Consider the following 72089-nt stretch of genomic DNA (forward strand, 5'->3'; position numbering starts at 1 on the left):
GAAGGAGCAAAAAATAACACCAAAGGAATGTTTTTCCCAATATAGGAACCTTATTGATAGGAAAATCCCAGAGTTGATAGCCTACCTGGACACACTTGAAGCAATTATTGCTTTTTTCCTCGCACAAACAACGATGAGGATGACCATAAAATAAACAAGGCGTACACAAAAAAACTATCTCACCTTCACTCGCCTGAGATTGGGAAACCTATGCTCGAGAATTGTCACCACCTTGATGACACTTGTGTACCGACATATAAGGAATACTAGGAGAAAAGGAGCCTAAACTCCCCCATATTTTTTTCTTCCACTTTCTACTATTTATACCTCCGTGAGACTGCACACCTCCCTGGTGAACAAGCCTACTCTATTTTCCCTGTTTATCTCCAAACTTCTATTGCTTCCTCTTCTTATTATCAACCTCAAGATATGCATATCTTTAATCAGCAAGGCAGTCTTGTTCTCTAGAATCAAATTTCTATTAAACCTAAAAGAGAACTTCCTCATTCTCGACCTCATATCAGTCACCATATCAGGAGTATACCTTGATAGCTGATAGAACTACAAAGCATATTCCTTTATTGACATCCTGGCCAGCTTGAGGTTCACAAGGTCTTGAATCTTTGCTTCCCTCAACACTAATGAAAAGAACTAATCCAAGAAGACATTATAAAAAGCCTCCCACAACCCTTTCTCTTTCATATCACCTTTATCCCTATCCTCTTCCTAATACAACTGATCGGCAATATCCTTTAGCTAATAAGCTAAAAAGTTAACCCCCTCTACCTTAGTAGCTTGTATCACCCGAAAGATCTTTTCCATCTGAACTAAGAAGCCCTGTGGATCCTCCCCTATCTTCACCCCAATAAAAAATGGATGACCCATCTTCATAAATTGACCAACCCTTGTGGCCTCAACAGACAAAAAACCAGTTACACCACACTCATCCTGAGCAGCAACCAATTAGGCAATGTCATGAATAGATTGTTAAAATTCTTCATTCATCACGTTGCCCTAAAGGACTTGAGGGGAACTAGCCAGAACAAGAGAAACTCCAGCACCATTAGATCAAAGATGTACTCCAGACATAGGACGTACCCCTTCAGCATTATCCCTAGATGGGATGAAAGAATTTTCTTCTATTCTAGATCTAGGAGGCATGATATGAAAGGCAAACAAACTAAGATTAGAGAAGAGTCCAGGATTGAGAACTCAAGCTTGATAATAAAATACCAAAAAATTGAAACATTCCTAAATGTCTTACAACCTCTCTTTTATGTGTGTTGCGTGCTTCACACCCCTAAAAGAGACTCCAGTCGACACAACTATGTGGACTACCCATTTAACTATGAACTTAAGCTCTAGTACTAGCTTGACACAACCCAGACCTGGGCCCTGTCGCAATGGGAATCCCAAGTCCAAAAAAGTTTGGGGACCGCGCCCTATTACCCAACCCAACCACTTATATCTATCCAAAAATGGGCTAAATTTCAAACATATAACAAGATAGAATTATTGTTCTCATTAAGACTCAGGGATAGGGTCACAACCATAACCGACCAAACCAATTCCAATCGTACCATACTTACCACCCAATCGTACCAAACCAAACCATTGACCATAAACTAAAGGGAACACCAAAACATAATATAAAAATAAATCCCAAAATGTAGTATGAGGGAACAACCAACAATACTATCTAATGATGTCAGCCCGCTGGCTTATTCCAATGCCAAGCCCAACACCTCTACCGATCACATCCCTACAAACCTCCAAAAGTACCTTAAAGCCTCTATAAAAAATAGTATAATAAATTTGATTAGGATATACCTCAAACCATTTCCAAAACCAATATCTAAAATAAAAGAAAAATTTCTAAAGTAATCTATTACATGAAATGATGCCTTAAAAAAGGATGAAAGCTGACCACTTCACTCCAAATACTGATACTAAATCCACGTACTAAATAGGAAGAGTAGAATGGCCGGTTCCTACATAACGTAGGTATACAACCACCAATAGATGGGGTTAGAAAATAACCGCTAGTATGAATCTCCAGATCAGGATAAAATAATGTCAGTCATAAATTTAAGTAAACCATCTATAATTAATACAACCACACATATATAAGTTTTGGAAAAAGGGACCGGGTTTAGCCTGCAATAAAAACCTTTACTTGCGCTATGTAGCTTGGTTGTCCTAACCACCCATGGGAGATGTGGGTTTAGCTCCCCCTGCTAAAAGGGTCCTAGTACGTGTAGTTGCACAATCGGGCAATATGTTATTGGATGACTAGCACATCCCTCAAATATAAGAACTTGACACTCGCACGTGGTTATAAAAAACCCCTATATTAAACATATAAGTTTCCTATTTTAGTCCTTTCGGGACCGCCACCTTCCATGGGTTAGCTACACACCCTTCCATTAATTCTCAATTTAAACCATGAAAAAGTAATCCATTAACCATTTATTAATAAAGGATAATATGAGTGGTATCGTCATACCACCCTTTACTTGTAAATAATATGCATAGCCAAACCATTTAGGTTAAGGGGGTCTTACGTGACCTTTTAATTACAATGTTAAATCCACTTAGGATAATTACATGTTCTCCACAAGAATAATCATTTAACCTTCAGCCTTTCAAAATGATTTAAACCATACATAAATTATTTGTCTAGTTAAAACATGCAAGAGTTCCATTAAAGAAGTCAATACAATGAACATATCTTTATAAGTATTTTATCAAACACCTTAGGGGCATAATCTAACAAAAACCAATTCCAATGACCATTAAATCATTTCCAAGCAATAAAATTATCCAAAATCACCATTTAAACATAAAAAACATCATTAAAACCATAGGAAACCATAACCAAACATTCAATATCAAAACCCTCAATATAGTTGAAAACCATAATCATGAAATAGTAAAACCATGAAATCAATCATATAAACCATGCCTTTAGTTGAAATTGTACTGAGGGAAGAGAATAATGCCTTATATCAAAGAATTGATGAAAAGAAATCACCAAGACAAGCCCCTAAGCAATTCTCTAGATGAAACCCTAGCTTTATTGCCCAAAAAGATCTTGAGAGAATTATGTAGTGTTTTGGAATAGTTTCTATGTGTTAATGAATATAATAATAGAGTAAATAAACACCTAAGTGTATTAGAAGTTGTGGATCCTATTAGGGTAAGTAGGGAAATATCCAAAATACCTTAACTTAAATACCTTAAAAACCCATCACAGGGATACGACTGACTTATACTAGTCATACCCTCCTATAAGATCGGTATCCAAAACTCATATCTAAGACTCAAACCTTTGATCAAACACTGTCAAATATATGAATAATCTAACTATGTTGTGATTATAATACGATCAGTACTCATAACCCGTATCCCTAATAGAATGAAATACCAAGAGGATCAAACAACACCCATCATACGAGTCCCTGATACGACTCGTACCATGCCCTATGACTTATACCACTAAGTGTTACCATTTCATTGTTCAAAACCATCCCACCAACTATCACCAATCAATATATGATAGGACCATACCTCTTGTACCCTAGTATACGACTTATATCCATGAGTCGTATTGATTCTCGAGAATAGATTTCCAAGAAATTTTCTAAAGGTCAAAACCAAGGATATTTTAGAAATATTTTGAGATTTACAATCACTACATGGAATGAGTTGCACAGATAGTTTCTAAACATAATCTTCCCTCCTACAAGAATGTTATATTTGAAAGATGAAATTTATAATTTCAGACAATTACCTACAGATTCCATGTATGAGGTATGGTTTAGATTCAAGAAAAAGCTGAGCATGGCACCTAATCATAGAATCACAGGATCTAATCTGTTAGAAATCTTCTATAGATCACTGAATATGAGTTCAAGAGAAATCACGAATACTATTTCAAGAGCAATCACGAATACTATTTCAAGAGATGCATTTATGCATTCTTCATGGTGCACTGTGCAAGAGATGCTAGATGATATTTATATGACAAATCCAGGTTGGCATACTAGAAATGCTAAGCGTGGTGTAGGTATATATGCTATTGGAAAAACTCATGATTATGTAGCTGGTAACTATTTTATAAAACCAAAGGTTGCACAACTGCAAACAGACATTGGGATACTTATAAATAACTTACAACAATGACGGTTGAGAAAGTGAATGTAGTTGGGCTGCAAAGATCAACTTCTAGGACTTTTGAGACTGAATCTGAAGAAAAAGCAAAGTATCTTGTTTGGAAGTTAGCAAATTTCTGAGCCCAAGGGCAATGGAATCAAGGTCGAAAATATTATAATGATTTATATAGAGAAATGAGTGGAGAGTTAGATGGTGATTGGAGAAACAAAGATGACTACAAAGAGAAGAGTGACAGATACATACAACCAAGTAGCTGAGATACTAAGGTTAAAATAGAGGCAATATTGTCAAAACTGGTCAAAGGCCAAAAGAGTCAAGAGAGCTTTCTTAAGGAGATTAATATAGACCTATCAAGGTTGAATTAGAAAGTCAAGTCATATGCCACCGCAATTAAACAACTAGAGTAGCAGTATGGCCAGATGCCGTCCATATTGAATCAAAGGAAACCTGGCACTCTTCATAGTAATGTAGAGGTAAATCCAAAAAATTAAAGTCACTGCCATGCCATTACCACTAGAAGTGGTAAAACCACCATAGATTCTCTTGTACCCACTATTGATGAAGAAAAAAATAATGATTATTTTGTTGCTGTACAGAGTAGTAGTAATTAAGATAAAGGAAAATACATGATTAAGGAGCCTATTTTGAAGTCCATATTTAGAAGTTGCCCTCCTTTTCCTTAAACGTTGAAAAAAACAAAAAGAAGATAAGTATCAAATTGTTTTTACCTATATTGAAGAAGCTATCAGTCAACATCCCACTGTTAAAGGCATTAGAGTGAATTCCAGGATATGCGAAATTTATGAAAGATCTAATCTCCAGAAGAGGTCAGTCAAATATGAGTCATTCGACAATATTCATCACTGTAGCATTGTAGCTACTAGATTATTAGTTGAGAAGAAGGAGGATCCTATTGATTTTACCATACCTTGCACTATTGGATCTTTTAACTTTATTCGAGCACAATGTGATTTGGGTGCTAGTATCAAGCTCATGCCATTAGTAGTATTTAAGTAGTTGGAGTTGGGATATCCCGCACCAACCACCATGAGCCTAGTGATGGAAGATAGGATAATGAAAAACCTAATTGGTATTGTATATAATGTATTATAGAAGGTGGTTTCTTTAACTTTTCTAAATGACTTTGTGATATTAGACTGCGAAGTGGATTTGTAAGTCCCAATTATGTTTGGAAGGTTGTTCTTTTCTACCATAATAACAATGATTGATTTGGAGCTAGGATATTTAATTTTCCCACTCAATGATGAACAAGTGATAGTCAATGTATACAAATCCATGAAGTAACTAGATGAGTTGAGAGTGATATCCATAATTAATATATATACTTAGGAGATAGATTCATATTATGATGTTGATTTAGTGACTACATGGGATGATACTTCTGATGTTGTTCCAATTGAAAAAAGGTTTTGTGTTAAAGCTCTAACAGTCATAATCATGGACTTCAACAATGATGGTATTGATGAATATGATGAGATAGTATGAATCTTTATTTAGATCTAAAAAATAGAACTACTCCACCAGCTCACCCATCTATTAAAGAGCCACCTGTTAAAGAGTTGAATGACCTTTTTTCTTATTTGTGATATGGATTTTTGGGGGCCAATAACACTTTGCCGGTAATAATTGTAGCTGACTTGATTGAGACAAAAGTAGAAACTTTATTATCAATACAATAGAAATTCAAGAGGGCCATTGGTTAGTCCTATGCAGATATGATTGGTGTTTCTCTTGGTCTTTATACTCATAAGATTAAAATTAAATTGAAATATTTTCCAAGTATATAACATCCTTCTATGCAGGTGGTGGTGAAGAAAAAGATAATTAAGTTATTGGATACTAGTGTAGTATATCCTATTGCTGATAGTAAGATAGTCAGTCTAGTGTAATATGTTCAAAAGAAAGGAAGTATTAGTGTTGTACCTTATGAGAAGAATGATCTTGTACCGATGAGGCTAGTCATAGGATGAAGAGTATGCATGGATTACATAAAACGGAATACATGGACTCAAAAGGACCATCTTACCATGCATTTCATGGACCAGATATTAGATAGAGTTGCGGGTAGTGGATGGTACTATTTTATCGATGGGTACATAGGCTACAACCAAATAATGATTGTCCCTACAGAACAAGAGAAAATAACTTTCACTTGTCCTTATAGGACCTTTGTATTCAGATGTATGTCATTCATTTTATGTAGCGCTCTTGGCATTTTTCATAGATTCATGATGTCAATATTCTCTAACATGGTAAAGGACACCATCAAAGTGTTTATGGACTATTTCTCCATCATTAGCGATTCTTTTGATGACTTCTTAGTACACTTGGAAAATGCTCTTCAAAGGTGTCAGGAATGAAATGTTGTACTTAGCTGGCAAAAGTATCATTTCATGGTTAAAGAAGGTATCATGGTTGGGCATAAAATAGCAAAATTGGGTATTGAGGTAGATAAAGTAAAAATTGAAGTTATCGAGAAATTACCTTAACCAATTTCTATGAAGGGTGTTCATATCTTTTTGGTACATTGTCAATATTATAGGAGATTCAACAAGTATTTTTCTAAGATTGCCAATACTCTTTGTAGATTTATTGAGAAAGAGATGAAATTTGAGTATACTAAAGCATGCTTGAAGGCTTTTAAATGTCTGAAAGAGAAGCTGATGACTGCTCTTATCATCGCATCTACTTATTGGACCTTGACATTTTAGATTATGTGTGATGCAAGTGGAGTGGCCTTAGGTGTAGTAATAGGCAAACTAAAAGAAAAGATCTTGCATCCCATCGACTATGCTAGCAAGGAATTAAACCCTACTCAAAAGAACTACACTGTCACAAAATAAGAGTTATTGGCAGTGGTGTTTTTGTTTGAGAAGTTTAGGTCATATTAGATTAGGACAAATGTGATTGTCAAACTGATCATGTAGCACTGCGGTATATAATAGAGAAAATGATGAAAACCCTAGATTGATTAGTTTGGTCCTATTGCTGCAAGAATATGATTTTGAAGTCAAAGACGGAAATGACACCCAAAATCAAGTTGCAAATCATTTGTCTAGACTTGAGGAGGAAGCTATACAAAAAATTAATAATGGGCTCGAGATTGATGACAGTTTTCCAGATGAGCAAATATTGGTAGCTTTACAAGATCTAATTCCATGGTTTGCTGACTATGCAAATTATCTAGCAAGTGATCTAGTCTCAAAAGATCTTTTCTTTTAGCACAAAAAGAAGCTTGAATTAAGGAAATATTTTTTGGATGAACCTTATTTATTCAGAATTTGTATAGATTAGATTATTCATAGATTTATACCTGATGTCGAGATGATGAACATACATGAGGCTTGTCATTTTTCAATAGTTGGGGGTCGTCATGGAGGAACCCGCGTGGCCCACAAAATCTTGCAATATGGATATTATTGGCCAACAATTTACAAAGATGCACATGATTTTGATTCAGCTTGTGATCAATGTAAATACCAAGGTAACATCTCCCTATGCCATGAACTTCCTATGATTCCTATTTAAGAATTAGAATTGTTGGATTTATGGGGTGTGGATTTCATAGGAACTTTTGTGAGTTCTTTTGGCATGAAATACATTCTCTTAGCTATGGATTATGTTTCTAAATTGGTGCAAGAGGTTGCGCTCCTAACAATAAAGCACGCAGTGTCACCACATTATTGAAAAAGCATATATTTTCTTGATTTGGCATGCCATGTGCTATCATTATTGACGGTGGGTCACATTTTTGTAATCATCTATTTAAAATACTATTTGAGAAGTATAGAGTAAAACACAAGGTGGAAACACCTTATCATCCATTGACTAGTGGACAGGTTAAGGTGTCCAATAGAGAAATCAAGTGGATCATGGCAAAGATAGTGAATGCCAAGAAGAATAATTGGTCATAAAAGTTAGATGATGTATTATGGGCTTATCGAACTGTTTTCAAGACTCCTATTTGTGCTTCTCCATATCATTTTTTATATGGAAAGGCATGTCACTAGCCTGTGGAACTTGAATATAAAGCACTGTGGGCATTGAAAAAGCTAAACTTTGAGTGGCAGGATACAACAAAATCATGATTGAATAAGATAAATGAGTTTGATTAATTCCAACTTTGGATGTATGAAAGTTCTGATATTTGCAAAGAAAAGTTGAAATATAATCATGATCATACGATTGAGAAGAGGATATTTGAGAAAAGCAACCAGGTATTGCACTATAACTCAAGGATTTTCTTGTTTCAAGGTAAAATAAAGTCTAGATGGTATGGTACATTTACTGTGCTAAGAGTGTTCCCATATGGTCCTTTGGAATTGAAGCAGGATGGTGAACCCTGTTCAAGGTGAGTGGGAAAAGAGTAAATCCTAATATGAGTAAGAATAAGGAAATTAATATGATTTTTGAAATAGACCTTGTGAAGTCTGAGTAGCCAAGGTAATTACATCGTGATAAGACATTAAATCAAGTATTGTATGAGAAAGAACCCATGAGGCTAGTTGGAGAAATCTAGTATTAAATATCGCTATATTGTTCCACGACGTTAAGTCTACTGCTGCATGGGAGGCAACCAAAGTTTTGTACTTATTTATTTATAGGGTAATATTTTATCATTGTGCAGGATTAAAGATTGTATAAAAGAGGCAAAATTTATAGAAGTCATACAGATTCTTCATGAGTCATACCTTAACGTGACAACTCATGAGTAATAGTCGGTAGAACCTGAGAGTAGATAAAGATCTAGGTAAAAGTTTATGGAGTCTTTATGACTCTCAGAATGAGTCTTAACTTTACTGTATGACTCATCACACTGAGTCGTATTGTCTCCAAACCCTGGTAAGAAGTTCCTAGACTTCACAAAAGGAATGAATAACTCGTAAGCCTTGGTCACAAGTTATGCACGTGTCTCATAACCTCACTTACCAGGACAAGGGTCATAGGTCAACCCGACCCGATTTGTTGGCTTTAAACAAAAGGGGTTACACATTTCGGGTACCCAACACTTCAAATCTCCATTGTTGGATGATAATTGATCTTTCAATGCACGATTTCACTCCAAAACACACATCTAATCATTGGATTCTCTCATATTGCATGAATTTCACAATCATTTGGGGAAGAAAAGTGAAATTTAAGAAACCTAATCTCTCAACCATTCAAGTAAGTTTTCGAAATCAATGCTTTATATTTCAAGTTGAAGTTGAAAATGAGTGAGATTTTAGACTTTCTTTGAGCCGAATATACCTCTGTATGAAGAATGTGAACTCTAGTTCTTAGGATTTTTGTTCAAAGATTTGGGAAGAAACTTGAATTTGTGTAATTAGAATGTATATTTTAGACTGATGTGGTGTGATATTATTGTTCACTAAAAGGTAGTTTCGGGATTGTATGTAGAAATCAACTCATAAGTTAAACTTTTATGTTGCATTGTATACGAGCCCCCTTACGAATCGTACCCATACGCAACGATTCGTGATGAGATTTGTAACCACTAACAACATAGAAGTCTAACTGAGTATAGATTTTGGTATGGGTACAACTTACCTAAGAGTCTCATATCTAACCACTACGACTCATAAACAAAAATCATACTGACCTAAGAAGGTAACATATACTCATTTTTTATTTTTGGTCTACTTATGAGTAGTGGTAATGAGTCATAAACTGTCCTTACGATTGGTTAGAAGGACTCTTAATCTGACTAGTGAACATTCTTATCCATGTTATCGATCTTATGATTCAGTCATATAAGTCGCAACCATTTGATGATCTTATGACTCAATCATATGAGTCGCAACTAGTTGATACAACATTTACTCCCTAGTCGGAACATGAAAAGGATATGCACATTGATATATAAATGAAAATGAGTGCATGCACACAGGTACTATGGATTCTAAATACAATTCCTCAAATAAAAAATACCAAGAACAAGCTGGCTCCTAAGGTCAGGCATCATTTGACAGAATAGGAAAGAAGTGAGCTGAGTGGGGACCTAGTTTAATTTCCAATAAAAATGAAAGCAGGGCCAATGGAAAAACACCTTCAGGGAAAGAAAGTACTCACTCCATAGGACATACCTTCAAGGGACCTAGAATGAAGAACCAAAGTACCTCTCCTCCAAACTCAGCTTCAACTTATGAGAATGACGAAAATAAAGAACTTTAGGGTAATTAAGGGGTAGAGAAAAATATTAAATCAAGGTCAGCATCAACCTCAGAATCAAGCTCAGAGAATAAAAATAAAACTAAGGACAATGTAACAACTATTAAGGTGCAACAACCACCACTAGCCAAAACACCTGCTTCAGAGCACACCGTTAAATTGTAAGGGTACCTCATTATATAGGATATGTACAACAATGGGTTAAGTAGAATCCCTAGTAATCAAAAAATCCAAAGGAGTCTTTATCTAGAAAGCAGATTGACCACTATGGGAATGTCTGAGTTCCATAGATTTGAGGCTCGATTTAGGATGTATGGGTTGAAGTGGATTACTACATCACCTGGGAAGTACAATCCTACATTAGCGTAGGAGCTTTATGTAGCATATAATGGTGAGTTGAATAGGCAGTATCCGTAGGGTAACTTATGGTGAGGTGGTGACCCATTACATCATTGACCATTCAGAGAGTGTGGCTGAACATCTCTCCACTGACTATCTCATGGTTCTTTATTGGACTGAGCTTCTAGCCACTAGTAAGCATAGGCAATATGGATTACCGCATGGATGAAACGGAGAAGATTACATGGAATCAACTAGGGTTAGAAGATAAAATGAGACATTTTTGGTGGATTGCGAATTTGATCATGTTGAATGGTGAAGATTAAATTTAAGTTGTAGGTGGACTAGGAATGGTATCACAGAAGATCAAAAAGCATAAGCTAAATTTTTAGGGTAAGGTGTAGTGGACATTTGCTAGACAGACAAATTATGTCCCACTACTGGGGAAAACATGCTCAATCCAATTTGTGCTGCGTTGATAGCTAGGTATGAGTTTGATATGGGCAATTTTTTAGAATGAAAGATTTAAGATCGATCTATGGTCACAGAAAATAAACTTCTAGGGATCAACTAATTCATTGAGCCTACAAACATTATGGATTTAGGGTTAATATGGGATATTACAAACCTCATGGCTAGGAAAGTGAAGAATGGAGATGATATGAATGTTGAGATATTCAGACAGAGTAGAAAGGCTGAGAATATAGGGCAGGATAACATAGATCATACCACAAATAAAGGCATATAGATTGAAACACAGACAACCAGTGTAGTTAGCACTTCCAGTTCTGCTTCTACACAGTCTGTATCACCTAGCCTAGCTTTCTCCAAATTTGCACCACCAAAGTATGTACTTATTTCCTAGTCCATTTTGATGAGATTATGCGTAGGTTAGGAATACTAAAAGTAAAGGTGTCGTTGATGGATGGTGGTGTGAAACCATGGGTCAAAAACCAATTAGAATAACAAAATAGAAAGGTGCAAAGTTTGTTGGATTCCTTTTTGCAGCGTATGACTCAATAGTTTGGAAGTGGACAAATCCCAGATATTGTGGAGGTAAAAGAAGAGATGGCCAAACTTCAGAAAATGGTAAATGAGTTGTACAATAGGACATTAATCCCAGAATTCATGGTTTTGGAGGTTGAGCCTAAAATACAAATTAAGAATATATGGAGTATTCTAGCAGTATAAGAAGAACCCTGTGAAAGAAAGAAGAGGAAACACTAAATCAATGAGAAGGAGAATATGAAAAAGGCTAAGAAAGATAGCCTACAAAGTGAGAGGGACAAACAGGTGAGGGTCAAAGAGATGAAAGTTGGTGTGGGTAGCTTAAAACTAGGAAGTGTTGATGTTGAGGGAGTTGGTGATGTAGCCATGCTTATTGAAGCACCATTGAGTGCACCGGACACAACTGGTGATTGTATTGTTGAGACAGTCCCTGGAGCTGATGGGACTCATATTGTTGATAGTATGACTCCATCTGAGGACCCACATGATGATGCGGCATAATCCAGCACCTTGACTACCCTGGTATGTTCCATAACCTTTTTATTACATTGTTAGAAACACTGGGAATAGTGCATAGGCTTTATGATGGGGGTAGGGTTGTACCAAGGTTACCGTGGGTTAAACTGTCCATGATTTAAAGCTTGTGGACACAATCTGCCAAGTCTGATAATTAGCATATTTTTTTGTTATTTTGGTTAGTTTTGCTGTGTGTGTATGGGAAAGGGGGGGGGAGGAATAGCTAGAAAATGAATAAAATTGGTACTCGTGGCAGTAAGATGTTGTTTTGACCGATTTTGACGAAATTGTCTAATTATAAAATAATTATGCTGAAAAAGTGATGCCCCTCACAGAATTGATGACTGTGTGATGTGTGTGAGAAAACTGCAAATCTAATAATGACATTATAATTAGGAATAAAAAAACTATGGGAAACAATTGTATAACTAGAGAAGTAAGCCTAGAAGTATGACCCTGTGCGAGTGTGTAAACCGTTACTTAGTTCTAGGTGTGTTAGAATCTAGAACTTCCCTGATTGCTCTTACCTAGGGTTTAGAATAGTTGAATAGGAATTGATCATAGGCCATTCTTGTTTTGAGTCCACTCACCCCTAAATGCCCAACCAAATGTCAAAAGAATCCCTTGATCCAAATTTTTGAGCTTTAACTAACCCATTTTTTTACACCGATTTCACATTACTATTTCACTTACAATGAACATTTATTGTCCTTTGTCCTCCTTGGGCACTGTGCACCTCAACTCAAGAAAATCACCTAAGTTGAGGATGGCTATTATAGGGGTACGTAGGAAGAAATAGGTCTGAAATAAAAAGTGTAGAAGAACAATTAAAAAGTACAGGTTCAGTGGAAATAAAAGAAAAAGTGAATTGAAGATAAGAAAGAGAAAATAGAAATAAAGAGAAAATAAAAAGAAAGTGAGAAAAGAGAGACATAAGGGTGAAAATAAAATGAAGAAAAGTAAAAAATAAGTGGACCCTGAATAAACCGTAGTGTTAAAGAGGCGTAGTCACTAAAAAAAATCTCAAAAAGATACAATACTAGCCCTAAACCTAGGATACAAGCAAAATAAAGTCCTTTAGTTATCCTATCATGATGGTCCAAAATCTCAAGAAGAGGGAATATGGGCAAGCTTATGGTATTTTATATACACCGATAATACTTCTTTGTGAGTGAGACTGTCTTTTGCTATATTCTTAAATAATTTGATTAATCTAAACTGAGTTCATGGGATTTCATCAATTGTGAGCATACATAGGTTATGTTGTTAGGTTGCTAGATTGTCCAGTTAATGTAATTTGTGTCTATGCCTTGTTGTCTGTCACTATTGTAATGCCATTATCAAATTCCTTTATGTTTCTCTGTATGCCAACTCGATAGAAATAGTTCTATTGGTGAAAAGGTTAAAACTAGGAGGGGGAGCAAAATTTTTGAAAACTAAACTGAAAAGTCACAGCCATAAGTATCTTATGATCTTCTTTTTTAAGCATCATTATTATTCTATTAAAGTTTTTGATATATATTTTTCCTGAGGACACATAAACTTTCTAAGTTGAGGTTGTTGATGCAACGTGGTAACACGACACTTTTAATGCTTAAAATAAAGAATTTATTCTTGTACTCAAGCTGTTTTAGTAGATATGACGTGGTTTTGTGGTTTTCATAGGTAAAATAGGTAAATAGTCATTTTGGAATGTAATTGGAAGGAAAAAAACTAAAAAATATGAAGTTTGTATCTGAAACGAGTAAGCATACTCGTCGTCAATACATCATACAAATCGTAGGCCGACTCGTAAGCACAAAAGTGACAAAGGCCTAGCAGAAAATCTAAGTGAAGAATTAATAATACTGAGAGTAAAAATCATAATATGTTGATACGGGTTATGACATGAAACTTTTAGGAGAACAAAAATCAAAGTTAGATTTGAAAATTAAAGTCACGGAATAAGACGAGTCGAATGTCTGAGTACGACTCGTATGGACTAATTGTAAGCTGAGCAGTGTTCAGAGGATTGAAAGATCAAATCCTAGGTGGTAAAGAGTGAATACCATGAGTCATATGGTCAAGATATGACTTGTCAGGATAAGTCATAGCAAGAAAAGAAAGTTGAATCTTGGTAGATCAACTACTTCAATGCATATGACTAACATAGTACGACTCATAGGAGACCTTATGAGTGGACGAAGTGAGTCGTACCTTGTGCCGAAATTACTTTTCCTATTCAATTAATTTATGATTTTGAGTTATTTTTAGATACTATAAATACCTTGGGGTTTTTACTTTATTAGGTTACATTATCTTATGTTCTTTGACATACTTTTTCAATACTTTTACTACTTCTTATATACTTTTATAATTATGATAGAATTCTTGATTCCTTTTAGGTTTTACGCAGTTAAAGACTTTGGATTTTCTTTCTTTTATTATTGTTCAAGTAATTACATAATTTCTTTACTGATTATCATGGACTGTTGCATGAAAATGAGTGGCTAATTTCCCTGACTAGGGTTGTGGGAACCCTGATAGATTAACTATGTAAAGGAAGTGGGAGATCATATTTTCTATTATAGTTTCATGTATCTTGATATTCTTCATGTTAATTGACATTAGAGCTACTGCGTTAGCTTGAGGATTTCTTATATTAGATAACATTCTCAAAAGGAAGTTTGAGATTTGGAAAAGAGGATTAAGACAGTAATTTGAGATTCACGTCCATTCTATTATTCTGCCATCTAGTTTAATCAATCCGTGACTCAAAAGGTGAAAGTTGAACTGATGTAATAAACAAGGAATAATAAGGCGACACCCTAAGATTGACAATTTAAAGGGTGAAATTTATCAACACGTGCACTAGATGATTGATAATACCTAGCTTGTCGAATTTACATGAAGAGCAGAAGAATAGGTGGATTGAACCTGAAAAATTTACCGAGTTGAGTAACCAAGGGAAACACAGTCCTAGTGTTCATCTTCTATTATTTACAAACTCAAAGCATTCAATAGTTGTCTACTATTTAGTTAGTACTTCAAAATTCCCCTATTACTTTTCCTTACTACTCATGAATTTTGTCAAGTTAAGCAATTGCTCAATGTTTTCCCTTTGGGTTTTACCCCAACCTAGTTGGGTTACTATTTTTGGTATCGACCGCAACATACTTCTTTGGAGGTTAGTTTTTGGCGACATCACCTGGTCATAGATTAGGTTGGGGTCACTTGTGAGTATAAGCAATGTGTTATGACTATGGGTAGTCTCGGGTCATGACAAACTTCATATTAGAGTACCGGGCATAAGGTGTCCTAGGATGTCTCAAAGCTGCAAAGCATGCACAATTATAAGTGAGAGGCGATGAAAAATTTTTGGGAAAGTTTTCCTTCATTGATATTCATGTCATGCGGTAAAGTATGACTTAAACCCTCTTCAAACTTATGCTCTATTCTTTTAAACAATGCCTCCTAGATGGGCCAATGAAAGGCAAAATGGAAATTGAAACCAATAAGCATCACCAGTTTCAGCAGAGATATTAAATGACCATGTCTCTCATGATTAGTTCAAATGATGCTTTCATAGTCTTAGGTCATGCCATGACCACTCAAGCTAATCAACAAACTATTTCCTCAATCTATCACACTAGTACCACAACATCAGCTAGAGTCCAAGACTTTATTTTGATGAATTCTCCTTAATTCCATGGTTCTAACACTGAGGAATATACCCAAGAATTCTAGATGATATCAAGAAGTTACTGAGATCATGGGTGTCATTTCATTTAAAATGTTAATTTGCCTGCTTATCAGTCCAAAGGAGTAGGTCATACTTCATGTAAGTAGTGAAAGAAGGAAGAGGTTAACATGTGTGTGAAAGAGTGCTCTCTCAAGTTTACTCACCTTTCTAAGTATACTCTGTCTATGGTTTATGATTCTAGGTCCCGTATAAGTAAGTTTGTGTTAGGTTTTTCAGAGAATATGGTTATGGAGTGTAGCAATACAATATTTTTCAAGTAAGATATATATCTCTACATTGATGGTTAATTCATAAAAGATTGGGGAGAATATTAAGGAAAGGGAAAGAAAGAATATGAATAAGGGATATAGAATGGGAACTTTGGTTATTCTTAGCAATTTGAGTGGTTGTAATCGCTATAAATTGTAGCAAGATCATAAATCCCAGCACTATCATCTACCAGTGGTCCATCTCATTGTCCTAAGCAAGACTAGAAAGGTAAAGCTCCATGATCTAAGCCTCATTTTAGTGCTTCTAGTGGTCATACTTTTCTAACTTCTAAGAAGTATGGAAAAAACAAATATAGAGAATGCTTGAATGGTAAGGATTGGAACTTTTGGTTGTGGGAAGCTACGTCACAAAATTCCAGACTGTCTATAAGGAAAGAAATTTGATATCGATGGATGCACTCAAGTTAACTCTTCATCATCTTAGGCAAGTCTCCTAACTCAGTAGGGTGCCTCATTTAGTGCAACTGGTAGAAATCGTCAAAATAGATTTTGTACTCTTAAAATTTTACAAGATCAGGAGCATTCTCATAATATAGTCACTGGTTTTTTAGATGTCATACATATTCATGTCAATCCATTGTGTTATCCTAGAGCCACACTTTCTTTCGTTAGTCCCTATATAATTGTAAACATCGGTGTCAGTCCCATAATCCTCTTTGAAACATTAATAATTTTTACTTTGTTGCAATTCAGTCATAACTAGATGAGTAAACAGAAATTGTCATTGACCTTGTTGAATTATATGTGATAGATTTTATTGTTATTCTTTACATAGGCTAGTTACATTCTTTTTATGCCTCCATTGATTGTAGAAGTAGAGAAGTCCAATTTCATTTTCTAAATGAGCCAGTCATAGAGTGGACGTGTAGTACCTCAGTGATAGCTACTATTATAGACATACTTAATAAAAGGTAAACAAACATCTCAACTACTCTTAAAATAAATCACGCATGCCATTAACATGTCCTCAAAAATTTGAATAGTCTGTTTTGTCCACCAATCATCTATCAGTAGTTTAAAAGAAAGGCTTAAAGGACTTGGGGGATAAGACCCTATCACAATCTGAAAAAGGGCCTAGTCATGATGAGTATCTTAAGTCCACCAAGGACCGGATACCACCCCCATTAACCAAGACAACAAGAACACAAAACAACTAGTAGAAGATGAATTTCGAACATATAACAAAATAGAGTTGTGTTCCGAACATGTAGAAAGATAGATAAATAAACTTAATAGGATCTAGGAATCAACAATACCAAATTTACCTACACTTTACTGTCTAAAAAAACCTCTAATAAACTGAACATGAACCAAAGATTAGGACATGCCCCAGACCATAGTCGAATACCTAGCAAAATTGTCTAGGAACTAAGTAATGACAAGACCATGAAATGAGGGCCTTCTATAGAATGGAAGATTACCTCTTCAAAGCTGAATCATGGATAGTCTAAAAATCATCTACCATTACGCATGGAAATAGAAGTATCTTCAGACCCTGTATTGTATGGGGATACAATATCTGGGGATTTTTTGCAGGGTGAGCGCTTACATGTAACTCATGATAAGTGATAAAATAATGCCATTACAAAATCAATCCAAAATAAATATAAATGTTAACATATATGAAAATATACATATATATATAGTAATGGGATAGGTAATAAAGTTTAAGCATTAACTTCAAAGTCATTAACCTAGACTGTGTATCTCTAACTATCATAAAAACACCTACCAACTATATGGGTCCATCTCCCCTATCGAAAGGGCCTCAGTGCGTGTTAGCTGCATAAACTGGAGAAATCCACTGAAGGGTCGAGCCACCGAGGCTTCAACCATTAAAAAATATAAATATATAAAGTGTGAATTATGCAAAATGCCACTAAGGCCCCCACATCGGCAAACATACTTTCTAATATTGGTCTCCCTGGGATGTCCACCTTTTACGATAAGATAGAAAAATCCCTTTAAGACTAAATTAAAACTATTTACACATTCTAATCCATTAACCAAGGAGTCTTTCTCATAAGGCATTTGCTATTGATGTGTCATACCAAATATTAAGCTTGCAAGCCAATTCCATTATTCCATACAAAAACCATTTAGACAAAATAATTCTAAAGTTTTATAATTAAAAACCAATCTATGGCCACCAAGGCCTTTCAAAAACCATTTTAAGTTTCATTAACCATTTATGAAATGTAAGGTTGAAAAGTGTGTTCAATAATACAAGTATCCATGTTTCTAAAACTAATTACATAAGTTAGGTTAGGGGTAAATCAAATTTCAAAACCATTTAATCCATAAAGTTGGGGAAGACTATATTCCTTTTTCCAATTCCCATGCCCATGCATATAATCAGTTCAAAACTACAGGATAAATCATAGATAACCAATTAAAAACCATGGGATAACCATTTAAGGAATTACCATCCAAAAACCTCAACCCAATATTTAAAATCAAATATTAAAACTATGGAAATATCAAACAACTTTATGCCATAATGAAAATAAAAGTTTAGAGAGAGATATACGCCTGAGATATAATGAGTTATAGAGAAGAAAAAATCTTATGGCCCTAGATGATTAACCTTGAGAAACCCAAGTTTTTCTTGACTCAGGGAATTTTAAGAGAGTATTGCGTAGTTTGTGATTGTTAAAGTAATGAAAACAACCTCTGTAGGTGTTTAATGGTCTTGTGTTCTAATTGGGGAAAAGAGAAATGACCAAAGTGCCCCAAATCAAAATATAGAAAACTTGTCGACAGACGTTATAGGTCACATTACGATTCTTGATGACTGAGTATGAGGCATTCTATGGACTAGTAGTATGGGTAGCTAATTAAGGCACCTTTACAAGTTTGGTAACGAGTCACACCCTATGACTCATGACCATACCCTATGACTCATGAAGTTTTAGTGATTACAAAGACAGCAGCCACGGGCTATCTCTCTTATTTGGTCATTACCCCCCCCCCCCCCAGTAATTTATGGTGTTATATTACCCCCTCACCTGGTAGGATCATTCAACCCCCAATAAGGAGTAAAGAAATCCATTAGCACGAATGTAAAATAGAAATGCAACCATAATTCATTTAATAAAGTCAGAAAAAAAAGAGTAGGAAAACTCATACATTAAGCATGATTATCCAACCTGAGGAACGAAAATAGATACTTAGACTACCTGTCCTCTTAAGCTTCCCAAGTAGCTTGTTCAACCTTTTGATTCTTCCATAGAACCTTCACCGAAGACACTCCTTAGTCTTCAAATGACAGAGTTGTCTATCCAAAATCTTTACTGGGGATTTCTCATAAGGCAAGGAATTCAAAATACCAACATGCACTTATTCAACATTAATAAATAGAAAGAGTTGAATGGAACTAAAACTCAAAGGCAAATATTATTCATAAGCAACATTGTGAACTCTTCTCAAAATTAAGTATGGGAACACATAATAGCGACTGAGCTTCACCTTCTTCCCAAACCTCATCACTTCCTTCATGGAAGATATCTCAAAAAATACCCAATTTCTATCATCAAACTCAAACTCTCTTCATCTCACATCCGTGTAGGACTTTGGGTGAATCTGAGTGGTCTTAAGCCTATCCTTGATCACCTAACCTTTTCCATAGCCTGATCAACCAAATCAGGACCAAACAACCTAGTCTCCTAACTTCAAACTATGCAATAGAAAATCTACAACTCCTACTATAAAGAACTTCAAAAGAAGCCATCCCACCACTAGAATGATAATTATTATTATATACAAACTTAATGAGAGGAAAATGATACAGCCAATACCTAAAAGATCAATCACATAGGTCCTCAACATATTTAAACATAATGGGTTTTGGAATTTCAAAATTTCTTGAGCTTTGGACTCACTGCCTTGGATACGACTACACCGCCAGAGTCGTAGGGTGTCCAGATGACTCATTGAGTTGAGTCATACTTAAACCAGTAAGTTTTAGGCTTGGTTCTTCTTTGAGTAAGAATGGTTCAATATTATCCATAATAATATGTCAAGATTTGTAGGTTTAAATCGTAGGGTGTCTTGTGTTTAATTTATTTAGGTTCTATGTTGCTCACGCGTATGACCCTATGAGTCGTGGGGTAAGGCTATGAGTTATGGGGTTGAGTCATAAAGATAATAGTGTTGGGGTTGCTAGTTACTATCTTGGTTATGACTCATGACTCATGGTCACAGGTCCTAAAGTACGGGTATGAGTCAATTGGTTGACTCGTTACCAAAGATGATGTTTTTTTATTTTTTAAGTTGCGGGAACTTTAGACATTTCCCACTAAAAACCCTTTAGACCCAACACCCATAAAAAACTTTTGTGGTATTCATTATACACTTTAACGTATTAAACACTCCCAAATTCTCTCTCAAACTCTCTATGCAAGTTAAGGCTAGGGTTTCTAAAGGTTGATCAATTAGGGCTCTCAAGTCTAGTTTCTCACTGGACATCTTACTATTTAAGGCATATTACTCTTCCCTTATTGTTTATTTTGCAATGGAATATTATTTTAAGTATTGTTCATGAGATTATTGTTTGGTTTTGAAAATAAAGGTTGGGGGTTTTGAATTTTATGAATTAAACAATGTTTCTCATGGTTTATAAATATGATTTTCATGCTTTAAAAATGGTTTTGAACTTATAGGTTCACGGGTATAGTGAATTACTATGGAATTGTGATTTTACCAAACTTTTGTCTTTGATGTGGTTATAACCCAATCCTATAATGTGAAATCGGGTTTTAGTTATAAGAACTGTAGAAATTTGTAAAATTGAACTAGTCTTGAACTTTTGCATGATATAAAGAAGTATTTCAAATACAATGGGATAATTTAATGAAAAAAGGAGTTGGTGTTCCCCAATGTGTTTGTTTTGGTTTAATTTTGAATTTTTTAATAATCAATATTTGATAGGCCAACCCACCATACAATGAAAAATAGCCCATTCCTATTCTTAACCCGGCCCAACCCGCAATCCATTTATTAAAAAATACAAAGTGTAGGGTTTCTAAAAAGAACTAGTTCCCTAATGTGTATTATTGAATAAAGTTATCCTCCCCAAGTTAATGGAAATTCTTTTGCCATGAGTTGTTACCTTAGAAGTGTAGTAGGTATGACGATAGCAACAAAGTATTCCTTAAAGTGTAATTCAATTCATTGAATGGGAATGTGTCAAAATTGTTTTAATTGGACTCTAATAAGGGTTTTGTAGTTGATTCCTAAAAGTGGAGGTCCGAGTGACCACTAGTAGAAATTGTGTTTGCTGGTGCGAGGGTCAAAGTAACCAGGGAGGTTCGAGTCCCCCTTATTATTAGTATTTCATGATTTAAGAGGTTTCAGTCCCCCATAAATCATTATATTATTGGACTCTTAAGTCACCTTGGCATATGTTGGAGTGTTCCAGTCCCCTATGTAGATATATAAAATATTATTCTCCTATTTGTGCAGCTACATGTACTTTGGTTCGACTGGGGGTAAGAGTTGGGGTCCATATATCATGTGGGTACTATTATATACTATTGAGCTACATAATCCAGGCTAAATTTTGGAATGTATGTTAAGCCTTTTCCCTTACCCGACAAGTTATATATATATGTTTATGCATTGATTATATACACTAGCTTTGAAATTTTTTAAACTATTGATCATACCATTATGTTATCCTTATTCTCGAATTTCATGCAAAAGTTTACTTAGCTAATCATCTTCTGGTGTTGTATCCCTATGTGATGTAGGAACTTGTCATACTTCTTCTCCTTCTACACAGTGACTTGGATTCGAGATTAGTTTGCGAGATAGGTTGATGTGGTGAGATTCCATAGTTCAGAAGACTCCATTGCATGTTTATGGCTTTCTTAATATTTTGTTTATTTCATTGGATTTGGTCTTTGTTTATGGTCAGGGGCATATCCTGACTAGATATACTCTAGTTTTGATTAGAGGTTTTGTCAGACTACTGTTGGCATAGGCGGTGTTGATATGGGCACTGGTATTGGTATTGGTACTGTCATTAATACCGATATAAGTTAGTTTTGAGATGTAGAATTATTTTTATGTCTTAAAATTAATATTCTCTTATCTTGTTATATATTCCAAATTTAGCCTACTTTAGTGTGCGATTGGTTTGGTTATGTTAGGTATAGGGAGTGATCTATGGTCCACGTGGGACTTGACATACGCGTCATGGCCAGGCCTTGGTTTGGGTCATGACAAAGGTGGTGTCAACATCTTGGTTTGTGTCATTGGGCGTCCGACAAAGCCGTGTCGAGTAGAGTTATTTTTATGGGTGTGTAACACGCAACACTTATAAGGGAGAGAATATGAGACATTTAGGAGTGTTTTTCTTTCTTGTTGTTCTATTTCAAGATATATAGTCTAAGGTCTTGATTCTCTTTAATTCCTATTTTTTTACTTTTCAAATCATACCTCCCTAATAATCCTGAAGCTCATGGAAACTTCTATGCCCCACTTAAAGATAATGCTTATGAAACATGCCCAACTTATGAGGCACAGACCCGGTCTAGAGGTCAAGTTCCTGATTGCCCTCCTAGAGTTCCACTGGTCCTTTTTAGTCCTCCCCAATCTTCTTAGGCTGATGTGTTGAATGTAGAATTTTTTTAGTCTATTCATATATTGGCTAAGTTGGTATCTTCTCAATCTTATCATGTAGCTTCTGTTACTCCATCTTCTGAGGCCATAAGGTTTGGCCAGTTTATGAGGTTGATTCTTTCTATGTTCAGCGGTGTTATGGTTCAGTAGGATCCACAATGTTTTATTGATGAGAGAGAGAATATCTTTCATATTATGCATGCTACTAATGTTGAGGGTGTAGAATTTGCTTTTTATCTACTGAAAGATGTAGGATACCAATTGTATGAGGAATGGGAACAATCTAAGGGAGATGATGCCGAATCTACACTATGGGATGATTTCTCTAGAGCTTTTATGGACCGCTTCTTTCCTCAAGAGTTAAGAGTGGAAAAAAAGAGTTTGTTAATTGGAGGCAAGGTAGGATAACGATCAAAAAGTATGCCTTAAAGTTCCATTAGTTTCCATGCTTTGCTCTCGAGCTGGTGTCTAACATTAGGTCTTGTATTAGGAATTTTGCTTCTGGGTTGTCCCATTATTTGATTCTAGGGAGTAAATCTTTCTTAGGAGAGGCAGAATAAGAAGTTTAGATTTTTTTATCAGGGTGGAGGTCATAAGCAGAGTGGTAGAGATAATGGAAAGTGGTCTAAGAAGAAGTGGGGGAGTTCTAGCTCCTACTCTATGGCTAGTTCTCCTTATCTGAAGCCATCGAGTGACCTTCTTTCTCATTATGATAGAGAAATTAGGGTGCACAATGGCCAACCTTAAGCTGGTAGGGCTCAGTCCTCAAATCGTATCCTCCTTGTTTATTCTGTGGGAAGGTGCACCGTGGTTTTATGACGAAGGTATGAATAAGTGTTTTAAAAGTTTTTAGAGTGGTAACTTGCAGAGGGATTGTCTTTATAAGGTTTCTTTGAGGGAAAATAAATTTTTTGTATCTACTTCATCAACTCCACACCAATGGGTACTTTTTATGCTTCTAGTACCAACACTAGCATAAATAGCTTGTATGCTCTTGCTATCCACTAGGACTCTGAGGCTTCTCCCAATATTCTCGCTGGTATGTTACAACTCTTTTCTCTTAATGTGTATTACTTGCTTTATCTAGGGTGTACTATTTCTTATGTTACCCCATTTGTGGCTTTGCATTTTGGTTTTGGTCCTAAGTATATCCTTGATACCTTTTCTATTTTTACCATTGTGGGTAACTCTGTGGTTACTAAAAGAGTCTATAGGGGTTGTGTGATATTTGTTGGTGATAGAAAAATCTGGTAGATCTGATATAATTAGACATAGTTGGTTTTGATGTCATATTAGGGATGGATTGGTTTGATTCATGTTATTCCTCCTTATATTATCGAACCAGTATAGTTGTATTTAAATTCCCTAAAAATTGAGTTGGAAGGGGTTTCTCTTGTGCCTAAGGAAAGGTACATATCATATCTTAGAGCCCAAAAGTTGATTTCTAGGGGATGTCTCTATCAATTGGTCTGAGTTAATGATTCCACCTTGGAAGGTCCTTCATTACAATTTGTTCCCATGGTTAGTGAATTTTGTGAGGCTTTTCCTGATAATCTTTCTGATGTCCCTCCCAATGGGGAGATTGATTTAGGGATTGACCTTGATTTGAATACTCAGCCTATCTCTATCCCTCCCTTTATAATTTCTCTGGATTAGTTTAAGGTGTTTAAAGAGTAGTTAAAGACCTCCTTTACAAGGGTTTTATCCATCCTAGTGTGTCTCCGTGGGGTGCTCCCATTTTGTTCATGCATAAGAATGATGTTTCCCTTTGAATGTGCATTGATTACCATCAGTTAAATAAGGTTATGGTGAATAATAAGTATTTTATTCCTCAAATTAATAATTTATTTAGCCAACTTCAGGGTGCAAGATATTTTTCTAATATTTCTCTATGGTTCGATTATCATCAGCTAAAGATTAAGAAAGTTGATGTTCCTAAAACTACCTTCCGAATTTGGTATGGTCATTATGAGTTCTTATTTATGCCATTTGGTTTGACTAATGCCCCTGTAGCCTTCATGTACTTGATGAATAAGGTATTTTATTAGTTTTTTGGATTTGTTCATCATCGTGTTTATAGATGATATTCTAGTGTATTCTAAGAGCAAGGCAGACGATGTCAACCACCTCCATTTTGTGCTGCAAACTATTAAATATTAGGATATTTATTCTATGTTTTCAAAGTGTGAATTCTAGTTGAATGTTATTACCTTTATGGGTTATATCATTTCTAATGATGGGATCATAGGGGATCCAGAAAAAGTTGCAGTGGTTATGAACTGGCCTAGGCTCACAACTCCAATAGATATTCAGAGCTTCTTTAATTTTTTCAGCTACTATAGGAAATTTATGAAGAGTTTCTTATCTACAGCTTCCCCGATGACTAAGTTGACTAAGAAAAAGGTAAAGTTTTTATTGTCTGATACTTGTAAGAGTATTTTTGATAAGTTTAAAGATATGTTGACTTCAACTCTGATTTTGACTCTGCCTGAAGGTATTGATATTTTATTGTTTATTGTGATGCATCCCGTGTGAGACATAGTCTTGTGTCAATCCGCCATGGTACGGTGGTGGCCTATGCTTCTAGGTAGTTGAAAGGTATGAGAAGATTTATCTGACTCATGACTTGGAGTTGTTGGTTGTGGTGTTTGCATTAAAGATTTGATGTTGCTACTTTTATGGAGGCCATGTGATATCTTTTATGATCATAAGAGTCTGTAATATGTGTTCACCCAGAATAAGTTGAATCTTAGGTGGCTTGAATTGCTATAATACTATGACATGATTCTCCACTATAACCCAGGTAAAACTAATGTGGTAGTTGATGCTTTTAGCAAATTATCCATGGGAATTCTACCTCATGTAGATGAAGATAAGTGGATTTTGGTAAAAGTATTCACTATTTGGCTAATCTTAGAGTTTGTCTCTTGGACTCTGAGAAAGGTGGTATGTTTGTGCAAGAGGAAGAAAAGTCATCTCTTGTTGCCAAAATAAAGGAGAAATAGTACTTGATCACGTCTTAATGAAGATTAAGGGAGATGTGGGTAAGAAAAAGGTTGCAGCTTTTAAGATTGGTGGCAATGGTATCTTGAGATAAAAGGGTTGATTATGAGTTTTCGATGTAGATAGGTTGAAAGAAATGATCTTGGTTGAGGATCATGAGTCGCATTATTTCATTCATCCTAGTTTGATAAATATTTATCATGACCTTAAGGAGAACTATTGGTGGAACAGTTTGAAACAAAATGTGGCCAATTTTGTGGCTAAATGGATGGAGTGTTAAAAAGTGAAGATTGATCGCTTAAGGCTCAAAGAGTTGACTCAAGAGATTGATTTGTCTGTGTGGATATGGGAAGTGATTAATATGGATTTCGTTATCGATCTTCCTCAGTCTGTGTGGATGCGGGAAGTGACTCAAGAGTTTACTTATTTCTTACTAATAGGGAAAAATTATTCGGTAGAGTATTATGCGAAGCTATTACTCCAAGAGAATGTGAAGTTGCATGGGGTACATATTTATATCATGTCGGATCGCGGTACTCAGTTCTCATAAAATTTTTTGAATTTATTTCAGAGAGGTTTAGGAACTAAGGTGAGCCTTAGTACTGCTTTTCACCCACTGTTGGATAGACAGGCAGAAAGGACTATTCAGACATTGCAAGATATGCTCCGAGACTGCGTGATTAACTTTGGTGGAAATTGGCTTTATCATTTTTCTCTTATAGAGTTTGCATAAAATATTAGCTATAACTCTAGTATTGGGATGGCTCCATTTGAGCCATTGTATGGTAGTAGGTGTTGGTCTGCTATTGGGTGGTTCAAGGTTGGTGAGGCTGAGATGTTTGGTTTGTATTTGGTTCACCAAGAAATAGAGAAGGTGAAGCTGATTCGGGATAGACTTAAAGATGCCCAAAGTCGCCAAAAGTCCTAGGTGGATGTTAGGCATAGGGAGTTAGAGGTTGAGGTTGGCAATTGGGTGTTCTTGAAGGTATCTCCCATGAAGGGGGTAATGGTATGTTGGCTCATACTTGATTTTAAAGAGGGCTAGTAATGTTGCGTACGAATTGGAGTTACCTACTAGTTTTTGCTCCATTAACCCAATGTTCCATGTTTCAATGTTGAGGAAGTATACAGGTGATTCATTGTTGATTGTTCCTATCAAGGATATTGGTATTTTAAATTACTTATTGTATGAGGAGGTCCCGAATTGAGATTTTGGATCGACAAGTTCGTTGGTTATAGATGAAGGACGTAGCTTCGGTAAAGGTTCTATGGAGGAACCAAAAGGTTGAAAAGGCTACTTAGGATGCTAAAGAGGACATGAAGTCTAAGTATCCATTTTGGTTTATGACTATAGATAATCGTAGGTAAGGTATGTGTTATTCTTGACATCTTTGTTTTCTGACTTTTATAAAGGAAAGATAGATTTACTTGGCATCTTTATTTTCAGATTTTGTTAAAGGGAAGAGTAGGGGAATATAGAGTTCAATCATGCTAGTAATAACCTCATTCCATAATTCAAGGACGAATGATAAATGTGGGGGAGAATTGAAACTTCCTGGATTTTGGACCTTCAAAATTTCTTGATCTTTGGGCTCGCTGCCTTGGATAAGACTGGACGCCCAGAGTCGTAGGGTGTCCTGACGACTCATTGGATTGAGTTGTACCCAAACCACTAAGTTTTACGATAGGTTTTGCTCTGAGTACTAGTGGCTCATTATAAGTCATAATGATATGTTACAATTCGTAGGTTCAAATCATAGGGTGTCTAGTGTTTAATTCTTTTGGTTTCTGTGTTGCTCATGATTAGGATCCAAAGAGTCATGGGGTAATATTATGTGTTGGTCAGCTGAGTTGTAAGGACAACAGTGTTAGGGGTCCTAGTCATTATCTTGGTTATGACTCGTGGTCGCGAGTCATATGTTGTAGTACAAGGCAAGGGGTTGACCGTAACCAAAGATGATATTTTTTCAACTATTAAGTTTGGGGCACTATAGACATTTCCCACTTAAAACCCTTTAGAACACACAGCCATAGAACACTTTTAGGGCATTCATTCAAAACTTTAATGGATTAAACACTCCCAAATTCTCTCTCAAACTCCCTGTTAAAGTTAAGGCTAGGGTTTTAAGAGGTTGATCAATTAGGACTCTCAAGAGTTGTTTCTCTCCGTAGATCTTACTATTTTAGGCATGTTACTCTTCCCTTATTGTTAATTTTGTAAAGTCATGTGATTTAAATTATTGTTCACGAGATTATTGTTTTGTTTTGAAAACAAAGGTTGGGGATTTTGAATGTTTTGAATTGAACAATGTTTCTCATGGTTTTTACATATGATTTTCTTGCTTTTAATATGATTGTGAATGTGTCATTGCATGAGTATGGTAAACGAACTAGGGAATTTTGATTTTCCCAAACTTGTGGCTTTGAAGTGGTTATAACCCCAACCCCATAAAGTTAAATTAGTTTTTAGTTATGAGACCTGTGGGATTTCATAAAATTGACTAGTCTTGAACTATTGTATAATATACAAAATTATTTGATCACAATGAGTTTATTTAATGAGCAAAGGGAGTCAATGATCCCTAATGTGTATCAATGAACAAAGGGAGAATTTCTCCAAAAGTTAATTGAATTTGTTTTGGCATGATGTGTTACCTTGCAAGTGTAGTTGGTATGACGATACAAACAATGTATGCCTTAAAGTATATTGACGTTCATCGAATGGTAATATATAATAGTTGTTTTAATTGGGCTCTAATAAGGTTGTGTAGATGAGTCATGATAGTGGAGGTCCAAGTGACCGATACTGGAAACCGCATTTGTCTATATAAGGGTCAATCTGACTAGGGAGATTTGAGTTCCTCTTATTATTATTATGTCATGATTTAGGAGGTTAGAGTCCCCCGTAAACCATTATTTGATCTGGTGCTTAAGTCACCTTGGTTTATGTTGGAGGGTTCAAGTCCCCCGTGTGTATATATATTCTATTATTCTCTGGATCATGTAGGTACATGCACTAGGGCCCGACCAGGGGCTGAGAGCTGCGGACCATATTTTTCTGAGGGTACTATTATATGATGGTTGAGCTACACAATATAAGTTAAAGTTTTGAAAGCATGGTAAGCATTGTTCCCTACCCGGCATGTTATATATATGTTTTTAGGCACTGATTATGTGCACTAGATTTGAATGATTTTAAGCTATTGATCATATCATTATGTTATCATTATCCCTGATTGTCATTGTAGCATCACCCCACTAACCATCTTCAGACGTCATATCCCCACGCGATGCAGGAACTAGTCATACTTCTAATCCTTCTTCACAGTGACTTGGATTCGGGATCACCTGGCGAGTAAGATTGAAGTGGTGATCTTTCATACTTCAAAAGACCTCATTTAATGTTTATGGCTTCCTTAACATTTTGATTATTCATTTGGATTTGGTCTTTGGCTATGGTCGGGGGATAATCCCGACTTGATATTCTTTCGTATGATTAGAGGATTTGTCAGACTACTGTTGGCATGGGCGATCTTGATACCAGTATTGGTATTGGTACTGTTATTGCATTGATGCCTGTATCGGTTAGTTTTGGATGTTACCTTATTTAAATGTCCTTAATTAATATTCTCTTATCTTGTTATGTGTTCGAAATTCAACCTACTCTGGGGAGCGATGGTTTTGGTTTTGTTAGTTACAGGGGCTGATCTCTGGTCTATGTGGGACTTGTGACACTAGTCACGGACAGACCCTGGTTCGGGTCGTGATACATATCTTCCAAAGTTTGAATGGTCCTCTCCTCTTGTCCATCCGTCTGAGGGAGGTATGTAGTGCTAATGTTATCCCGCATGCCAATTCCATTTTGAAACAAACACCAAAGCGAGAAGAGAACTTTATACCTCAATCTGAAATAATAGAAACAAAAGCACCATGCAATCTAAGTATCTTGTCAATGAAAAACTCAACATAATCCTCCCAAGAATAGGTATCCCTCACCTGTAATAAATGAGTAGATTTTGAGTCCAAGGAAGACCAGTAATAAAATCCATAGTGATCACTTGTATTTCCAAATGGGCAACTCAATTTCTTGTGACATTCCACCCGATCTCAAGTGATGAACCTTAACTTGATGAGACACCATACAATTAGCCGTGATATTGGCCACATCTCTCTTTATATCGTTCCACCAATAGATCTCTTTCAAGTCATGGTATATTTTCGTCCAACCAAGATGAACTATGCATCTCTGCTCCTAACCCTCAGTTGAAATTCTTTCTCAAAGCACATCAGCATCTGAACAAAACCTACCTTGGTACCTCAAGATACTATCACCACCAATCTAAAAACCCATTACCTTCGTTTATCCCACATAGGCCTTAATCTGAATCAAGATAGGATCCAAAACCTTTTTATCATTCACCTCAGCACCAAGAGATGATTTAACCACTTCTTGAATAATCACCCCTTTATCCTCGTAGTCCAAAAGTCAAAATCCAAGATTAGACAACCAATGAATATCCTTCACCAAACCTCATTTCTTCTCTTGCAGATAATATAGGCTCTCCATAGATAACATGCTAAGAGCATCAACAACCACATTAACTTTACCTATATGGTAGTGAAGGCTAATATTATAGTAATTGAGTAACTCAAGCTATCTCCTTTGCCTGATATTAACTCCTTCTGGGTGAACACATACTACAAACTCTAGTGATCTGAATTAATGTCAACATAAACTCCATACAAGTAGTAATGCCAAATCTTCATTGCAAACACCACAACCACCAACTCTAGATAATCAGTTGGATAATTACTTTCTTGAACCTTTTTCTATCTAGAAGCATACACTACTACTTTACCATGTTGCATCAAGATACAACCTAGTACTACTCGAGGCACATCATAGTAAACCCCAAAACCATTAGTATCCTCGGGCACGGTTAAAACTAGCGCATAAATCAACTTATCTTTCAACTTCTCAAGACTAACCTCACAAGCATCGTACCATAGAAACTTCACCTTTTTCTGAGTCAACCTAGTCAACGGAGCAACAATAGGAAAGAAGTTCTCCACAAACCTCATATAATACCCGATCAAGCCCAAGAAGCTCCTAATGTCAGTTGGAGTCATGGGTTTAGGCCACTTCTTAATCACCTCAATTTTTTGTAGATCTACCATGATCCTCTCACTGGAAACAACATGACCAAAAATTGTCACAACATTCAACAACAACTCATACTTTGAAAACATGGCATACAATTGCTGATCCTTAAGAGTCTGTAACACTATGTGAAGTTGATTAGCATGATCCTCCTCACTCTTATAGTATTCAAAGATATCATCAATAAACACTATCACGAACAAATCCAAGAACTGCCTAAATACTCGGTTCATAAGTTCCATTAATACCACTGGAGCATTAGTTAATCCAAATAACATAACCACCTCATAATGACCATACCAGGTATAAAAAATGTTCTTAGGGATATCCACATCCCCAATTTTCAAGTGATGATAACCCGACTAATGATCAATGTTAGAGAAATATCTAGTACCCTAAAGCTTGTCAAAAATGTCATTAATCCTTGGAAGAGGGTACTTATTAAGCAAAGTCACCTTATTCGACTGTCGATTGTCTATGCACATCCGAAAGAACCCATCTTTCTTATGCATAAAAAGAATAGGAGCACCCCACTAAGAAATACTAGGACGAATGAAACCCTTGTCAAAAAGATCTTTTAACTACTCTTTCAGCTCTTTTAACTAAACTATGTCCATTCTATATGGAGGGATAGAGATAGGAAAGGTATCTGATAGAAGATCAATCCTAAAGCCTATCTCTCTATAAGGAGGAATACCAGGAAGATCCTCGGGAAACACTTCTGGAAACTCATTAACCACGAAGAGGAATTGCAGTATAAGACCCTCAGAACTGGAATCTATAACCCAAAACAGATTATAAATACATCCCTTTGAAATTAATCTTTGGGCTCTAAGATACGAAATAAATCTCCCTTTTGGCACTAAAAAACTCCCCTCCCATTTAAATACCAGTTCACTAGGGAATTAGAAGCTGACCTTATGGGTTCGACAGTCTAGAGAAGCATACCACGAATGGAGTCAATCCATCCCTGTGATAACATAAAAATTTCACCATATCCAATTTGATCAAATCTACCAATGTGTCCCTATGTATAATAGATAACACATAACCTCTATATACCTTTCTAGCCACAACCGAATCACCCATTAGGGTAGACATAGAAAAGGGATTGTAAAGGCACTCAGGACTAAAACAAAAATAAATAATAATATAAGGTGTCAAATAAGAAAGAGAACACCCTTGATCATGCAAAAAGTATACATCATGAGAGAAGATGCCTCAGATTCTTCATGGGTAGTAAGAGCATAAAGATGATTCCAACCAGTATCAGAACCAGAGGTGGCGCCCTTTGGTGTAGGAGCTGAAAATGTGGTAACTAGGAGCTTATTAGCCCTCGTAGCTATTCTACAAGCGAGATAGTTCTTCTACATATGCCCATGTTGATTGCAACCAAAACAGGGATTTCTCCCCTCATCACAATAACCATGGTGAAGCTGACCACATAATTGATAAGGAGGATAGGGTAGGGATGACTGAGATCCACAAACCTGAAACTGGGCACCTTGTTCCTTAAACCCACTGTTATTCTTAAAGTGACGATCACCAGATGGCTTAGGATAAAGGGCACTAGCTATCGATTAGGAATTACAACTCCCCTAATTCTTCTTCATGGATAACTGACTACCATCTCGACCACCATCCTGCTTCCCTCCTCCCTGCTTTGAATACCTAAACTTAATACTTTGTCTCTCTCCCATTTCTACCTACCTTTTTTTCAGATCCTCAACCTATTGTAGCATGTATACCACCATTCTAGAGATATCCATATTATTATTAAACATCACCTCCTTACACTGCAGCACAAAGTCCTAAAACAAATAAGAAATAAACTTTCTCATCATATCCCTCATGCTAGACACCAACTTTGGAGCATAACCAGTCAACTTATGGAACTTCAAAGTATATTCTTTTCAGTCATCCTTCCCTGGTTTATGTTGACAAACTCCTTAGCTTTAGCTTTCTTCAGCTATTGAGGAAAGAAATAATAAAGAAAGGTACTAGAAAACTCCTCCTACATAGCTTGCTCAGCATCATCACCCCTTGACTACTCCCACTCCTTATACAACTAATATACCACATCCTTCAATTGATATACGGCAAAATCCATACCCTTCATATCAGTAGCATGCTTAACCCTACATATCTTCTCTATTTCATCAATAAAACCTTAAAGATCCTCCTCAATGTCAGAACCAGGAAAGGTTGGAGGGCTAAACCTCATTAACTGCCAAACTCCGGTGATTCAAAAGAAGGAGCAAGAAATCCCACATGAGCAGGATGGCAGGACTGAGATGTCACCAATTGAGTCAACATATGAATAGAATGGAAAAACTCTACATTAAAGATGTCTCCCTACGGTGACTTAGCATGTGTGTCACCAACTGGAGAAGGATTAGTTGGGATTAGTGGATTCCTAGGTGAAGCAGTACAATTAAGAGATGGGACTCTAGATCAGGTTTGGACTCCATAGATAGGGTGAATCCCCTCTACATTCCCCTATGGCAGGGCAAAAGTTCCAAAAGAGTTTCCACGAACATCAGATCTTTCGGGAGGCATGATCTGAAATATGAGCAAATTTGAAGTTAGAGGAATTTAAAGACTATAGACTCTATAGCCCAAAATAGAACAAAAGAAAAGAAAACACTCCTAAATGTCTTATTGCCAGCCTCTTGTAAATGTGCCACACTACACAACAAAAAAAGAGACTCTTCTTAACACGGCTTTGTGGACACCTATGGACACTAAACCTGGATTTGATACCAAGGTTGTCACAACCTTAACTAGCGCATAGTGGAGACGGGTATCTTAAGTTTTCCAAGGACTTGAGACCATCCCTATTTACCTAGACCAAACAAATATAATGCGTCTAGCAAGTGGATTCCAAATGCATAACAAGAAAGAAAAATCAACTAAATATGATCTAAGAATCAATAATATCGAAGCCACTTATAGTTTATTGTCAACAAAAACCTCTAAGAAACAAAACATCAACCAAAGGTTGGGACATTCCCCCGACAATAACTGAAAACTTATAAATATAGCCTAGGACATAAGTAGACAAGACCATAAAATAAGGGCCTTTAGGAGAATGAAATCTCATGACTTCAAAGATGACTCACGGAAAATATAGAAATCACTTATAACTGTGTAAGGAAACAGAAGTATTTTCGTACCCAGCACCGCATAGGGATACAGCATTAGGGGACGATAAGCAGGGTGAGCACTAGCATGTAACTCAGAATAATGGATAAAATAGTGCCATTTCAAAATCAATCCAGAATCAATGTACATGTTCACATACATACAGGTCTACATATATACATAGTGCTGGGATAGGGAACAAAATTTAAGAATGACTTCAAAACCATTAACTTGGATTGTATAACTATAATAATCCTAAAAACACCCACACGCTATATGGGTCCGTGTTCCCCCATCCGAAGGGCCCAAATGCATGATAGTCTCACGAACTGTAGAATTTTATATAATGGTCAGAGACACCAAGGTTCCAACCATTCAAAAAATACAAATATATAAAGTGTGAGCTATGCATATGGCCATCGAGGCTCCATCCATTCAAAAAATATAGATATATAAAGTGTGAACTATACACATAGCTACAAAGGCAAACGAACTATGCTACCCTATCAAATTCAATGTTTCAAATTCAATGGCTCAGTCGATATTTACATATGAGATAATTTTGATGAATAGTAGGTCCCATACCCATTTACTTTCTTTTCTTGACTTTCGGTCAGTAGCTTTAAATTAGTTTTGATGCCTTGGGACTCAAACCTATGATTTACCTAGCCTAAAAGTGATGTTCCAGAGCTATTGGATCTATAAGAATTGACATATGAGGTTATTTTATAAAGGTTTTTGCTTGATTGCCCATTTGAACCTCTGAAGTCTTCAAAATAGGAAATTGGATCTAATACTAAAAGAACTACCCAGTAACCAAACTGTGAGGTGTAGCAAGTCATAAATGACATAGGAAAGCTGTAGGAAAACTCCAGTGGAAAAAATAAGTGAAAATGTAGAAAGTGACTTTGAGGATTATTACAATATCCACTACTAAAATAACTTTTGTCTGCAAAAGTAAAGGAATAGGATTTACCTAGATCTTTTAACAAGTGATGATATTGGGCGGTGCCTCCACAAAACCTTAACTACTAGAATCTCTTCAGTGCTCAATAGCCTGACATCACTAGCCAATATGAGCATTGTCTCTTCCACGAGGGTCAAGCGCTCGTACAACTAAACTAAGTCCCATCTAAGAACATGATAAAGGTCAGGAATGTACCACCGCAACATACAAACATGGAAAACTGAATGGACAATAACAAAATCTTTGGGTTAGGCTAACTCATTAGCCACATCACCAACTATGCAAAGAATTTCAAAGAGCCTAATTTATTTAGGGTTGGGGTTACGTTTCCTCTTGAACCTCATCACAAACTTCATAGGAGATACACGAACAAATACCCAGTTACCTGCTCCAAATTACAAGGCACTCTATGAGCTACATAATCCTTATTCCTATTCTAAGATGCCCTCAACCTATCCCGAATCACCCTGACTCTATTTTATGACTCCTAAAGCAAGTCAATACGTAGGTCTCTAATCTCATAAGTCTCAAACCATCCAATTAGGGAACAACATTGCCTTCCATATAAAGACTCAAAAGGTGAATACTTTGATCATAACTATTATTATATGAAAACTCTACGAAATCCAAGTGTTCCTCCAACTAACCTCTATGATTTATAACACAGCCTCAAAGCATATGCTTGAGAATCTGAATTGTCCACTCCAGTTACCCATAAGTTTGAGGATGAAAATTTGCACTAAGATCAACCTGAGTGCACAACTCTTTTTGGAAAACTCTCCAAAGACTAGAAGTGAACACTAAACCCTAATCTAAAATGATAGATATTGGCACACCATGAAAATGGACTATCTCACCAACATAGATATGAGCCAACCTCTCGGTACTTACATCTAAATTAGAAAGAAATATGTGGAATTTTTCAAACAATCCACAATGACCAAAATACCATTGGAACCACGGGAAGTATAAGGCAAACTACTATCAAAGTTCATGGTAATCTTCACCCATGTCCACTCATGAATAGGAAATCTCTGAACTAAGCCACCAAGTCTTTAATGCACGACCTTCACTTGCTAACAACATACGCAATGAGCTATAATGCCAGCCACAATTCTCTTCTTACCACTTTATCAATAACACTTCCTCAAATCTCTATAAATCTTAGTTGTACCTAGGTGAATAGAATAAATGGAGATTTGAGATTCGTGAAGAATCAACTAAATCAAACCATCACCCCTCAAAACACAAATGTATTGATAAAATATCAAGAAACCCTCAAAATCTATGGTACCCTTCTTGGACTCACCACTTAACACCTAATCACACATAATGCAAAGTATATTATTCTCAAATTGATAACCCCAAATTTTCTCAAATATTGAAGTCCTTGCCTCATCATTAGAAAGAACCCTCCAAAGTCCAAAATATCAAGTAGCACCATCAAGTTGGATAAGAACTGAATGTCCTGTGTTAATGGCCTCTATAAAACTAAAATACAAGACAAACTACCTATACTTACAGCCTTACAGCTCAAGGCATCCGTTACCATATTATTCTTGACCAGATGATAAAAAATAGAGATGTCCAAATCCTTAAGCAGCTCTATCCATGTACGTTACATAAAATTAATCTTTCTATAGGTCATAAGATTCTAAAGACTATGATTATACGTAAAGATCTCACAATTCACACCATAAAGGTGATGCCTTAAAATCATAAGCATGAAAACTACCACTGCCTACTGTAAATCATGGGTGAGGTAGTTGCGCTCGTGCACCTTTAACTTTATCGATGCATAAGCAAATAACACGACCCTACTATATCAATACAAAACCCAAAGCCACAATAGAAGCATTACAATATAAGGTGAATCCTTTATCTTCAATAAGAGGAGAAAAAAGAGAAGTTGATGTAACAGAACTCTTGAGCTTTCCCAAGCTTGACTTATACTCCTTGGGCCATTGGAAAGGAACCTCCTTTTAAGTCAATCCAGTTATCAGTGTTGCAATAGTAGTAAAATGCTTAATGAACCTGCTATAACATCTCACAAAAAATAAATCTTAGAGCCTCTGATGGGAAAGTAGGTCTGGCCCAATCACGAATTGCCTCAATCTTTGTTGGGTCAAACATAATTCCATATTTAGATACCATATGACTAAGGTATTTCACTGATTCAAGACAAAACTCACCCTAAGAGAATTTGGCAAAAAGTATATGATCTCTTAAAGTTTGGAGCACAATCCTCAAATATTTTATATACTTCTCCCTACTCCTCAAATACACAAGGATGTTATCAATGAACTCAATCACAAAGGAATCTAAAAAAGGTTTGAACACATGGTTCATCAAATCCATAAATAGAATTGGGTTATTTGTCAACCAAAAGACACTAGGAATAAATAATGACTATAACGGGTCCTAAAGGCTAACTTTGGGATATCCTCAGTCTGAATCCTTATGTGATTGTAATGGGACCTCCAATCAATCTTAGAGGACACCATGCTCCCTAAAGCTGGTAAAATAAATTATCAATGTGAGGCATAGGATATTAATTCCTTACCATCACCTTAGTAAGATTTCTATAATCAATACACTTATGCATGGAACCATCCTTCTTCTTAACAAATAATAGAGGAGCTCCCCAAGGAGACACACTCAGTCTAATGAAACTCTTAGCAAGAATATCCTAAAATAGAGAATTTAGCTCTTTAGGTTTGGCAAGATCCATATGGTAAGGTGCCACTGAAATTTGTCGGGTGCTCCAGTAAAGATAAATAAAAAACTCAATATCACTCTCATGAAGTAAGATAAATATCACCCAGGGTAGTAGATACAAATAATGAAATGGATAATGAATACAAAGATAACTCTAACTTTTGGGTCTGGATCAAATGAATCAAAAGCCAATTGATGGCACACCATGATTATACTTGTTATAACAACATCGGAAGACTTAACCTCAAATTTAGCTAGTACTATATAAACTTACCACACCCACCATCTTGTAGGGATCCTAACTGATATTCTGACCTACCCGCCAGAGAACCTCTATGAGCACCTTAGGGACCACCCCTACAACCATGAATACCATCTCTAGCTAGGGGAAAAATAATTAAATTGGTGGATCATTTTGAATTGAAAGAACCATCACTATACGACTGTGAACTCTCTAGAAATGACCAAAAATTCTACAACTATAATATGCCCTAAGAGTAGTGTTAAATCTAGAAGATCCAGGCAACTCAAAATAACCCCCATGAGTAGAATAACTAAAAGACCAACCTCGCAAAAATAGCCCACTACCCTATCCAATATAATCACCATAACTAGGCAGGCCTCCATTAGTAATCTGAATTATAGCTTAAATAAGCCTACTAGACTAACCTGGATACTAATACAACTGGCATGAAGGGTAGCTAATTTGAGAACCACTTCCTCTGAATCATGATCCACTACAACTCTTACTAAAACTACGTTGATAATACAACCTCTTAACATGATCCCTTTGGCCATGCAATGCATCTTCTTCAAAACCTAAGCTTGATCAAAAACCTCATTAAAAAACCTACCTACGTCAGCTAAACTCTATGTTCACATAAAAAGATGAAATGCCAATCCCTAAATAACGAAATGAACCCTGTCATACTCAGTATTCAAAATAGAAGTCCAAGACAACTTAAGAAATTAAGTCTCATATCCCACTTAAATCATATATCCCTGCTCTAATCTTTAGAATGGATTCCTCATATGATCTTTAAGACTGTGAGGCATGTACTTCCCTAAGAATATATTAGAGAACTGAGTTCATGTTAATGGGAAAGATCTAGCTATCCTGGAATCAAGATGACCTCTCCACCAATGTCGATCTTTCAAGTACAACTAAAAAGTAGTGTAATCCACATTATTTCTATCATTATAAGAAATCAATAACTCATATGCATCCTCACCTAGTGCATTAGAAAACCTAGGCAAAGACAATCTCAAAAACCTACCCAACATCTTATGCTCCTCTACAGACATATCAGACTGGGAAACCACTGCCTGACCAACTACAGGCTAGGCAACTATCATCTTAACAACCACCGACATAGGAGGGAACTACACTCTAGAGCCACATCTACAGGTTGTGACCCTACCTCAGTATTAGTCTGATATAAATATTGTACACCATCCAAAGTGCAGCACCAAAAATTCAAAAAATTCAACAAAATCATCCCTGAGCATTAAGAATGAAATAAATTTCAATGGATCCTGAGCTAGTCCTTGTCCTGGTACTATCTAGGGATGAAAAATCTCTAGTTTGAGAGTAGGAATATAGTGTGGTGAAGGCCCTCTATCCTAGACTTTACTTGGGACACATCCCCGAATTGTCCATGACCATACACAAATAGTGATGAGATCTCTAGGATTAGCCTATGGAATCTTAGATCGTGTAATACTACATGTGTCCTAGTCATATGTGAAAGAGTAAAACCAAAAGAATTCTTTAGAAACCAACTCAGACTCTTAGCACGAAATGAGCGAAAGAAGTGAAGAACTCCTAGAAAAGTTATATATCCACCCAATGATAAGTAATAGATGCCATTGATTTGACCAGCAGGACTATACTAGATACTTTCTATTACAAACTAATGTTGGGTGTATTTATGCATTCTAGCATCACTATTCTATCCTTTTTTGCCTTGTTTTGAGGATGATTCTATGCTATATGGGTTGATAATTAGATAAATATGTATAAGAGTGTTAAAAATGTGTTTATAATGTTCCAAGTGAATTTCAAGTGAGTTTGTACTTAAAAGAGTCAATTAGAGCTCAATGGAGAAAACTAGTCTTCCAAGCTTGAGCTAGTTGCTTTCCTAGTCTATCTAGTTGGATTCTATTGAGTTCTCTATGTTCCTTATGGTTTTAAATATGTTATTATATGTGGAACAAGTTTTTAGGACTGTACTAAGTTCATACGAGTCAAAGAAAGAGTGGGAACTTGAAGTGAAAGATCATGGAATTCAACCTAGTCTTAGCTCTTGTTTTTTATTCATCGTAATGGGTTTTGAGTTTTTTGTTATTATAATTAGTGTGGTGTGACGAAGTAGAATGCTTTTAGATCTGAATATGATTATATTTTAATTTTAAAGATTCTATAAAATCAATTGAAAGACACCATAAGACAACGGTTAGAAGGAGGAAGGCCCAACACTTAACCAAAATTTAAAGGACAAATTCCATAGAGGTCATGTGGTTAGCATGCATTGCATGCTCTATTACAACGGTATATAGGGTGTGATGCATGCCCCATTCAATAGGAATAGAGGGCGTGACACATGGTCCACTCTACACCTGGGCATTTCAAGCTAATTTTACTGCTAAATAGAGTTGGCTTACCCTTATGCTATATATACATGTTATATCATGTTTTGATATATCTTAGGACATATTTTTGAGAGAAAGGGGATGATACAATTTCATAATCAGGTTTTTATTAATTTTATCTAGTTCATACATGTTTTTAGTCATTAATTATAATATTGTGATTGCAATTATGACTATTCGTGGCTAAATGCCCTCTTTTTGGGGTTGAAGCCAAGAACATGATTATTAATGCTATGAATAATGTTTTTTTGCTTTGATTATCAATATTGGTTGTTGTTTACTCTTATTATAACTATTTTAAGGATTGGCGACCCTTAGAATACATCTATTGTCAACCCTGTGAACTAGGGTGGGGGAATAGAGTGATAGAAAATGGGAATAAGTAGAGAATGGCTCTTGATTCTTTATAAAATAAGAAACTTGAATTAGTATCTACGACATGGTGTACTTAGATACCTTACTTGATTCATATGTAGGGTGATATTTGTTAAGAACTTAAGTAAATTATTACATCCCCGTTCAACAATGCAGGTGTAAGGTTGAACTTAGGTAAAAGATAGTGGTTGGGAAACCATAATTGCAGAATTAACCCTACAAATCAATAACCAAGATAATCAAGTTAACAAACAAAATACAATACCATAATGTGATTTGTCAGAGGGCTTCAACCCTGGGTTTTCTCCTATTGATTATCTCAAGACCTTTACTTTATACTTTGTTTACTTTCCTTGAAATTATAACTTTCAAATTTTTTCATTTACTCTCGCATTAATTGAATCTAATATGTGCACTAAAATCAATTTATTGCCAAATCTAGTCTCTGTGGGATCGATAACTCAGCTTTCTTCAAGGTCAATGTATTACTTGGTAGACCATGTACACTTCTGTGTGCGCTTTAGCGCTGTCACAAACCTTATCGGTGAAAAATATGGTCTAATTTGCCAGGATTTGAGTCATGATGGCACCTACCATCCCAGTCATACTAGTCTAATTGTTATATAAAAGATTAACAACTATCCCAAGACTAAGTAATTCTAGGATAAGAGCTACTATAACTTAACTATAAGTACTGAATAGTCAAATACAATCTGTCTCAAATAGGAAAGACTAGACATGTCTAAGAAAAAAGGAAAAGGGAAACTCTAACGTTGAGATCCCTTAAATACAGCCATGCATTATCACTGTATGCTTCAAATTCAGAATCTGTGATATTTGTAGGTAATGCTCAAAGGCAGAATTATGGTAATGCCTACAATGTGAAGTGGAAAACTCAGCCACTAAATCAGCCATGGAATGCCCCACAGCTACAGGCCCAATCAAATCAGTCAACAAGCAACACAGAAAAATATTTAACCAAATCTTAGCTGGTCAAGCATAATTGGTTGTGGATCTAAAAAACCAAAAGGTAAATTTACAGAATCAGCAAGTGTCCATAAGAAGTTTAGAGTTGAAAGTGGGCCAATTATCATAGGTCCTAAATATAAGACCACAAGGTTGATTGCCATCAGATACAGAAAATCCAAAGAAGGTTATGGCAATCACCTTAAGAAGTGGTAAAGATCTTCAAGGAGAACCTCCCAAGGCAATAAAAGAGGTTGATAATTATATGGTGACCAAATAGATTCTCAAAGAAGATGCTAAAAATTCAAAGTGGTCTGAGTACTTGAGACCAAAAGTTGTTGAACAAGAAGTAAAGAAGACACTGCCATTGCCTTTCCCTCAAAGATACATAAAAGCAAAGGAGGATGCCTTGTTCAAAAAGTTCATTGATATATTCAAAAAGCTCCATATTAACTTACCTTTTCTATATTTTTTGTAGAATAAGCCTAAGTATGCCAAGTACTTGGGGGATGTGGTAGCAGAGAAGGAGAAATTGTAATATATAGGATAAATAATGCTCACTGATGAGTAGAGTGCGGTAATGACATAGAAAATCCCAAAGAAATTGAAATATCAGGAAAAGTTTTCCATCCCTATTCAAATTGGATTAATGAGGTCCATGTACTGAGTGACTTCAAGGCAATCATACATCTGATGCCCTTATTATTATTTAAAACATTAGGCTTGGGGGATCCTAAATTGACCCTCATGGTTATGTAACTCGTAAATGGATCCATTACATATATGGAAGGTGTAATAGAGGATGTCCTCATAGATCTTAGTAAATTCATTATACCTTCTGAATTTTTTTTCTTGATTGTGAGGGAGATGAGCAGGTACCAATCATCTTAGGACATCTATTCTTAGAAACTGGAGGGGCCTTGATTGATGTTAGAGAAGGCACACTCAAGATGAGGGTATATGATGAAGAGGTGTTATTTGATGTTTACAAATAACCCATTGAAAATTTCCAATGTAAAGATTCATGTATGATCAATGTTTTTGAAAGGGATGAGTGTGGGGTACTTAAGCAACCAAATACCTCTTCCGATTACCGTATTGAGCATCCTAAGATGAAACAACCATTTCCTAATATGATAAAGGATAAATAGAAGAGAGATTTTAACCTTGGGAGGGCAAACTCAAGAGGTAAGAAACAAATGAAAAATTGGCTCGCAAAAGAGAGTAAAAGGGTGAAGGAATATTGTTGAGTTTATACAGTTCGTGCCACAACACTAAATCAGGAACTGCTTGGGAGGAAACCCAAGATAATTAGGTATGTTTTATTTTAGTTTTTTTAGTTTTATTTCACATAGTTTTTGTTTTTGGTGGAGTCATAGGTTAATGGGAAGTCTAGGTACCATAAACTTGAGCTTGAAGCATGGCACAGATTAATTGTGGGGTCCCATGGATCTACTTTATATATGAAGATGCTACTAGCTAGGCCTAGAGGCCTCAGGGAGTATTTCTATCTCTTACCTTTAAATTCACTTTGGGGATAAAGTAGATTTTTAAGTATGGGTGAGGAAATTTCCAATTTTTGGCTCAATTTTAAAAAATTTAGGTTAGGAATAAGTGAGATATTCTTGTTAGCATTATTTTTTATTACATTATTCAAGTGGGTTTGTTGTTAAAAGTATGTTGATTGAGTTACTATTTTTTGAGACTCCTAGGCTCATGTTTTTTAATTATGTACTTTTTGGCTTAAATTTTAATTTGTGCTATTGTTTGGTTGGGAGTCTATGATGATCCTATTGAGTTGATCATGTGACATGTGCGTGTGATATTTAAGCATATTCCTTGTTGCATGTGATGTCTAAAACTTGCCCGGTGTGTGTGTGAAGAAAAATACAAAATGTCGATTTAGGAGATGATATAGGCATTTCTTTGATAGCCTTGTTTTTACCTTTTATTTGTCCTGCCCTTGTATTTTATCCTAGATAACCCCATTGAGCCTTTAGCTTTTTCTTTGACAACCTCATAAGTAGCCTAATCCCTTCTTTCATAGACTATTATTTGATTCAAAAAGCTCCTGAGTGCCTTAATGAAAAATTCAAATAGTAAGGATTTTGAGAAATTAAAGAAGAAAAAGGTGAAATTGATGCCCCAAGGTAATAGTTATTTGTGTATAATTGATGTCTGGTGGATGGTTTGTGATATAATTTATGCTAAAAATATTGCCATAATTATGAAAAAAAAGAAAAAATGTATTCTTGTGGTAGTAAACTATATGTCCACCAAGTGTTTATGATAATGCTTAAAAGAGATGGGGAAAAAACAAAAGTTATGGATGAATAAATAAGTGCAATTTGGTTGTTGGAGAGTCATTTTAAATTTATAATGTAGTGTCTTAAAGCGCTTAGAGAGGTTAGTCACTATTCCCAACTAGTTCCTACCCGTCCCTTAGCCTACATTACAACCTGAAAAAGTCCTAATTGATCCTAAGCTTTACATTCAACTATTAGTGGAGCATTACCCTAAGGGAAATACTATGGTTAATTGTGTGTAACTTGTGAATTCCTCGAGAGTGAGCGTAATTTTATTCTTGTACCCATCATATTATGAATTGCATTATTATGAGTGATTATAGGTAACTCTCTTGTTGTGATGGAACCTGTTTGATGAATGTGCGTGATTTTTATGATGTACTTGATTAAGAAATATGCATGAGTTTTCCACTAGGTGAGTAAATTCTTGAGGCTACGATGTTTAGAAGTATTGTTCGTAAGCTTCCTATTGGGTAAATAACATGCTTAGTGTAGTAACTTGCAGTCTATATAGCCATTGTAGTGATAGCTTGAGTGTCTTGACTTTAGGAGAAGTGTAGTGTCTAATTAGTTGATGATGATTATGGTTAAGAGTTGTTCGAGTATGAACAAGTGTTTAAGTATTGGGTAGTGATGTTGAGTGTATTTATGAATTCTAGCATCACCATTCTAGCCTTTTTATCCTTATTTTGAGGATGATTCTATGATATATGGGTTGATAATGATATGTGTATAAAAGTTTTAAATCATGTATTTCTAAGGTTCCAAGTGAATTCCAAGTGAGTTTGTACTTAAAAGAGTCAATTACAGCTCAATGGAGAAAACTAGTCTTCCAAGCTTGAGCTAGTTACTTTCCTAGTCTATCTTGTTGGATTATATTGAGTTTTATGTATTCCTTATGGTTTTAAATGTGTTATTATATGTGGAAAAAGTTTTTAGGAGTGTACAAAGTTCATATGAGTCACAAAAAGAGTGGGAACTTGAAGTGAAAGATCATGGAATTCAACCTAGTCTAAGCCCTTATTTTTTATTCATCGTAATGGGTTTAGTGTTGTTTGTGCTTCTAATTCGTGTGGTGTGATTATTTAGAATACTTTTAGAGCTGAATATAATGATATTTTGATGTTAAGTAGGCTGGAAAATCAATGTAAAGACACCACAAGACAATGGATGGAAAGAGGAAGGGCCAACACTTAGCCAAAATTCGGAGGACAAATTCTAGATAGGTCATGAGATTAGCATGCGCCACATGTTATATTACAGGGTGATATAGGGTGCAAAGTATGCCCCATTCCTTTTAAATATATGGTGTGATTCATGTTCCACTCCACACCTATTGTTTCAAGCTAATTCGACTTGTAAACGGACTTAGCTTACCCTTATGGTATATATACATGTTGTATCACGTTTTTACATATCTTGGGAAATATTTTAGAGAGCAAGGGGTTGATACAACTTCATAATTAGGTTTTTATTAATTTCATTTAGTTCATACATGTTTTTAGTCATTAATTACAATATTGTGATTTTGATTATGACTATGCGTGGCTAAACGCCCTCTTTCCGGGGTTGAAGCCAAGAACATGATTATTATTGCTATGGATTAAGTTTGTTTGATTTGCTTATAAATATTAGTTATTTTTTTTTTTTTATTATTTTAACTATTTTAAGGATTTGTGAACCTTAGAATACATCCGTTGTCAGCCTTGTCAACTCGGAAGAGAGAATAGGGCTATAGAACATGGGAATAAGAAGAGGATGGTTCTTGATTCTTTATAAAATAAGAAACTTTAATTATTATCTAGGATAGGGATACACTTAGATACCTTACTTGATTCATATGTAGGATGATATTTTTTAAGAACTTAAGTGAATTATTACATCCCCTCTCAACTATGTAAGTGTAAGGTTCAACTTAGGTAAAAGATTAGAGGTTGAGAAACCATAATCGCCCAATTAACCCTACGAATCATTAACAAAGATAGGAAAGTTAACGAAAAAAATCCAATAGCATAATGTGATTGTTCAGAGTTCTTCAACCCTGGGTTTTGTCCTATTGATTGTCTCAAGACCTTTACGCTACTCTTTGTTCACTTTCCTTGCAATTATAAGTATCAAACTCTTTATTTGATTACTCTCGCATTAATTGAATCTAAATTGTGCACTGAAATCAAATCGTTGCCAAATCTAGTCTCTGTGGGATCGATAACTTAGCTTTCTTGAAGGCCACTATATTACTTGGTAGACCACCTACACTTGCATCTACGCTTGGGGGCTATCATAGACCTTATCGGTAAAAACTATGGTCTAATTTGTCAGGATTTGAGACATGATAGCACCTACTTTATCTCGCCAGTAGGTAAGCCAAACCTAGCCTAGAGCCATAAGAAATGGGCAAACTTGGTGGAAAATGGCCTAAAATCCAGAAATCAACACTTAGAGAGTTAAAACACCAATAAAGTAAACATAACAGTCCAATAGATAGATAACAGAGCAACAACCATCCCAAGACTAACTAATTTTAGGATAAAAGCTACTATGACTTAACTATAAGTACTGAATAGTCAAATACAATCTGTCTTAAATAGGAAAGACTAGACATGGATAAGAAAAATGAAAAAGGGCAATTCCGACTCTAAGATCTCACTCTATATCCGAAATTAACTCAACATGATTGTTGAATTAATGATAGCTACTAGTAATCAAATCTAAGCCATAAGGGTTTAGAAGTGTGGCATGAGTACGAAAAGCATGCTTACTCAATATGCATCATCGACCGACTAAACTAAATCATAATATAAACACAATGAGATACAGGATAAAGTAAACTAAATAAAGGTAAAAGGGAAAACATGAAAATAAGCTCCAACACTGTTTTACATTAATAAATAAACAAATACAAAAAGGTAACACAAGGATCACAAATTTAAAACAACAAAATTTGACCACATAAGATAGTAATTACGATAATATAAATAATCTAATGCAGACCCCCATATGGTTGTAAGGTATAATCAAGGAAAGTAAATAACCCCAATAATCATAAATTACCAATTATCATGCCATGATGAAGAATCCTTCTAAACTTTATCATTTCATAAATAACTCCTAAAATGCCAGAGTTGAATCAAAATATAATCGTATCATCATCATTACAATCATTTGATGACTTAAATCGGAACTCATATTATAAACATCATCATCAGATGATAGATTTGAACCAAAACTCATATATTATTATCATCATTGATAACACTCAACTCGCACCCATGATTGAGAGGTGAGACAATCGCTATCAATAACCCAACGAGAGTCAGAATCTAATCCACAAGGAGCGAATTATAAATTTCAATTCTTATGGGAGCTCTAATTACTAAAAGGTTACCCAGAATGATAATAAGAAGACATGTAAAATAAATTGGGGAGATTATTTTGTAATGATTTTCGACTACCAATGCATGAATATGACACTTTTGATTTAAAATCAAGAATAGAGAGGATCTTGGGAATATTTCTACCTGAAGGTAAAACATTTGGGTTGATGATGGTGTAACATGAAGCTTAGTTGTTGACCAAACGATAGGCTAGGTCAAAAGTCATTGTAGATAATCTTTCAATAAAACTACAATGATTTCACCAATTGGCTCTTTCAAGCACCTAGAAAGTGTGCGATTCGTAATTACCCAAAACATCAGTCAAGCATCCTAATTTCTGGGATGATGCTCTTGACATGATTTACACTCTAAGTACCCTTATTTCTAAGACAAAAAAAGGTAGTAAACCATAGAATCAAATGTCCACCATTACCTTGTCCCCCTATAACCCTATTTCAAGGAAGTTATGGGTTACCTCAAGTTTACCTTCATCCCTTTTTCAAGAACGATTAAAGGTTTTTAGGGTTAAAGGTTTTCACACATCAACCCATTTGGAGATTTGGGGTTTTCACCTATTGAATTCCAACTCATTAACCCAAGCAACGATGCTATCCATACTCAACAACTAAAAATGATGCAAACACATCAACACCCACACACAATTATACTTTAGTTTAAAATAATCCCAAGAATAAATTACTTAGCTACTCATAAAGAAAGTAAAGAGAGATATACCATAAGAATTATCCAAAACATTTATTCTTCACAAAATTACAAAGAAATTAGGACTCCAAGAGTAGTTACACACTTGCCTAATTAGGGTTTCTTGCTTTCAAATCAAAACTATGTATGAGGTGAGCAATACAAAAAGAAGAAAGAGTTTTTTTCCTATATATGATCTGGGATTTTTCCATGAAATTTTATAAAACTACCCTAGATCATATTCCCACTAAACCGTGATCGTGTAGGTTTGACCGTGATCATGGCTACGCAACCGTGGTTGTTCTCCACAATCACACTATGCTGGCCATCTTGACTAAACACACCCGTGACCTAATGACCGCGGTCGTTGTAACTGAGGCTGAACTACTCCAGATCTTCAGCTGTACTCCCTTTTGCTTCCTTTTGATCCCTGTTTAGCTCCGATCCATATTTTTCACCTTATCAACTGTATACCTGCAAAGTGTGGTTATTATTTCATTTGAATTATGATGATTTCTCATTTTTTATACAAAACATGGTAGTGTGCACAAATGTTTTTGTGCAAATGAGTGGTGAAACATCACTCATCAACACCCCCAACTTAAAACTTTGCTTGTCCTAAAAAAACACCACCTATTTCTATGAGAAAATTTTACATGTTTACCCTCATTCTATCACCCCAATGATCATGATGACTTAAAATTTATGGCTACAAAAAAAATCTCTTTGCACATGGGCAAAATAGTTTAACAACACCCCTCAATAAAATGGAATATTTGAAAGGTAGATTACACTTTGAGGAGAAACCATGTAACAACCCCTAACACTCTAGAAATGACACACTTTATGACTACAACCAAGTTATAATTCCATTTATCTCATTGTGCAAAAGATGATAAAATCACCCACCTCAACTAGTCTACATGCCTCCTTACAAGAAAGGAAAAAATTCATGCACCTGCTTACCAATCATGAAACAATGAATTTTAAGTGTAATAAATCACTCTCTAAAGAAAATCTCTATGTTAACAAGTATCATGCCATAGGCATGCCCCAACTTTCAATCACCACTACAATGACCACACTTGGTGGGGCATCAAAAAGGGTTTTTTAAGCTTGTAATGCATGTTTAAGGTAGGGTAGGACATTAACTTAGGACGATAAGGCTAAACCCTCCTTGAAATTTTACATCATAATATTTTTATGAATTTCTATCTGGTCCACTTCTTTTTCCCTTACTATATTGCCTATTTATCCCGTTTTGCTTTACATACATGCTCTTCGCCTTTTTTTCTTCACTCTTTTTGCCTGCATTTAAAATTTATGAATTTCATTATTTTAATGGATTTTATCTTTCTTAAAAGCAAAATGCTTACTTGTTTATGAACATAGGAACTTTCTTATGAATTCGTGACTCTACTACACTTCTTTATATTTCCACCACCCCCAACTTAGGCTTTTATCCTAAATTATACTTTTAAGTTCAAGGAGGATAGGATGCAAGAGATGATGAATAGAGAGGTCATGGCTTATAATTTATTTGCCAAAGAAAAGTCTAAAGGCACAAAGAGGGTGAATAGGTGTAACTCCTAGGTATTGGTAGGATTTTTAGTCTAAAGTGCTCTTCAAAAATCATAAGATGACCTATGATCATTTTACCAACCAAAAACAATCAGAATTTATCTTTGAAAGACTAATGGTTAAAGTTCTTGAAGGTACACATGAGATGTAGACAAATAAGCTCACACATATGGCATAAGAATACTATCAACGGGGTTCAATTGTTCTACCCGCTCGAGATAAGATGGAGTATTCACTATTTTTTTGAATTCAATTTTTTGAGTCATAGAAAGAGGGGAAAGTTTTGTCTCAAGGTTGTTCACGTCCATGCTCTGGAATTTCTCAAAAGTATTTGGGCGAAGGGGGTTGCTTATTTTCCATCCACACTATGCACAATTTGCTAATCACAAAAACAACCCAAGTTGATGTCCCATATTGTGGATCTAATACAGGCAGACTACCCATATGGATACTTATACTTCGCCAATGGGTATGAGTTCCATCCCCAAATCATCAATGCCAAATGTACTTAGACTTCTCTAGCATTGACCATGATGCCACAGGTACTTAGACTTCCCTTGCATCCATGGTTAAAAACCTAATCACAATGCTTTCCCTTTAAGAATGCTATCACTCAACCTATCATAGGGAAAAGATCGTTGATTAAAAATAAACTAAAGTAGCAAACTAATAACAAAGTAACTAATCCATGCACATGTAGAAACCATCAGAGTGCCTGAATATTGCAACCCAAATAAAACTAAGAATCATACAAAAGTATGCAGAAATATCAATAATAATATAGGCTGAAATCAAATGAATAAGGAACACCACCAAATGAATGTATAGCAGTGTCCCAACTTCATAAATAATCAAGGATAAAAGATATAAGGGTTCTCACTGAAATTACATCAAGGGGTGCTTTCATTCTCAAATTCTGCATCATCACCATTCTCCTCAAGATCAGTCCACTTCGCTGAGGCTTTATCATCATTCTCCACCCAAGAAGAAGGAAGTCTATCTTGGGGTTTTAGGACCTTCAATAGACACTTCACCCCCTTTCATATCTTAATAAAGAACTCATCCCTCTTTTTCTCTCTCGTAACCATTTTTTTATGCTTAATCTGGAGGTCTCGATATGACATCACCAAAGAGGATTAGGATTTCTCAAGCTTAGAAATGGTGCCCTGTTCCTTCTTTTGGTCCTTCCTGTATTTCTCATAATCGGTATGTGATACATATGAATGATGAGTGGTAGAGGGCTCACTCGGTCCTTGAGAAAAACTAGCCATAAACTCTTTGATGGTTGTAATATTTACTCCAATCTTGTCAGAGGTATAGTGGTGCTTGGCCTATGAGACTCGGGATCACTATATGCCATCTTTTTCAAGTCAATTTTTCTTCTCCTACTTTTACTAGGCTATCCTTCTCCTCGAATTCTCAAGGGAAAGATGGGGGAACTAGGACATAACCATGCATCATTAGCATACTATTCTACCTCCACTTTCTTGCAAAGCTCATTAATCAAAGAAGGGAAGAAATTATACGTACCACCTTGGTTTTTGAAATGATCTATTTTATTGACTATGAGTTGACCAACATCGAGTGGGATGTTTTATTGAATACAAAAAACCATCCAAGCACGTAATTCTGTGATTATTGTACATGGGTGCAAGGAGAAACTCAAATACAAATAATGTACAACTATATGTGGGTATCTAAAGTGAAGTCATTCATGGATATGTTGCTTTTAGTCAAGGTTCAAGATACTACCTTTTTGGGGCATAGCCATTGCGCCAACCAACTCTCCTATTTACACCACTTTTCTTTGAATTCACCTATGTCTTCATGTTTGAGCTCATAATCATCATTGATTTGCTTAACATAAACTTTAACCGGTATACCTTAAATCTTGATAATCACATTGAATTTATCTAAATAGGACACTTCACTGATATTGGCATTAAATTTGCAGACCCATTGTTCATTTACAATGCATGGATTTGGGGTGAAACAGCTTCAAGTTTGTTATGAAATGCTTATAAGTTATCAAATATGTTCTTTATGCAAATACCTCTTTCCGGAGCAGATTTATCCTTAGAAGATCACTCTAGTAGTGAGTCTGTCACTTGGGTGACATAAATCAGATATGATCATACTTGTCCATGAGGTTGTCCTTAGAGCTCCAAAACACATTATATCAATCATTGGCATTTTAACATACAAACTGTACCACATTGTTCAGTAACTCTCATTAGAAATGGTGCTTAGTGGTGCTAGGTTAAAAATTAGAAGTATAGGATTTTTAGCATGATAGGAAACTGGACTCGGATACCACAATCACGAACCATGGCCGCATTAACATTTCTGCGATTGTGGATGTTTAACTGCAGTTACAAAATCCGAGTTTGGTTTCATACCATCTTGTCATGTTCAGATCTTTTCCAAGTTGGGTTACTAGCATGCTCTATAATATGGATGTACAGAAAAAAATAATTGATCAATGCTAATAAGTTTTTGAGTGCGGCCTTTATAATGTAGTTACCCCTACTAAAAGTTCATTTGGACAAAGTGTCAAACACTTGGTGTGCTCATCTTGTTTGTCTATATTTTTCAGACATTATTGGGTATTCAAGATGTCCCACTTGTCTGGACACCTTATCTAAGCAGCTAACATCACCCTAAACCAAGTATTAAAACATGAAAGTCCTAACAATCAAAACTTTAGACCCTTTCTTAATCATGAACTCCAAGGCCTATTTTTTAAAATAAAAACATAAATTCATGAAACTTACCTAAGCAGTAATGTAAGAGGGGTGCAAGGATGTTGTTTGAGAGCTGACAACTTGGCCAAAAAATAACCCAAATTAGAGGGTAAAATATTTATAGGAAGTGTTAGGGAAATAAAGGGAAATGAGGGGCTAAACGACTAAAATGACTGTGATCGCGATCAGGTGGCTGCAATCACGGACACCCACATCCTCGCGATCACGATCGGGGATAGCAATCGATGTAACTGAGAGTAGTTTTGATCCCCTATTTTCCCCTATTAAGTAGTTTACTAAATTTTCACATATTTTTCCCCTGTTCAGTTTTCAATGTAAAGTGACACACTTTCCCCTTTTCAAGCTCATCCAATGCACTCCATAGTGCCATAAATTCATAGGTTATTCATATGCAAAAGTTGAAATCTATCCTATAAAAATATAACAAAAAGGCTATGAGCCACTCTCATGGCATTTGTGGGTTGCCTACCACCTAGAACCTTAGCTATTATCGTCGCACGATGTCTTTTCTCCTTCATTCTCAAATTGGGTCTTCAAACCCCTCTTCATTCACCTTTTTATTTTCAATATCCACCACAAATATTACTTGAAGCTCCGCAATTTATTTCTTTGAATTGCAAATGTTTAAACAGACTTCATCCTCTTACATCTTAAATTTCATCTCCCCATCTCTAGATCGACAATGGCTCTCCCATTGGCCAAGAAAGGATAACCAAGTATGAAAGATTCCTCTTGGTCAATTTTACAATCCAACACCATAAAATTCACTGGGAATAGAACTTGTGAAGTTTAACAAGGACATCAAACAAGATTCCCACTAGCCTTATGATGGACCGGTCCATCATAAGAAGTCACATAGAGGTCGGTGTAGGGGCATACAATTCGAGCTTCTTCTAGATGAAAAAAGGCATTAAGTTGATGCTCGCAACAAGGTAACATGGAGCTTTTACAAACTCATGTGTACCAATCATACAATGAATGGAGAATACTTTGGGCTCATCTTTTATTTCTACAACCTTACTATCCATGATAGCACTACACCGATGAGTGCCTCAATCGTCTTACCTCAATATGTTTCTTTTTAGACATCAAATTTTTCATCACCTTAGCATGTCTTGGGATCTCTTGGATTGCCTCAAGAAGTGAGACATTTATCGATAGGTTGCTAAGTTTTGCCAAGAACTTCCTCAATTTATCACCTTTCTCCTTTTTATACAATCGTTGAGATAATAGGGAAAGAACTTGGATTGTAGGCCTTGCTTCACTTTGTGGATTTTTAATCTCAACCACTTCTTTATCATTTTCATCAGTTTCTTTTCCATCACTTCTTTCTTGACTTTGAGGTAACACATCCATTACCTTCACTTTGGGAATTTTCTCAATCAAGTATCCTTTAGAGGGTTTATCAAGGGTCTTTAAACTCCTTACGAAAATTGCTTGAACGTGCAAATCATTCTAGGTATTAGAAATTATGTCACTAGGGAGTCCACCTCTAGGCCTAACATTTAGTTGCATGGATATTTGCCTGACTTGGCTCTCTAATTTCTTAATAAAGGCGGAGTGAGACACCACGGTTTGGGAAAGTTGAGAAAAGTCACCTTTCAACTCACGGACCATTTCGTCTGTACCTTTCACTCTATTTAACATTTTCGCTAACACATCATCGATCTTGAATTTTTTGGTATAAATTGCACTTGACTCCTTTGCCTTAGCTTAATCATAGGGGGAACATAATGGTCATAATTTTGTTCCCAATCTGTTTAATCTCTATCCCTCTCGCGGTCCATCCAACCTTTGTTCCTACCTTTCCTTTGATAGGTGGGGCGGGAACACCCATAGTGTTAGCCAAATACCGGATTTCATCATCTAAATTCTTTGCTTCTTCATCATCTTCATAAGATTTTGATGTTACGGTGTTTACCACTTTCACGGGTGCACCCATAAAATGCTTTGTTAAGAGTTCTAGTTGGGTCAGCATTTTTTCCATGTTCTCCTCCTTTTCTTTATTCTGCATTTTTTGTTCATTATTGACCATGGAAGTAGTAGTAGGGATCTTGGGATCTTTGGTTTCTCGGGTACGCCAACCCCAATTTTGCTTTGAAACTTCTGCAATCAATAGAAAGGCCGCGTAGTGGTGCAACTTCACTAGGGAACCGCACGCTGCATTATCCACCACTATTTTCTTAATGGATCAAGGGCCCAGTAGAAGATTTAGAGAAGCATCATCTCTAAGACTTCATGATTTGGGAATTGAGCTAGCTTACCATTAATCCTCTCATAATCTTCGAAAAATGGCTCTCCACTCATTTGTGAAAACTTAAAATTTTTTCCCCTCTTTTGAAGCATTTTTTATCATGGCAAATATCTATCAAGAAATACCATAGTAAGCTCGTCCCAAGAGCTAATTAAGCCGGGTGGAAGTGAGTGGGACCATAAAACCGCCTCGCCCATTAGTGAAAATGGGAAGAAGCAAAGGTGAATTGATTCTTGAGTAATGTGTACTATATTGAACAGTGCACACACTTCCATGAAATTATTCAAATAGACATTTGGGTCCTCAAATGCTTAACCCCCATAGAATCCTTTCATTTGCAATATATGAAGGATAGAACTAGCCACATGGAAGACTCCATTCCCATTAGTTGGTGGGATTTGGATTGCACTTGTTTTTCCCCTTTTATTTAGTGGTCCCTTATTATCTACAGGGGCATCAAAGGGGCCCATATTGTTTGCGCTATCACTCATTGTTCCGTTGGCACTTCGATGGTCTACAAAAGATCAAGAATAGGAAATACAAAAAATTATACCACCCTGCATATTTCCAAGTAAAAATCACACTGCATAAGTGAAATCTATATTCCACTCCCCAGCAATGAAGCTATTTTGATAACACTCAAATCGCTTCTATGATTGACGGATAAGGAAGTCATTGTCAATAACTCAACTAGAGTTAGGGTCGAATCCAAATGGAGTGAATTATAAATTTCTATTCTTATGGGTGATCTAATTACTAAAAGGGTACCCAAAATGATAATAAGAAAGACATGTAATATAAATTGGGGGGATTGGTTTGTAATGATTTTTGACTACCAATGCATGAATATGACACTTTTGATTTAAAATCAAGAATAAAGAGGATCTTGGGATTATTTCTACCTAAAGGTAAAACATGTGGGTTGATGATAGTTTAAAATGAAGTTTAGTTGTTCACCAAAGGATAGGCTAGGTCAAAAGTCATTATAGTAAATATTTTAATAAAACTATATTAGTTTGACCTATTGGCTCTTTCGAGCACCTAAGAAGTATGTGATTCGTAATCACCCAAAACCTAAATCAAGCTTCCCTACTTCTAGGATAAAACTCTTGACATAATTTACACTCCAAATACAGTTATTTCTAAGATTGTAAAAGGTAGTAAACCATAGGCTCAATTGTCCACCATTACCTTGTCACCCTATAACCCTCTTTCAAGAATGTTATAGGTTACCTCAAGTTCAGCTACATCCCTCTTTCAAAGATGATAAAGGGTTTTTTGAGTTTGAGGTTTTCCACCCATTAAACTTATTTAGAGATTTGGGATTTTCACCCATCAAATTCCAACTCATTAACCCAAGCAATGGTGAATCCACACTCAACAACTAAAAATCATGTAAATACATCACCACCCACACATAATTATGCTTTAGTTCAACATAATCCCAAGATTAAATTACTTAGCTACTCATGAAGAAAGTAAAGAGAGATATACTATAAGAATTATCCAAAACATTTATTCTTCACAAAATTACTAAGAAATTAAGCCTCCAAGAGTAGGTACACACTTGCCTAATTAAGGTTTCCTGCTTTCAAATCAAAAATATCTATGAGGTGAGCATTACCCAAAGAATAAAGAGTTTTTCCCTATATATGATTTGGGATTCTTCTAGAAATTTTACAAAAACTGCCTTAGGTTATATTACCACTGAACTGCAATTGCGGCTACGAGACCGTGGTTGTGCTCCGCGATTGCATTATATGAATCATATTGACCGACCACGATCTTGGCATGAGGTCTGCGGTTGCAGTAATTAAGGCTGATCTGCTCCAGGTCTCTAGCTATACTCCTTTTTGCTTTTATTTGACCTCTTTTTAGCTCCTATACATATCTTTTCACCATCTCAATGATACACCTACAAAGTGTTGTTATTAGTTCATTTAAATAATGATTATGTATCATTTTACTATACAAAGTATGGTAGTGTGAACAAATATTTCATGCAAATGAGTGGTTCGATCACCACTCATCAATCATCAATTGTAGAACTAGAATCGTAACTCATATATCATTATAAAAATCAATTGCCAGAATCGAACCAAAACTCATATATCATTAAAACATATCAATGGACCATGTAAATAAACCAAAATCATAAGCCATATCACTAAACGACAAAATTTGTTCTCCAGAACTTACCCAAATTAGTACCTACTCTCTACTACCAAACTAGAAAAATCATTAAGCATCTAATCTCATTGTAGTCAAAAAATAAGCATTAATAAGGGTATATCATGTGTAAATAATTTTGCAAAATCTAACACAAGTCTTGACTTAAGGAGGGCAAGAGGCACCCACTATTAATAGTTGAAGTCCATGTTAGGCAAATTCTATTCCAGACTAGGCTAAGATATCCAAATTCATTTCTAGATGCTAAAAGGGCCATAATTAGCCCTAAGGTAGCAATTCTACCTAAAGCATAAGCAACTAAATCAATTATGCCTAAATTATAGCTTCAAGATAGCATAAACAATCCAACTAACCCAATTTTTTTCAATCACACCTCCAACACCTAAATACTATCACATATCTAGTATATTATCATAATCATACTACAAAATAGCTCAATATATTAAGTGTGTTAGCCCAGCTTACATGGATGCTGAAGAAAAGCCCAAAGTATTTGTAAACCACTGATTTTCCTAGTTGAGAATCTTTCAAAAGGTGAAATGCTATCAAAATCACAATTTACTCATCAAAATAAGAATAATGATACCTATAATGCACTATTGTTCTTCAAGTTCAAAATCACATATGGGGCCCATTTATGGAATCACACTTTTGAGCAAGGAACATTTATCATTAAAAAATGGGTGTTTTTGGAGCTCTAATGGTGCTATCATCATGCGACCAACATTTTAAAGATCTTTGAAAAAGATAAAGGATTATATCAATAATTTAATGGAAGCTTTCCATAAATTCATAAAAGAAACACAAAAAATAATTATATCAAAGCTCCACAATCACACACAATTGATTCTCCCAAGTTTTGCAATAATTTAGGGTTCACAATTCTAGAGAATGGGCAAAAATTTGTGAATATCTAGCTAAGTGGGGTATTTATACCTTTCCCAAGAATACAGATGTTGCTTAAGAATACAAATACCATTTCCAAGAACATAGGTGTCGCTTAAGAATACACCAAGTCACTTAAACAATTAGGTATTGCTTTTTCAATACAAGCTACCTTAACATATGTCATGTAAGCGATAATTGCTTCGCGTACGCAATACTCAACTCTGCCACGCCTATCACTTAAGAAAACTTTCACCGCTTATGAGATGATTGCTTAAGAGCCCAGGGAATCATTTATGTGATACCTGATGGGCCTTGGTAGATTTCTGAGGTGACTTTCTAGTCGTTTTAATGGCGCACCAGCACTAGCGGAGACATTGATCTAAGTGTCCGCCAACCATTCAGAATTCATCAAGAATCCCTTATATGCAAATGAGATATGCTACCCTATATTATTTAATATTTTAGACTTAATGGAATATTTGAAATTTCCGTTTGAGGTTGTTTTGATGAAATGTGGGTCACACACTGACTTACCATTTTTCTTGACTTTTAGCCAATAGCTCAAAATGAGACCATAAGCGTTGAGACTCAAACCAAGGGTCTACCTAGGCTAAAATCAATATTCCAGAGCTATTGGAACTGTCAGAATTTATATACAAAGTCGTTTGGGTAAAGTTCTTGGTCGGTATACAATTTGAACCAGCAAAGACTTTAAAACAAGGAATTGGCTCTAAAAACTAAATGAACTGCCTGATAAGCAAACTATTAGTTCCAATAACTCATGACTGACTTAGGTAAGATACAGGAAAGATCTAAATAAATAAAATAAGTGGAAATATTGGAAAAGAGATAGAGGATCATTACAAAAGAACCTATCAAGAAATGCACCTACACACTAATCCCAATCTACTAGGCCTACATCCAGACCCTATCATCCCTTTACCACTAAGTTTGAGAAACTCCTTTCAACTGGTAAGTTGCAAAATTTGCACTCTTGGTTGGTATGATGCACATAATCTGGGTTTCCTTCTAAATATAATCGACTAACATTTATGGATCCATCTCTGTTTTAGATTCATGAAATTAGAGAGGATTCATCCGGGTAAAATCCTACACTATAGCCATTTCTATACAATAATTTTTATTGACCTATGGAACTATTTATTGGTTCTCCTGGTTATTCATTACTTGCGATAGCACCTAAAAGGTAACCTTAATTTCAGTGTGTAAGAGTTGTTTATTCAAATTTTCTGTTGGAGCTGGTGGTAATTGTTGGTTTCTATTCCCATTACCATTTGTATTTCCATTTCTCCTTCTATGTGCTCTTTTGGGAGGAATTTTCTATAAACACATAGGGAATGGGTTAGAAGGAGTTTAAAAAGAGTGCACAAACTATTGCATGATATAGCCATCAATGCAGTGAAACTTTTTCTAAAATATTTCATAGCCTCATATCCTTAAGTGTGGCACGCTTTACACCAATGAATAAGAATCTACTTAACACAAACATAAGAAACCTTAATACACTTTAATCCTGGTCGTGATACCATGTTTTTCATAATCCAAGGCTATGCACGGGCCATAACACGGTGCTTAGAGTCAATAGTGACCTTAAGTTAACCTATGACCTATCATGACACAAAGAATATTGAAAAACCATGTAAATACAGAGTGGAAACTTAAGTTTGAATAAGATAATAATAATAAAAACCAAATGGCAATATTCAAATCAAAATTAAAATCATCCAACATGGACATATAGTTGAAAATCTACTGTCTATCTAAAAGCCTCTACTATGATGAGTTTCTAGGACAAGCCCCCATCTAACTCTAATTATTTAAAATTAAATGATTAAAATAAGAAAGGAATCATAAATATCATCCTTCTAAGATAAGGACTCTCAAAAATCAGTTATTTAGATGATACAAGATTGTACTAACCATGTGCTGGATATTGATAGTCAGAACCAATATTATAAAATAATATAGGACAAAATAAAGTATGTGGTAAGAACATTAAATTTACTAATCATATGAGAAATGAACTATTCTATATAGAACTGAAAATTCTAAACATAAGATAGTAAACTGAACATAAAAATAAGAAATGTGAACTAATGCAATAAGAGAGTAAATAAACATGTAATTGATTAACATTATACTGAGTAAACTGAATACATAGTCATGAAATATCTTAGTATGAACTATGGGAGCTATTGTTAATAGACATACCCCATTGAGTAAAATGGGGCCTAACCCGTAACTACAACTTGATGGGTGCTCTGTACTTTGACTAGGGTACAAATATTGACTGATGTTGATCCATTAAACTTTTGTTCAAAATGAAGATGGTATTAATGTTGGTCTGATGAGTGATACTATTGAACCTATGGTATATGCGTAGTTCTATGACTTAAGGACATCAACTAAGGGTCTCAACCTAACTCAGGTAAGCCTTAATCTATGCACCTGCATGATGATAAGTACTTCTCCCGACTAAAATATATTGATAACTGATAGGATCATTTATACTAAATTCTATAACTAATATATAGAAACATTTCTTACAATCATCCTAAAACAATATTAAATTAAAGGACAAAACATTCAATTATCAATGCATAAGAACCTAACTCTCTGTCCATTCATAACCCGCCATCTATTAAGAAAGCAGCTATTCATGAAAATTTTCATACTCTGTATGGGACAACAAATTACATAGCATAAGTATAAAATCATGAATTTATCAATATAATGAGGAATAATTAATTATACGCATGTAAAGTACTGAATTTTCATAGGGAACATACGTACAAGGATCACCCTTAAGAGAAATTGAAATCTGAATGAATTCATACTTTTTATTAAATCTAAACTTTAAAAGATGAATTAAACTAAGGAATTTGGTTTTCTTAAGGACTATGGGTTATAGGGAAACCATTGATGAAATTCCATTAGGATTTGAAAACCTTGGTCAAATTTTTATGTTTAAAGCTTGAAGATAAAAAGCCCAAATGCTTGCTTTGGGGAAGATAGTCACCTCATTGCTCTAAATATCCTAAGTATTATTTGATTTTTTGAATTAATGAGGGATTTATAAAGTTTAGTCATAATTTTCATCCTTAGGATTGCTTAAACGATAGAGTTTGGGAGTTTAAATAATAAGAAAAAACTGAAAAACCCCTTTCAAAACATAGCTGAAAAAACTGCATCTCAAGATGGATGAACCAACCAATGATCGTCCTTTTATCCAATGATTGTTTTTTAGTTCATCGTTTCTCATTTCTTGACAGTGCTTAGCTAAAATTTCCATAACTCCTTTCTCCAAAAGTGGATAAATGAGATATTAGAAGCATTGAAAAGATAACTCAATGATCTTTCATTTGGTGGATATTTAGCACCAAAACACTTCCAAATCTTGGATGTATACTTATTTGAAATTGACTGTAGTAAGATCTTCTACAAGAATTTGATCGGTATGTGTGTTTTTAACTTAATAATGCATAGGGAGTTATTTATGGTTGTAATTTATATCTAAAGCACTTCTCATACTAGTAAATCATTAGTTTTGGTTCTAAATATACTTGATGTATTATTTTTATCATTTCATGGATTCTTAGGGTGTTAAACCACCCCTACACAAAATAAGGAGCCCTATTGAGTAGGTTGACCTATTAGTGTTAATGATGAAGTGGGTTGAGTCAATTGGTGAACATCTCTAATATTCTATGAGACTAATGGGCAATCCCTCATATTTTTATCTTGCTTGATACAACAAAAAATCCATCGTTGTCTCCCATGCACTCCTCTAAGTGGTTCCTACCACACTTCTTACACCTTAAAAAGTGTATTCACTGGTAGCACTACCCTGAGATTTAGATCCTAGTGCTCTATCTCACTGCTCTTATTTGAAATTGGTTGTTGGGGAACTACTATGGGATGGGGCTGCAACCTAAGACCTTTGTTGAAACTGGGAGCGGTTTTTACCTCATGTCTTATAATAAGAATAGTCAAAGTTTCTTATTCTTACTCTATTAGTCTCCCTCTCCTACTCTTTTATCTTCTATTTGTCTATCTATTGAATATGGGTCATAAGTATTTTCATGTCTATTTCTATAATCAGTGTAGCAGTCCTACACTCATTGATCACTAACTTAGAGAATACTCTTTCACTAATATGTTGCCCAACATCAGATTGATAAACTCCTCAGTCGTATATTCCCTCAACTTATGTGGAATGAATTTATCCTAAATAGAAATCTTGAACTTATCCTAATCCACTTGAACAATTTTGTCCTTGTTTTTAATTAGTATATTTAGCTCTTACTCACACTTTAAATCTCGATTAGGTTGTAATTATGCTCAAACTCCAATTATCTCCATCCTACACATCAAAATACTCTACATAAGTGTAATTTACATCAAATAAGATGAAGATAATATAAAAAAACCAATGTGAGGCAAGTGATGGTAGAAAAGCATAATTATTAGCCTCACATCAACACCCTACACTTAATTTCTTGCTTATTCTCGAGCTAGCTATAAAGTCATGACTTAGAATCTAAAACAAACTACACAAATTGAAAGAATTTTACTCAATATAAAATTAAATGACTACATATAACAAACTTTTAATATGCATGCTTCCTAAATTCACCTCATTTAAAATCTCATAAGAAACTAGTTTAAGATCACCTAGACTTAGATCAAACACTCTATCTATCTTTTGTATTCTATGTGTCATCACCATAAGAGAGTAAACCATAATCACTCACAATATATAACATCAAATACATGGTTATAAGAATAACATAACACTCACTCTCTATAACACCTCAAAAGCCCAGGATACGATTAAAATCATGCTTCAAGTACATGTAACATCTAACATCATTTTCGTTACTATGGGAAGTGTTTTATACATATATGAAAAATCATGCTAGCTCATAGCCAAGTTGAAAACTTCCATACCGATTGTTTTCTTGTAAACAATATTCTTTTAGTCAACTTTAACTAGCCATAACTCCTATATTATGAAGTATTTTGTTTAGCTTAAGGCCCACCAAATGTAAGGACATTGAGCATTCTTTCCAACTCATGCAATTTATTGTTAATAAAATTCAAGAACTAAGAGTTATGGGTCTTATAGTAAAACATAATATAGCAGTGAGACAGTACGATAAAACCACAACCTTTGTTAGGTTGTATAATTGTATGAACTCTGATAATGAAAATTACATAATCATGATTAAAAAATCTCCTAAGGAACATAAATTCATGATTTTGGGATTGAGTTATGAAATTTCTTACTACACTAAGTTTAAATTATTTTCCTGATTAGTTGCATTCCTCTTAGATGGCGGGTTATGAAACCCAATGACCTAGGATGTTATGAATTGTCTATTGAATACTCATTGTTTAAGTTTTTATGATTTAGGATGCATTTAGATAGTACATTTATCTTTTAGTTTCAAAATATTTTTACTGTTAAGCATTTTAAAGTATCAATTTAGTTTTAGTTGGGAGTAGTTCTTAGCACAGAGAGTACATGGGTTCAAATAACTCATGAACCAAACTATGAGTCATTGTAGGTTAAAGGGTCCCTCAGTGGTTTAGAGTATCTCCCTTTCCCTTAATGGGATAATCAGATAATTCACAATAATCATGGTCCATAACCTTCTCAAGGTATAGAAATGTAATACCCCGTACTTCTACCTAGCTTAAAATCATCCCAAAAATATTGAAGACTTATTTTAAAGATAAATCCACTTTTATACATGTGGTATTTTTAAGATTTTCACTTTTTGTCATGTGGAAAATTCTATAAGGTTTTCATCGATACTAAATTTTCCCAAATCCGACACCCGAATAAAGACTTAGAGCCTTTTTAGTGAGCCAGTGTATCACCTGAGCCATCAGCGCCTCGCGGAGCCAGCTTAAATGCCATTTGTCAATTTCCAGTATTTTTCTGCGATAAAGGCATATCGCGCCAAATTTCTAGGTTGCAAACAGAGTGGCAATACGATAGCTTTGCATCATGCCACTGCGCAATTTCCCATTTGTCACTTTCCATTGACTTGGAGAGATAGTGACGCGTCGCACCAAGGATGAAAATTGAGAAATAGTCACAAAATTAAAATACGCATCCAAGGGTTAAAAAGGTCAATTTTCCAACCTTATATAAACCCAATAACACGTGATTCAACCATATTTAACACAGAATTTATTGTTTCTCTCAAGTTTCTCTCAAGAACAAGCTAGGGTTTTTAATTGGAAATTCAAATCTAAGACTCAAATTGAAGAATCTCTCTGCCAATCTTCATAGAATCAAGAACTAAGGTATGTAAAGAATTGATTCATGGACTTCTTTCATCCACAAAGCTCAAGAACCCTATTTTAAACTATATGTGATGATGTTCTTGTTTTAAATTTATTATGCTCATGTTGTTATTATTGTACGATTTCCAAGATTGTATCTTTATCATGTTTTTATGAAACTCTGTTATTATAGGGTTAAAATTCGTGCAATTGAGTTAAATTGTGGAACCATGTGGTATTAAATTGATTATCATACCTATTCTCTATGTGTGCATGCAAGGTGTTTGATAATATTCCCCAATGAATAAATAATGATCAAGTACCTAGTTTCCATGTGTCAAGATTATGTCATCTCTCTTACATTTTGCTATACCTATTTAATTAAGATGATTCCCACGCTAAACCTATGAATTGTGATTACTTGATGGGGTTGTTCGTAAGATTTGAAGCTTGAAATTATGCCATATTTATATGCATTACTATCAAGACATCATTAGAATAGATCTTTTGCTCTTCAGACTCGACAAGATCGTAAGCATTGTCCAGACGTGTCACTAATATATTAGAGCTCTTTCATATTCATGTCTATGCATTGTAAGATCCTGAAGACACACATTCTTTGATGACTCCCTATGTTGTAGTAAACTTTGAATGTTAGTCCCAAAACCTTCTAAGAACCTTTCTATTTCATTACTCTAGTCAGTAATTCAATCATAGAAAGACGAGTATATAGAAATTGCCCAGTCAAAATTTCCTAAAAAGACACTGTAGTCGATCTTGTTGAGTTAGACATGATAGATTTTGATGTTATTCTTTGAATAGATTGGTTACATTCTTTGCATCCATTCATTTATTTTCAAAGTAGAGTAGTCTAGTTTCAGTTTCAAACATGCCTGTCATAGAGAGGCTAGGTCGGTTTGTCTATTACCTTAAGTATTGAAAAATAATTTCTAAATGGTGCATCTATAAACTTGTTTGGGTTAAGGATTAAAATTTGAGACCTAACTCTTAAGTCGGTTCTAGTGGTTAATGAATTCTCAAAAGCATTTCTCGGAGATCTGCTAAAAGTTTCTCAGTAGTGGTAATTGACTTTTGAAAAGATATCCTTCTAGAAACCCAGAATATTTCAATTCCACTCTACATAATGGCACTAGTCAAGCTTAAAGAACTAAAGAAATAGATTGAGCTTAATGAATTAAAGAAATAGTTTAAAAATTTCCTAAACAAGGGTTTTATTAGACCAAACAACTCTAAATATGATGAGTTAGTTCTTTTCTTTTTTAAGAAAGAGGTTCCTTTAGAATATACATTCCCTACTATCAGTTGAACAACATCATAGTCAAGAATATGTAACCTATTTAGAGGATTGATAGTCTCTTAGAAGAACTTTAGGGTGTCAGTATCTTCTCTAAGATAGACCTCAGATCCGGCTACCCTCACCTTAGAGTAAGAGAACGTAACATTATGAAGTCAACCATCAGAACTCATAATTATAACTTTGAAGTTGTTATTTATTTTAGAATACCGAATGCTGCTATAAATTTTCTAGACTTAATTAATAGGGTGTTCAAGTAGTACTTTGGACAAGTTCATCAATTTTTGTATTGATGACATCCTCATTTATTCTTGGAGTGAGGATGAATATCAAGAGCATTTGAAGACTTTCTCATAATCTATCAAAGATCACCAATTATTTGCAAAGTTCAGTAAGTGTGAATTTTGGTTTAAATTAGTAACATTTCTTGTTCATATCATTTTGGATAAGGGAATTTAGGTTGATACTCAAAAGACCAAAATAGTTAGAATTGGCCTAGACTCGTCACTCTATCTGATATTAGGAGTTTCTTAGAGTTAGCTAGATACTAAAGATATTTTTTGAGGAATTTTTATCTGTTTATTCCCTTATATACATATTGATACAGAAGAAATTCAAGTTCCATTTGTTTGATTCTTGTGGGAAGAGTTTTTAGGAGTTGTGGACTCAAATCACATCCTTTCTAACTTTGACTCAGGTAGAGGGTGATGCTTCTTGAGTTTACGTCGATTGTGCATTGATGGAGCATGGCAAGGTCATAACATATGCCTCTATACAACTCAAGTCTAATGAAAAAAATTAGTCAAATCATGATATTGAGTTGGAAACATTGGTTTTTTCCTTAAGGATTTAGTGGTATTATATTTATAGCGTTCATGTAGATGTGACCATGAATCATAAGAACCTTCAATATGTGTTTATTTAGAGAGATCTAAATCATCATCAGTGGAGATGTCTATAGTTATTAAAGTATTATGATATGAGTATCTTGTACCATCCTAGTAAAGCTAATGTTGTGGTTAATGATATTAGTAGATTATATATAAGATGTGTTACTCATATAGAGGATGAGAAGAAAGATTTAGTTTTGAGGTTTACCAGTGCTAGATTATGAGTTCAATTGGTTGATTTATCCAAAAGAAATATCATTGTTTTGAATAATTTTAAATCTTCCTTACTAAAAGTAAAGTTAGATACTAATCCTAATTTTCTTAAGAAGAAACAAGTGACCGAATTTTATAAAGTTCAGGTTTTCTCCTAAGAGGGAGATAGAGTTGTTCTTTGTTAAGGAAGACTATGTGTTCTAGACCTAGATGACTTGAGATATCAGATGCTAATAGAAGCTCATAGTTATTGGTATTCTATTCATCGACCCACTAAGATATATCTATGATCTATGTGAAGTCTTTTGGTGGAATGGCATGGAGAAGGATATCACAAAATTTATGGGTAAGAGTCTTAATTACCAATAGGTAAAGGTTGAGCACAAAAGACCTCGAAGTATGGTTTAAGGTATCAGTATTCCTACGTAGAATTGAGAAATGGTAAACATATACTTCACAAGGTTTCCTTATACTTGCTAACAACATGATTCTATCTAGATTATAGTAGATCTAATAACTAAGTCATCCTATTTCCTGCTAATTAAAACCTCAGATTCAGTTAACGACTATGCTAGAGTATATGTTAGTGTTTATATTAAATTTCATATAGCCCCTTTCATTATTATTTTAGAGAGTGTTGAATTTACCTCTCAATTCTCAAAAACTTTTCAGAAGGATCTCGACACCCAAGTTTATTTCAGTACGACTTTTAATTTGCACATAAATGGCCAGGAAGAATAGACTATTTAAACTTTAGAGGGTATCTTGAGAGATTATGTAATTAATTTTTAGGGTTATTTGGATGATCGTTTGACTTTGATTGAGCATATGTATAATAATTGCTATCACTCTAGTATTTGAATAGCCTGATTTGAAGTAATTTATAGTAGGTGTAGATCTTCTATAGGTTGGTTTGAAGTTAGTAAAGCTACCTTGATAGGTCTAGATTCAATCATGAGGCTATGGAGAAAGTTTAGTTATTTAAAGAAAGGCTGAAAATAACTCAAATCATCAAAAGTCCTATGTAGATGTAAGGAGAAGGGAGCTTGAGTTTGATATTGGTGATTTGGTTTACTTGAATGTTTCACCCATGGGAGTGGTGAAGAGATCTAGAAAGAAAGAGAAGATTCATGTCGTTGTGTTGGTCCTTATAATATTATCGGTCACTTTGGTAATATAGCCTATGAGTTAGATTAACCTGCAGCCATAACATTAGTCCATATGATTTTCCATGTGTTTTTGTTAAGGAAATGCATTTGGCATACAGGATCAGTTGTGCCTTTAGGCAGAATAGGTGTAAAAGGCAGTCTCTCTTATAAGGTGGTCCCAGTTCAGATCCTTGATTATCAGGTAATAAGTTGTGAAATAAGGATCTCACACCAGTAAATATTATTTGGAAAAATAAGTCAGTTGAGGGAGTTACTTGGGAAGAAGAGGAATATATTATTACCAAGTACCCCCATCTTTTATCTTTGAACTCAGTTCTAGCTTGAGGTAATTATTTTCTCTTAATTAAATCATTTATCTCATGTCACTTTGTTATTCTTATGTCATGGCATGTATTCCTGTGTTCAATTTAATTCATGTTTCAGTTATGGACTTAGTTTTCATGTTGGTATTTAACTTTGAGAAATTTAGTGATGGGATTGCAATCATTTGATAACTCTTCAGCATAGTTAGTTTTTATTTTGGGATGAATGACACCATGGGAGAGATATTGTAAAAGCCTTAAAATCAAAGCTAAGATAATAACCATGCTTCAAGTACATGTATAATCAAAGATCATGTTTTGGTAGTGTGTGGTGTTATTTAGACATTTATTGATGCCACAAGTAAATCCTAGCTCCTAGCCAAGTTGAAAACTTCCTTATTAGTTTTTTTCTTGAAAAGAATCTTCTTATAGTAAACTTACAACAATCATAAATCCAAGATTTTGAAGAATTTTTCAGCATAAGATCAATCAAATAAAATTTATTTGTGTCTCCATTCCAACAAATCCAATTGTTCATTATTCTGATTCTGGAGCTTAGAGTTATGGCATTTTTATTGAAGTACTATCAAACAATGGGATATTACAAATGAAACCATGATCTTGGTTAAATCGTACAATTTTACAATGCTCTCGTCTACCAAAAAAAGCCCAAAAATTGTTATTTAATAAGGATACCTCTATCCATAAGGGTCTCCCATGATCTTTATCTGAAACTCTTTGATACAATCATAAGTCCCAAGCTTGATTCGGTTTGGACTTTCAACCTACAAACAAAGGTAAAATCATGGATGCGTCCCACAAGTCATACCATGAGCCTTCTTAATAAGTCCTTAAAATCCTCAGTATAACCACCCAACACCGAGAACCAACCATAATCATAGGCGGGTCCCACGATTATGGGATAGCTCGTACATCATATTGGTAGCTCTTTTAGTTACATTTTAAAAGGGGCATTCCAGTGCTTTCCCACTATTTAAACCCCAAAAATATACCATTTAAGTTATCCCAAAGCTAATTATTAAGTCTAATACTACCCTAAGTTCCTCAATACTTAAATTTAGTATGTACTTGGCATTAAAAGAGTAAAAGAGGTGATTTCCCTTCTCGAGGGCATAACTATGGTTCATCTTCTTCAATCTCCAAACTCAAGCAATCCAATAATGTTTTCCTATCCAAGTAGGTGGGATTCCATCATTGGGTTTCCATTCACTCATTGAGTCAAAATTTACTCAAAATCTAAGTTTAATTTGCCCTTCAAGCTTAGGATTTTTATAAAAAGTGTGAATTTGATTAGTTTTCTGTTTTTTACCTTGACTTAACAAGGATTATATGTTTTCCCATAAATTTGAGCATCTTCACATACTTACTACTTTGAACTCTCATTATAAACATAAATTCCAAATTATAGTCTTGAGTTATGAAATTTCTTAATACACAGTTTATATAATTATCATGATTAGTTGTATTCCTCAGAGATGGAAGGTTATGAACACCCGATGACCTAGGGTATCATTCATTGCTAGTTGAATACTCATTCTTTTAGTTAACTGATTATGGATGCTATAAAATAAAGCATTTATCTTTTGATTTCAGAATATCATTATTGTTCAGAATTTTAGTATATCATTTTAGTTTCAATTGGGAGCAGTACTTAGCACCAAGAGCATATTAGTTTAGAAAACCATGTCCCAAACTATGTGTCACCTTAGGTTAAAGGTGACCTCACCAGTTAAGAATGTCTTTCTTGCCCTTCGTTGGCTAATGAGTGAATCACGCCAATCATGGTTTATACCCTTGGTAAGGTATATAAAACCTTCCCGACTTAGCTTACAGGATGGATTTCATGTTGCTCTCATAGTCTATGTCGGTTGTAATAACCTTTCATAGTTTAATCTAACACCACGTTTGATCTTGTATTCAGTCTATTCATCATCTTAAGTGTTACAAGTTTAGTAATTGATTATTTCATAGTGTTACAGACTCCTTTCCCATGTTCAGTTTATCATGTAACTATCATCATGTTAATATTACAAAGTGTAGTGCATATCTCACATACTCAGTACATTCAAAGTACTAACTGCCTACTTTCCTTTGCACTATAATTTTTTTATAATATAGGTTTGGAAGTTCAGCATTCCGATCGTGGTTAACTTGATTTAGCATCAATCAAAAAATAGTGTTTAGTGAGTTGTCATTATTCGAGGACTAATTATTAGTAGTTTATTTTTCTCTATTTTAGCTTCTGACAAGTTAGCTGAGGTATTTTCCTAGTAACTTATCTTAGTATAGGATTTTAGACTGACAATAGATGTTCAACGTTACCTTAAATTAAGTGATTTCCATTTTATTTTAAACATTGACATTTGGTATATTATTCATACATCATTCTTACTTTAACTTCTGCATCAGCATTTCATCAATCATTTCAATATTCTCTGTAATACCCCGGGAAATTTTTCGTTGAAATTTTGTGCGTAAACGTGTTGTGTTCTATCTTCTAGAATGAATTATAAATTTTTCATATGAAATATCTTAGATTATGACCCAAAATTATGTAGAGTATCGAATTATCTTTCCAACGATATCTGCATCATCCAAAACGGACACTCGAGCGACGAGTTATGAACATTCCAATCGAACCATGAATAGTAGTGAACAGTAAAATGTTCAGGAAAAAGTACTGAGGCCTGGCATATTTTTGCTCCAACTTTAAATGATCAAAACTCCTTGTACATAACAATCTGGGTGATCTACTATATATCAATGGAAAGCTCTGCGAGTCCTCTTTCCAATGAAATTGGTTTCATCCAATTTTCCTATCAAAGCAAAAAGTTTTGGTCGATCAACTTCATCCTATCAAAAGCAAATTTTTGTGTGAACTTCATATGATCATAACTCCTTGTACATAATAATCTGGGTGATATACTATATATCAACGGAAAGATATGAGAGTCCTCTTTCTAATGAAATTGGTTTCATCCAATTTGGATATCGAAGTGAAATGTTATGGTTGATCTACTTCAGACTATCAAAACAGTCCACCAAAGGACAGATTCGAGAATTATTTAATTTTTAGGGGCATTTTGGTTATTTCACCTCACCCAAAATCCGTCCAAACCCTATATTAAAGCTTATTAGAAGCATTATATGTTATATTTCATCAAATTCCCTCAAAAAGAAAACCCTAAGCTCCTACATCCAACTTTAAGAACCTCCAAAGTTCACTATTAATTCTCCAAATTTATTCAAGATTCCAAGTTCCTAGTTCAAGAACGCCAAGAACCATCATTCAAAGGCACTATTAACATCTAAAAAATGAGTATCGATCTAAAGTTCATCATTCAAGGTATGTGGGGTTTTTCAACAAGAACTCTCTTTCATTCTTGTGCCCAAAAGTAATTTTCTTTACAAAGGCATGATTTTTATTTGATTTTTATGAATTTGAAGCATGAACCCATATCTTATGATGATTATTATGAAATCTTGATTTTATGATTTTGAAAAATGAATTTACATGTGTGGTGATATAAAGCATGAATCTTGAATGATATTTATCATGATTTTGATATTTGGGTCGTGAATCCCTATTGAAAATTGTATTTGTTCTTGAAAAAGTGTGTGTTATAAGCACGTTGATGTTGAATATTTGAGATATTTTGAATGATTTGACCTTTTGGTCCTAATGGAGTTGTTTTAAACTCGAGTGTGAAAGAAATCCACAACGTGGTTGATTTTCATAGACAGGAAGCATGATGGCTCCCGATGTATATTTATATATTACTGAAATTGTTTTATTGTGGATTGTCTTTGAAATGATCTGATCTAAGTCCGGGAGAAATATTTAGCATCGAGTGGGAGGTATAAAGTGACCTTATTTCCCTAGAACTACATGCCCCCATAGGAGTGAGCCTGAGGCTGATTTATATAGTGATCACTAGTTTGTGTGGAT

Source organism: Capsicum annuum, chromosome 12 (assembly GCF_002878395.1).
Source record: "Capsicum annuum cultivar UCD-10X-F1 chromosome 12, UCD10Xv1.1, whole genome shotgun sequence".
In the NCBI taxonomy this organism is placed as follows: Eukaryota; Viridiplantae; Streptophyta; class Magnoliopsida; order Solanales; family Solanaceae; genus Capsicum; species Capsicum annuum.